This window comes from Sorghum bicolor, chromosome 7 (assembly GCF_000003195.3).
Source record: "Sorghum bicolor cultivar BTx623 chromosome 7, Sorghum_bicolor_NCBIv3, whole genome shotgun sequence".
Lineage (NCBI taxonomy): Eukaryota > Viridiplantae > Streptophyta > Magnoliopsida > Poales > Poaceae > Sorghum > Sorghum bicolor.
The window spans coordinates 13,951,059-14,023,147 of NC_012876.2; the positions used below are offsets into that span (position 1 = coordinate 13,951,059).

Here is a 72,089-nt window from a genome sequence, read left to right on the forward strand (position 1 = left end):
TGAAGAGTTGGGGTTGAGTACGAGGATTATGTCATTCCTCCAGATGTTTTGCTTGGCTTGGAGAGGAAGAAGGATTCTTCCAAGGCTGTTGCTTTGGTTGAGTCGAAGAAGAGGAAGGGAGGTGGTGCTGTGAAGCAGCTCGCAAAGAAGCGCAAGGCGGAGGTTGTGCTGGAGGCTCCGGTGGAGTCTTCCTCCGCCCGCTCTTCTGCTGCCGAGTCTAACTCGGTGGCTTCTGCCCCTGCGGAGGCAGTTCCTGCTGGTGGAGGTCCTGAGGTTCAAGCCTCCCGTGTGGTCTCGTCTGTGCGGGCGCCTTTCGCGTCGCTTCTTGGGGAGGAATCTTCCGACGCGGAGGCCCCTGGGGCAAGTCCTGCGCGGGATGCGAGTCTTGCACGGGCGGCTAGTCCTACACGGGCGGCTAGTCCTGCGCGGGAGGCTTCTATTGGTGGAGGGTCTCCACCGAAGGAGGGGTAGGGGAGTCCAGTGATGATGCTGAGTCTGCCTCTGTTCGGAAGATAAAGAGGGCGGAGGCTCCTCCGCGTCCGGCTGGAGATGGTATAAACTCGCTGTACATGGGTAAAGATTTTGTTCTTTTTGATCATGGGTTTTCTGCATATTTTGATTGACTTGGTCTTATGTTTTTTTGTGTATTTTTCAGAGGATGTGGTTGCGAGGTTGGCCAGTGCGGAGGAACGGGCTAAGGTTCGTTTTTGGCCTCCGCTATTGATAATAATTTTTAATTTTCTTATGTTTTTCCTTACCTCTTTTGCTCTTTAGATCATCTTCGTCAGAAGCTTCGTCATATGGACTTTGATACTTTCCTTCGCGTGCAGTTTGAGCACCATAGCCTTGTAAGTTTTTCAAATTGTTTATTTTTCCTTCGTGTTTTGTGGTCGGAGGTTTGATTCTTTTTTGCTTTTTGTAGAGTCACCACATGGCTGCGGCCTTGGAGGAGCGATGCTCCCGAGAGGTTATGTGTCATGATGAGGCTATTGGTGCTTTGAAGAGGGTGAACGAGACCTTGGAGGCAGAGAAGGTCCATCTGTCGGAGGAGGTCCAGGGCTTTTCTTTGGTCCGACAAGAGCTTGAGGCGCTAAGGAAGGAGAGGGACGAGCTTAAAGCTGGATCGGAGGTTCTTAAGAAGGGGAAGGAAGAAGCTGAAGCTTCAGCCGCTACCCTCCGCGAGAGCGTTTCACAGCTTGACAGGGCGAAGGACTTGGCCATGGAGCATGCCGAGAAGGCTGAGGGCATTGCCGACCGCCTCCGCGAGGAGCTTGATGCCGAGCGGACGTCTGCTGCTGTGGTGCAAACACGCATGCAGAAGGCGGAGGAGGAGGTTGCGGCTTTGATCGGGCTCTACTCCGGCTCGCTGGCGCAGTTCGGAGGTAGCACCTCTTCTCCTCCGATCAGTAGTGATGTTGGGGCTAGTCTTGCGTGGCTCAAGTCTCATATCAGCATGCTTCCTGACTTTGTCGGGGGAGCAGTTGATTTTGGGGCTTTGGCTGTGGTTAGCTCCTTTGCTAGGCTTTTGCGCCGTGGAGGTTGCTCTCACGCGGAGGAGGTTGCGAAGGAGGAATTTGCGTCGGCGGAGGACGTTGGCGAAGGCACCTCGAGCCTGCGTAAATCAGTCTGGAACTTTATCAGTTCGTTCTGGATTAGGTTTGGGCGGGCTGAGGCGAAGAAGATGGCGGAGGCTCGCCGCGCTGAGGTATGTGTGATTTGATTATTGTTTTGTGTGCTGAGTTGCTACTTTGCAATGTCTCTTAAGTTTGTCGTTTTGTAGGAGATTGCCAAGAAGAAAGTTAAGGCTGACAAGGCCGGTCCCTCGCGTCCCCCTAGCGAAGCGCGTCCTCCGACCCAAGCTGAGGCAGAGGTTCACGACGCTGGTGTTAAAGCTCCGGATGAATCTGGCGCCAAGGCTTCAGAGCAGCCCGAAGCTCCTCCTCCTCCTCCGCCTCAGGTGTGAGGCTTTTTAGTTTGTAGGTTTTTTAGTTTTTTTGCGTCTGATGCGCATACGACGCTTTTTTGTAAGGAAAGCCGGAGGTTTTAGTTAACTTGTAAAAACTTTGTATGAAATGTAATATATTGGGTTGTTTTTGGATAAGCCTTTGTTTTACGCTTTGATCCTACGCAGGTCTCTGGCGGAGGACCTGCGCAGGATCGTTGCGATACTCCCCTTTCTATTTTCTACAATGGGATTTATGCTTCTGGCGAGTTGTGGGAATACTGGCGGATTGCTTTCCCTAACATGAGAGTAGTGGATATGTTTGAGTTTGTTGGTTATGATCTTGATGACGAACGATCTGAATTCGTCCGGTCGCTTGCGCGCCGAGGTTCATGGCCTCCGGCTTAGGTAGTTGTTTTTGTTTTGTTTTTTCTTTATTTTAGGCTATATGTTCTTTTTGTGACTTGGTTTTATATGATTACGTAGTTGTGGTATCCTATCCTTCGCATCTTTGGTGAGGAGGTTGAGGAATCTTTTTGGCTGGAGGATCCTGTCGACATGTATGAGCGTTTCCTGCCTGAGCGCGCGGAGGTTCGGAATTTAATTTTTCTGGATATGTTTGGATCCTTTGCTTGATCCATTGGTTTTTTGAGCTGGTTTATTTCCGCAGGTTGCTCGATCCTCTCCTAATCGTAACGTTCTTCCTCCGGATTTTGTCGAAGGAAGCTATGTGACTCCAGTGACGTTCAAGCGGGGTGACTTGTATGCGACTGGTTGGTTAATAGATTGGTGGAGAGGTGCGCGACCTTCGCTCGATGTGGATGATTTGGTCGATTATCTTGCGTGACTATTGTAGCGACCTTAGGATTTTTGGTGACTCGTGTGTGAGATTTGTACGTGACTCTTAGATCCTTCGGTAGTTAAGTTGTCAGAGGATTCATATGTAAGGATTGTAAGAGGCTCTTAGAACCTTCGACATTTTAGTGGTCGAAGGATGTTTTTGTAAGCTGTTGATTTGTGATGATTTTTTCATCGTTAATAAAGATTTGAAGCTTGTGAAGATTATTGTTACAACCTTCGCACTCGTTCTTATTACAACCTTCGTGCTATTCTTGTTACAACACATTGCGACGTCACGGCGTTGTTGATCTCGAGGAACTTTGTGTTGCTGTGGCGTGCTTGCGCTTGATACCCAATGTTGCGAAGGTGTTGGTGAGTGTGTAGATTGCGTAGGTTGCCTGCTCCTTGACCTTAGGGCCTTCGCTTGCCCTTGTGCGAAGGAGCCTCTACTGAATTGCGCTCTTCTTTGTCTTTGTTCAACTCCCGTGGAGTGTTGTCGAAGGTAACCTTCGGGTAGGTAAGTCAGAGGTTCTGAAAGGATGTTACGAGACTTCGTGCGATACCCTTCAGAGACCTCTGATACTGGCTTGCGGTGCTTTTATTGTGGCTGTACACGACTCTGTGGTCGATGTTCATCACAACGCCGCAGTTGTAGCCTTACGAAGCTTCATGCAATACCAATTTTTGGTGCTGCTATGAGGCTAATCCCTGCCTCCATGGTGGCCTAGGTTTTTCCTTTGCGAGCGCTAGGCTTGCACTGGCTGTTTGGATCTTTGTGTGTTGGTCCTGACTGATGGTGGGGGCAAGGTGAGCCAGGTTTTATAGACTTTCATGCATTTATTGCATGTACTTTGTTAGGTTAGGATTTACTACAAAGTTATTACTGGTTGTTGTGATTGTTGTAGTGGTTGGTCCTACTTTAACTGACTGAGGAATATCGTAAGGTTTGCTTTATTTTCACACTGTGTGTTAGAGGCCTGCTTGGAGTAACAGGGTACCTTCGACCTTATCTTGGTGAAGGTTATGTAATTTTTGTTGATGTCTACCTTGTGAATGTGTAACCTTCTCTGCCTTTTGGCAGAAGCTGTATAGCCCCTGATGCCTGATTGTCTTCAGGTCTTTGTCAGGTTTGAAGGCTTTGTCCCTTCTGGCCATGTTGTGATACCTGAGGAGGACAGAGCTTTTTCACTTTTGGCCAAGCTGTCCTTGCTGCCCGGCTCTTGGTTAGGTCTTCTACTAAGGATTCGGTGTTTTCCACCTTTGAGGACGTTCCGAGCTTTCTTAAACTTTGGTTGAAAGCTACGGAGGGTCCTTGTAATCACGTGATGTTTTGTCGAATGCTACAGCCTCGCTGCTGGCTGTTTTTCGACTTTTGCGTTTTGCTTTTGAGGTGGATTCCTCTTTATATCTCAGAGGTTTTTACATAGGTTCTGCCTCGTTAAAAACCTCACCTCCTAGCAGGAGTACCTGTGGGGATATAAACCCCTATACCCTTACGGCTAGACTTGGGCCAGGAGGTTTGGCCCATTACGTGACGAGTTTTCAAGGCTTGATCCGACTGCTTGGAGTTTCGCGCAAGGAGACAAGATGTGGAGATCAAGCAGGATTCTAGTCAGTTAGAATAGGAATTGATATTAAATTATCCATGGCAATTGTAACCGACTAGGATTAGTTTCCAGATCTGTAACCCTGCCCTCCAGACTATATAAGGAGGGGCAAGGGACCCCCCTAGGACACATTGTTCCCTCAACACAAATCAATACAACCAGACGCAGGACATAGGTATTACGCCAACTCGGCGGCCGAACCTGGATAAAAAGCTTGTTCGTGTCTTGCGTCACCATCGAGTTCGTAGTTTGTGCACCGTCTACCGATAAACTACTACCGTGGGTATACCCCAAGGTAGACTGTCGACCAGCTTTCGTCGACAGTGGCGCGCCATGTAGGGGGTCTGCGTGCAACTTCTCCGGCAAACAAGATGGTCACGATCCTAGCTTCCGCGGCCGTGCCTGAAGGCCTCACGTTCACCGTCAGCCAGATCACGTGGACGACGCGCAGCGGCGGCCTCACGACCACGGTTTCGAAAGAAACTCAGATCCAATCTGAGAACACGTCGTCTCCGACCACTCGCGTGGCGGAACCGAGCGCCCGACCATCGCTCCCGCTCTACAAGGGAAAGAAGATCGACTGCTCGGACCTTCTCCAAGCGCTCGATCGCGCTGATTCCAAGCTACTTGAAGCCTCCCAACTAGTGGACGGAATCCTGCGTCAGCCTGATCAAGCTGCTCCAACGGATTTTTTCAAATCCCGTCGGCCAACTCGTGTCGTTACACACGAACGACTGGGAACGTCTCTGACGATAACCTCAACTCCCTCAGGACGATCTGTCAAGCTCAAGAAGGGAGACTATCCTTGCGGCCTGAACAACTCGGCCTCTCTCTACTCGCGGCACATCCAATCCGTTTTCAGCAAAGCGGGTTGGTCGCCAAACAGGAACGGTCGTCACTACGTCAACATGGTGACAGTCCAAGAACTACGGGACGGCCAGGCTTCCAGCACCAACTCGAGCACCGGTTCCGTCCCCACCGAAGTTATAAACACCGAAGACGAGGACTACGACCTGGATTTGCCTTCACACCCTCCGGGTTTCCCTCGTTTCCCGGTATTTCCCCCCCGGCGAGGAGATATTGTTTTCAACGTCAGCGTCGACGAGCCGGTCGTTGATGGAGAAACAGATGAGTAGAGGCAACTCCGCGAGCAACGCAACGCCGATCGCGCCCGACGACGCGCAGACGAGCAATAACAAGTTCCACTGCATAATCTTAACGACGCTTTTGACATGGTCGGGGATCAGCCAGTCTACAAGACGCCAAGCGCCAACGTGGCTGTCGCCATGGCCAACCTAGATCGGCTCCCTGATACCCCTGAGTGCTAGGGAGTCCGGACCAGCATCCGAGCACACCTGATCGCCGCAATGGGACAGACAGCCACTCTGCTCAAGAGAGTCCAGGACGTCTCTTACACGGAAGCCACCTCCGACCAGACTAATCGTAGCCGGACCTCACCGCCTCCCAGCAGGCGTCACCGCAGCCGCTCTCCCGACAACTGTCGAAAAGATTCACGGCGTGACGATGGTGGTCGGGTCGCTGACGGTCACCGCGAGCAGAACCGCAGACGCGGTCAAGAAGTAAACCAGCACAGGGATCTCCGGCACAACATCCCTCCCCAAGATGCCCGGGACCGCATCAACAGGCGAGCCACAGAGAGAGCAGTCCACGAAAACCTGCGCCGTATCGAGTACGATGCAACGCACGGCCCCCCCGGGCCTAAGACAGTTCTCCTCACACCTCCGCCAGGTCGTGTGGCCCCGCAATTTTAAGCTCGAAAAACTTAAAAAATACAACGGCAAGGAAAATCCAGAGAACTGGATCACTCTCTATGAAATCGCCGTCCGATCAGCAGCGGGAGACGAGCACGTCATGGCCAACAACTTCCCCGTAGTCCTCGACCAGGCTGGTCATCAATGGCTTCTTGGCTTGCCCGAGGACTCCTTCGACTCTTGGGAAGAGCTACGCCAGGCTTTTATCGACAACTTCATCGCCACATGCGAGCAGCCTGGAAACAAGTATGACCTCGAAAGGATAAGGGACAGGAAGAACGAACCTCTGCGCGATTACATCCGACGATTCTCGGATATGCGCCTTAAGATCCCGAAGATTTCCCACGACGAGGCCATCTCTGCCTTCATCAAGGGCCTGCGTTTCCATGAAGCGCTGAGGAACAAGCTGTTGCGTAAACGGCCAACAATGGTGGCGGAACTCCTCGCCACAGCCAAAAATTACGCCGATGCCGACGACGCAGAAAAGCTAATCCGAGACGATGCGAGAGGTCCCGACCAGCCTCCCCGGCGAGATGACGGTCGCGGTCGCTACGACAACAGGAACCACCGCCGCCCCGACGACCGTGATTACAGAGAAGGTTGGGATCGGCGGCGCGACAACCGCGACGATGTCAGAGGAAAGCGCCCCCGCGACTACGACCACGAAGTAAATACGGTCAAGCGTCCCAACGGGCGGCGGGACTACCAAGAAGACTACAACAAAACGTTGAAGGGACCATGCCAATTACATCCAAAGTCTAATCATACCATGGAAGAGTGTCGCGTCCTCAAAAGCATCTATACACGGCGAGCCGCCCAAGACGACTCCGCCAAGAAAAACGGCAAGCGAGACGGGCACGACCACGAAGACGAGGATGAGGACCAAGATAGGGACCCCCGACACCAATACGTGAGCCCCACTGACGTGGTCCACTCCATCTTCGGGGGCAAGGTCTCCATCGAATCTAAGCGAGAAAGAAAGCTATTAAAGAGAGCCTGCCTCAACATAGACAGCACGGACGGGCTGATCGCAGACCCAAAATTTCCCTCGTGGTCGCACAGGGAGATCTCATTCAGCAGGAAGGACCAGTGGGCCGCTATCCCAGAGCCAGGTCGTTTCCCCCTGATCCTGGACCCTTGCATCAACAGCATCAGATTCGAGCGTGTGCTCGTGGATGGGGGAAGCTCCATCGACATCCTCTTCCGCAACAGCCTGCCCGCTCTCAAGATATCTCCTGCACAACTAAAACCTTACGATGCCCAATTCTGGGGGGTTTTGCCAGGTCAGAGTTTAGTGCCCCTCGGACAGATAACATTGCCTGTCCAATTCGGCACACCCGACCACTTTCGGACAGAGTTCATCAACTTTGTGGTCGCGGACTTCGACGGGACCTACCACGCTATACTAGGCCGACCATCGCTGACAAAGTTCGTGGCAGTCCCACACTACTCATACCTGGTCCTTAAGATGCCTACGGAGAAGGGCGTCCTAACCGTCAGAGGCAATGTCTACACCGCGTACACCTGCGAAGAAGAGAGCTTCAAGATCACCGAAGCAATCGACCTCTCAATCCGCATGGCAGAAACAGCAACCCAAGCCGCACAGCTGCCTCCCGACCAGCTCCGATTACCCGAGCAGGAGACAGCCAGGAAGAATTCAAAATCCAAGGAGTACAAAGAAGTACAGCTGGTTGACGGTAGCCCCGAGAAGACGGCCCTCATCGGGGCCAATCTGGATCCAAAATAGGAAGACGCGCTCGTCAGGTTTCTAAGGGACAACGTGAGCATTTTCGCATGGAAACCCGCAGACATGCCCGGCGTCCCACGAAACCTGATCAAGCACTCCTTAAATGTCTCGAAGACCGCAAGACCAATCAAGCAAAAGCTGCGATGGTTTGCTCGTGACAAAAAGGAGGCTATTAGGACAGAAATAACACGGCTTCTAGCAGCCGGATTCATAAAAGAAGTGTATCACCCCGATTGGCTCGCCAATCCGGTTCTTGTACGCAAAAAGAATAATGAATGGAGAATGTGCGTTGATTACACTGATCTCAATAAACACTGTCCTAAAGATCCTTTTGGTCTCCCTCGCATTGACGAGGTGGTCGACTCAACGGCCGGATGCGAACTCCTCTCTTTTCTAGATTGCTACTCTGGTTATCACCAGATCTCGCTAAAGGAAGACATCCTTCATTACTCCTTTTGGCGCATACTGCTACACGACCATGTCCTTTGGACTCAAAAACGCCGGAGCCACTTATCAACGGGCCATCCAGCAGTGCCTCCACGACGAGATTCGTGATGACCTCGTCGAGGCCTATGTAGACGACGTGGTCGTAAAAACAAGGGACGCGAGCACCCTAATCGACAACTTAGACCGTACTTTCAAGGCGCTTAATAGGTACAAGTGGAAGCTTAACCCCAAAAAGTGCATCTTTGGTGTTCCTTCCGGTCTACTGCTCGGCAACGTTGTCAGCCGTGACGGCATACGGCCAAACCCTTCCAAAGTAAAAGCAGTACTCGACATGCGGCCACCCAAGAATGTCAAGGATATTCAGAAGCTTACCGGATGTATGGCCGCCCTCAGTCGCTTCATCTCAAGACTAGGAGAAAAAGGCCTCCCTTTCTTCAAACTCTTGAAAGCGTCGGAAAAATTTTCTTAGACAGAGGAAGCCGACGCCGCATTCACGCAGCTCAAGACTTTTCTCACTTCGCCACCTGTCCTTACAGCGCCTCAGCCCGATGAAGACCTACTCCTTTACATTGCTGCAACCGACAGGGTTGTTTCCACAGCAAGAGTGGTCGAGCGAGATGAACCAGGTCATGCCTATAAGTTCCAGAGACCCGTCTACTTCATAAGTCAGGTCTTAAACGAGTCCAAGGCCAGGTACCCACAAATACAGAAGCTCATATACGTCATTCTAATAACATCAAGAAAGCTGAAGCACTACTTCGACGGCCACCAAGTCTTGGTAACCACCAGTTTCCCTCTCGGGGACATTCTGCGCAATAAAGACGCCAACGGCAGAATAGTGAAATGGGCGATGGAATTATGCCCATTTTCCCTGGAGTTCCAGAGCCGCACCACAGTCAAGTCTCAGGCCCTGGTCGATTTCATTGCTGAATGGACGGATCTCAACGAGCCTCCCGTTCCCGATGTCTCCGACCACTGGTCAATGTTCTTTGACGGATCCTTGAACATCAACGGTGCTGGCGCTGGGATACTGTTCGTATCGCCTAACAAGGACAAACTGTGTTACGTTCTTAGGATCCTTTTTCCAGCGTCAAACAATGTCGCCGAATACGAAGCATGCCTACACGGCATAAGGCTCGCCGTCGAGCTGGGTGTCAAATGCCTCTACGTCTATGGCGACTCTGCCTTGGTTATCAACCAGCTCAACAAGGAGTGGGACGCAACCCACGAGAAGATGGATCTCTACTGCAAAGAAATTCGCAAATGGGAAACCAACTTCTACGGCATAGAGTACATCCACGTGGTCCGGGATAAGAACCAGGCAGCAGATGCGTTGTCGAAGTTAGGGTCATCCCGGGCCCAGATCCCGCGGGGTATTTTCGTCCAGGACATCCACGAGCCAAGCGTAGGCTCCACCCTAGTCGAAAAGCAACCCACCGAGGCAATGCTCATAGACGATGCCACTCCGACAACCGGTGGTCATGACTGGCGTACCCCGTTCATCAAGTATATATCGGATGGGACAGGCTTTCAGGACAAAACAGAGAACGAACGCCTCATTCGACGGTCAAAGAACTACATCCTGGTCGACGGTAAACTCATGCGAAAAAACGCAAGCTCTGAAGTACTGCTCAAGTGCATATCCCAAGATGATGGTATCAAACTCCTAGAAGACATACATGCTGGATCCTGCGGCAATCACGCCGCATCCAGAACGTTGGTCGGAAAAGCCTTCCGGGCAGGTTTTTATTGGCCAACCGCGGTCAACGACGCAGAAAAACTGGTTCGACACTGCGAGGGATGTCAGTTCTTCGCTAAGAGGACCCACGTACCTCCTCACGAAATTCAAACCATCCCATCGTCCTGGCCCTTTGCTTGCTGGGGGCTTGACATGATCGGGCCATTTAAACCAGCTCCCGGCAACTTCAAGTTTGTTTTCGTGTTAATCGACAAGTTCTCCAAGTGGATCGAATACATGCCTCTGGTCAAGGCAACCTCCGAGAAGGCCGTGGAGTTCCTCAATCAAATCATACACAGATTCGGCATCCCGAACAGCATAATCACCGACCTGGGTACTCAGTTCACTGGCACCACATTTTGGGACTTCTGCGATGACAGAGGCATAGTCATAAAATATGCGTCAGTGGCTCATCCACGGGCCAATGGTCAAGTCGAACGCGCAAACGGAATGATCATTGACGCCCTAAAGAAAAGGCTGTACACCGAGAACGACAGAGCACCCGGTCGATGGATGAAGGAGTTACCGGCAGTGGTCTGGGGCCTCCGAACTCAGACCAGTCGGAACACAGGAGTGTCTCCCTACTTCATGGTTTACGGCTCCGAGGCAGTCCTGCCGTCTGACATAACCTTTGGATCTCCCAGGATTGAACAATTTGACCAGGTGACAGCCGACAACGCCAGAGAACTCGAAATCAACTGCATGGAGGAAAAGCGTTTGAATTCTTGTCTCCGAACAGCAAAGTATCTCGCGACAGTCAGGCGATACCACAACAGGAACGTCAAGGACCGTTCCTTCGTGGTCGGCGATCTGGTACTTAGGTGGAGAACAAGGCAAGAAGGAATGCACAAGCTATCCACTCCCTGGGAAGGACCTTTCGTGGTCGCCGAAGTCACACGACCCACGTCCTACAGATTGGCATACCCAGACGGAACACGTGTGCCTAACTCTTGGCACATAGACAAACTGCGACGATTTTATCCATAAGTTCTAATAACTTTCGCTTGCAAATATCTTATAATTGTCAATAATAAAGTTTTCTATTTTTTGCCTATACTTTGTTGGACGCGGAACTCGGCAAAACTTCTACAACGGAAGCTCTTAGCGACTACAAAGTCAAATACAGTGACACGTCACCCAGATAATTACACAGCGCTCAAAATAACAGTCATGACAAAAGCAAACTTTATTACAAACTTTACACACAAAGTTTACAATAAATACCCTGACGGGCAGACGCTAGTCTATTCCTACAGACTACCCTATTGGCCTAACTGCTCGGGCTGATCACCCGCCTGGCCCTGCTGCCCGGACGAAGGGGTCGGGGCCACCGGCGCCTGGCTGGTCGAGACCGCAGGCGTCGACCGCCCATCTCCCGCAATGGACGTGCCTGACAGCTCCCTGGCCGACCTGTCTGAACCCGGCTGGTCTGGGGGAGTGGCCGTTCCGCACAGATTGATGTCGCCGATCAGCGTCCACGACAAGTCCAGCAGACCACCCCGAAGCTCGTCCGCCTCCTGTGGGCCGACCTCCTTGGGATACCCCTTCTCCAGCCTGGTCAGGTCGACCAGGGGGTAGTTGGCGCGCACCATGCTAAGGACATGCGCGCCAGCAAACTCCCCGGCATCCTTTACGAATTGCTGGAGCCAGTCCCACGCCCGTTGCGCCTTCTCCACTGGAGTCAACTTCGGCGCGCGGGGCTGGCTCTCCGGAAGCTCGGGACTAATCAGATCTAGGACCGGGGATACTCCTTTCTAGATCTTACAACAATTAACCTTCCAGGAGTCCCTGTCCTTGACCAGCTCATCCAGGTGCTTCTTGGCGTTTACCTTGAGCACTGCGATTCAAGCAGGGCGTTATTTTCGATATATCAAAAAACAAAGGGACGACAAGCGGCAGATAACGAGGCGGCGCGCATTACCAGATAACTCCCGGTCCTTCCGACCCAATTCCTCTCCTGCTCGGCGCCCGGACTCCAGCGCACCGGCGAGCTCCAGGCTGAGCTGCTCTTTCTCCTGTCGGAGGCACGCCACCTCCTCCTCCAAGCCTACGTGAATCATAACCTGGTCAGTAAAGCAGGCTACGCAGCTACACAAAGCTGCTCGGAGCGCGTGACTAACCTTCTCGCTGCCGGTACTGGTCGGCCAAGCGACGAGTGAGCTCGAGATGACGCTCCTCCTGGGCGTTCATCTCGGCCACCTTCTCCCCGACCTCCGACCGTAGCCGGTCCACCTCCGTGGTCAGGGCCTTGTTTTCGGCCACAATTCCTTCTATCTGGTCGAAGCACCTCTTCCGGTACTTCGCCGTTGTCATGGCACCCTGCAAGAAGGTCACATGTCATCCCAGCAAGATAACAACAAAACAAAAAGGAAAAAAAAGTCGATCGGGGCAAAGAGTCACTTACCTTAACCTCATCTACAAGACGTTTGGCTGCACGCTCCACCCTCGCAGCCTCCTCCGTCTCTGCAAGCTCTTCATGACCAATAAAGTGGTCCCCGCGTTGGCGCCACACGTAGACATGCTGGTGGCCATCACGGGGACGACCCTGGACCTCCTCCACGTCGTCGTCCGAGGCTTCCCGGGGCTCCTCATTCGCCGCGCTGTTCTCGGCTGCGGTCGAAGGCATTACGGGCCCCCGGCCTAGGCCAGGAGAGCTCGCGGGTGAAGAAGCCCCTGCTCAGGGCGGTGTCGGGCCCCTCCCTTCTTCGGCTGGAGTCGGGATTCGGTTGTCCTCCTGAGCAGCAGCGCTCGGGGGAGGGGTCCTCGAAGCCTCCTCGTTCCTCGGCGGAGTACTCGCCGCGACACTCGCTGGGGCAGACTGCCCCTCTGTGCCTGCAGCAGCAGCCGTCACCGTAGGCTGATCCATGGCCTGCGGCGCGGCGTCGGCGGCGGCAGGATCGGATGCCCCCTGGTCGGTGGCGTGGTCGGGATTGACATCCGACGCCGCGCTAGAAGAACAAAGTACATCTTAAAAAAAACGCCAAAATACGTAAGTCGAACACTTACAGGTCCGATCGACGGTGGGTCGCGCTGAACCTCCTCCTTGCCCGGCCGGTCGGCGCCTGCGCCCCCATCTCGACAACGCGCGGAGCAGGAGGGTCGCTGGCACCCGATCAGTAGTGGCCGGCGCACTATCTGGGCGGCTCCGAGGTCGTCGAACTAGCGACGGTGCGGCCTCCTCGTCGTCGTCGTCGTCAACGATTCGCACGAGCCGACGACGCTTCGGCGCTTGGCTGCTCTCCACCGGCAACGTCGGTACCGGCAAAGGATCTGCCGCCAGTGGCCTTTTCCCCGCCACCCTCTCCTCGGTGGTTGGGACGGGGCGGGCCTGGTCCTCCTCACTGCTGGTGTACCGATCACACCGTGCAGCATCCTCTACCAGCGGATCCTCCATTGCGGGATCCTCCATCCCAGGCGCCAGTGACACATACACTGTGCACCTGTCTACATCTCCGATCTACAAAAAGAAATACAAACAAGTCAGCATCCGACGATATAACGAATGCTAAGGAGTCAGTCAGTAAAGGACATTACCTTAGGGGCTGGTCCTCCCAGCTTGAAAGCTTGCACCCGATCGCTACCACGGATGAAGCCCCCGTCAGCAAAGTTGAACAATTCGTTCAACAACTGCTGCACCTCTTCCTTCTCCAGGACCTCAGGCCTCATCCTGGTCGGGTCCTGGCTCCCGGCGTACTCGTACGCCGAGTGCACCCTCTTCTGGTAGGGCATCCCTCGACGGCAAACAAAGTTGCCGACCACCCCTAGCCCGTCCAAGCGCGACCAGTCGATCAGCTTCATCAAGTCTGCTACTTGTCCGTCGAATTCTGGGCGGTCGGTCCAACTGACCCTCTTCTCGGGGATGTACCCCACGTCACAGAACGTGGAGCTTCCCGGCTCCTCCCTGACATAGAACCATTTCTTATACCACTCGGTAAGAGAGGTATTCCAAGGGCAGTTCAGGTACCGGTTTTTCATCCCGTCCCGGAGATTGAGGTATACTCCACCTGCAATCTTGGAGCCTCCAACTGCTCCCTTCTTCCTTAAGCAGAAAAGATAACGAAAGAGATCGAAGTGCGGCTCTATGCCAACATAGGCCTCGCACAGATGGATAAAAGTGGAGATGAGGAGAATTGAGTTCGGGTGCAGATTGCAAATCCCGATCTCATAATACAAAAGAAGACCTTGAAGAAAAGGATGAACAGGAACCCCAAAGCCCCTCTTAATGAAATCTTCAAATACGACGATCTCACCGGCGCGGGGGTCGGGGTAGCTCTCTCCCTCCGGTGCCCTCCAGCCGCCGAGCTCCGGGCTGTGCAGAAGGCCCATATCGACGAGGTCACCAAGAGATTTGGTGGTGCTGCGGGACTTCTTCCACTCCTTGGCCATCAGTTCGGCCCTCTTCTTAGAGTCGCTCTTCGCCATTGGAGGCGAGAAAGTGGGCTTGAGTTAGGAAGATGCAGGTGATTAAAGGAGGCAAGAGTGGAAGGCTTGAAGGCAATGGCAGGGTAAGCAGTACAGGCGGAACTGTCGGGCTCTTATAACCCGCAACTCCACCTATCCCACTTCCCGTATTCTCGGGAAGTGGGCGGGCCATGCGGCGGATGCGGCGTTTCAGTTTTCAATGATTATAGACAATTAATGCGGCGGAGTTTTTGTATCAATTGATGGTTTCCTTTTCTCAAACCATGCAAAGGGTGGCTGCACAGTTGCCAGGCGCAACTTTTCACGCATCCATCTAACACCCCGTCAGGAGGTCTCGTCACGTCAACTTTAACTGGAAAGATCTGTTCAAAAGCAAGAAGACAAATGTGGCAGAGAGTCAACAATCCGGGAACTGCACCGACCACCGAGCACTTGATGCTCGGGGACTGGTCGCCCAGTCTATCAGCTCGGAACTTCAAAGACTGCACCGACCACCGAGCACTTCATACTCGGGGATTGGTCGCCTAGTTTATCGACTTGGAACTTCAAGGACTGCACCGACCACCGAGCACTTGATGCTCGGGGACTGGTCGCCCAGTCTATCAGCTCAGAACTTCAAAATATCGCACCGACCACTGAGCGCTCGATGCTCGGGGACTGGTCGTACAGTATAGCAATGCAGAATTCTAAGGAGCGCACTTGGTGCTTGGGGACTGGTCGTCATACTATTGTACACCCGGGGACTGGTCGATTAGTCCATTTAATTGCCGACGAACTGGTAAATTTAGTTTTTTAGACCTTGCTACAAGGCTCATACTTCGCCTTCCAGCAAGCTCGGGGACTACATCGGTACGATGCATCTGGCGATGCATCTCAGTTACAGAATTTCTTTGAGGACTTTTCTTTTGACCCTGGCACCACGTGCCTACGTCACCTACTACCAGGCTCGGGGACTAAGTGGGCACACTTCACCTTGCGGTGAATATGCTTGCTTTTTTGAGAATAATACCTTACAAAAAAGTAAAGTGGGCACACTTTACCAGGAAAGAAATCTTTTTTAATTTAGAGCACCATGCATTCTTCGAACAACCTGCTTCTTCGATGTCAATGATGATCAACTGTCTTTTGAGTTGGCCAAAGTACCGTTGCAACTATTTGGGCGACTTTCCTGCTTATTGAAGACGTCAAGCCTCACTGATCGAAGAAGCTCAAGACGGCGTGTTACATCACAATACATGGTGCTCGGGGACTAGCTGTGGGGGTATAAACCCCTATACCCTCACGGCTAGACTTGGGCCAGGAGGTTTGGCCCATTACGTGACGAGTTCAAGGCTTGATCCGACTGCTTGGAGTTTCGCGCAAGGAGACAAGATGTGGAGATCAAGCAGGATTCTAGTCGGTTAGAATAGGAATTGATATCAAATTATCCATGGCAATTGTAACCGACTAGGATTAGTTTCCAGATCTGTAACCCTGCCCTCTAGACTATATAAGGAGGGGCAAGGGAGCCCCCTAGGACACATTGTTCCCTCAACACAAATCAATACAACCAGACGCAGGATGTAGGTATTATGCCAACTCGGCGGCCGAACCTGGATAAAAAGCTTGTCCGTGTCTTGCGTCACCATCGAGTTCGTAGTTTGCGCACCGTCTACCGATAAACTACTACTGTGGGTGTACCCCAAGGTAGACTGCCGACCAGCTTTCGTCGACAGTACCCCTGTGAGGAAAAGAGTGCAGACCTTGGATTGCAAAAAGGTAGAGAGAAAAAGAAAACAAGTGTATCTAAAGACATGGATGCCGCCGCTTATTTTGCGGGGGTCATCCTTACACTCAAATGTAAAATCTTCGTAGATTGTCGACGTTCCACGTGTGGGTGGAGGTTCTACCTTCGAGGTCTTTCAGGTAGAAGGATCCCGACCTTCCAGTTTGTATTGCTGTATAAGGTCCCTCCCACTTGGGTTGCAATTTACCAGCGTGTGGGTGATCTCCTTTTTTCCTGAGTACCAAGTCTCCATCTTGTATGTCTTTCCGTACTACCTTTCGGTCTCTCCATTTTCTGGTTTCTTGTTGATACGTGGTAATGTTCTCTACTGCCTCAAGTCTTATTGATTCTAAGGTTTCCTTGCAGTACCCTTCATCTTCAGCCAACTCCTGCTTCATGGAACGTAGACTTTGGTGTTTGATTTCTTCTAGCAACATCGCTTCTTCCCCATATAAGAGCTTGAATGGGGTGAACCCGGTTGCTCTTGAGACTGTTGTGTTATGAGACAACACAACTCTAGGTAGCTCGTCAACCCATTTCCCCTTTCGTAGGTTGAGTAAGGTCTTGGAGATTGCGGAGAATATTATTCTGTTTGCTCTCTCGACGGCCCCGTTTGACTCTGGGTGGTAGACAGACGTGAAAGCAATCTTGGTTCCTATGTGACGGCAGAACTCCTTGAAATTGTCTGAATCAAACTGCTTTCCGTTGTCGACTGTGAGCAAGCTTGGAACTCCGAATCTGCAAACTATGTTCTGCCAGAAAAAATTTTTGATCGTTTCAGAAGTTATGGTTGCCAGTGGCTTAGCTTTGATCCATCTTGTGAAGTATTCGATGGCCATGACGGCGAACTTGTTTCCCCCCTGGGCAGTTGGCATCGGTCCTACTAGGTCCATTCCCCATCTTTGCAGCGGCCATGATGCAGATATGAGCTGAGTTGGTGCTGAAGGTCCTGATTGCATCGTTGAGAAGGTTTGGCAGGCTTTGCATGTCTGCACTATTTCTTCAGCATCTTTGACGTGAGTTGGCCAGTAGAAGCCTTGTCTTAATGCTTTGGCAGACAATGTGCGAGGTCCAATGTGAGACCCGCATATTCCAGAGTGTATCTCTTGCAGGAGTTCTCTGCCCTCAGTTTGTGATATGCATTTCAGCAAAGGTTGGACTACACCTTTCTTGTACAAGGCACCGTCAATGATGGTGTAATTCCTTGCTCTTGTCTCCATCCTCTTGGCTAATGCTTCATCATCTGCAGCTGTTTTGCCTTTGAGGGAGTCAGCTATTGCCTGCCTCCAATCCTCGCCTTCTGTCAGCAGGACTGAGCGAAAAGCTTTCGGCAACGATTCAGTTGTGGGTGCCACGATGATTTGGTAGAAGGTTTCTTCTGGTAAGGGGGTGTTGCTGGCTACCGCTTTTGCTAGCTCATCTGCCTCGTAATTCTCGGCTCTTGGAATGTACTGCAGAGTGAACCCTTTGAACCTTCTCTCCAGGTTCCCCACGACGGCCAAATATCTTGCTAGCTCCGGGTTGTGTGCTAGGTATTCCTTCTCCACTTGTCCTGCCACCACCTGGGAGTCTGTTTTGATGAGCAGGGTTTTGGCTCCCGAAGCCTTAGCTTTGTTGAGCCCGAGGATGAGCCCTTCATACTCAGCTATGTTGTTTGTTGCTTTGAATTCAAGTCTCGCGGCATATTTCAGCTTGAGGTCGGATGGAGCGATCAGAACGGTTGCTGCTCCTATTCCTGATTGCCCCCAGGCGCCATCTGTATACAGTGTCCATGGTTGGTCGACTACCTTCTCATTTTCTTTGTTCGAAGGTGTCCAATCTGCCATGAAGTCAGCTAGGGCTTGAGACTTGATGGAGGTTCTGGGGACATAGGTGATTTCGAACTGCGATAGCTCAGCCACCCATTTCCCTATGCGCCCGGAGGCCTCCTTGTTCCTAAGGATGTCACCAAGTGGCTGTGAAGTGGGTACCTGGATCTCATGGCTTTGGAAGTAATGTTTGAGCTTTCTTGATGCACATAGAACTGCATATGCGATTTTTTCTATCTCTATGTAGTTCATCTTTGCTCCTGACAAAGCTTCGGATACATAGTAGACGGGTCTCTGAACCTTCCCCTTGTTGTTACTTGTCTCGTGCACCAAAACAGCGTTGACGGCATGCTCAGAGGCAGCCACATACAGCAGTAGGGGAGTGTCTGGCTCGGGCACAGTTACCACCAGATTGGTCGCAATGTAGTTCTTGAGCCGCCTGAAGGCCTCTGACTGTTCCGGGCCCCATCCTGTTTTGCCTTCTCCTCTTAACACTTTGAAGAATGGTAGGCTTCGCTCCGCTGATCTTGAGATGAATCTGTTGAGGGCTGCTTTTCGGCCAGTTAGCCTTTGCACTTCTTTCTTGTTCGAAGGTTCTGCCATTGACATAATTGCCTTTGTTTTGTCTGGGTTAGCTCTGATTCCTTCGGAGCTGATGATGTACCCCAGCATTTTTCCCTTGCTGACCCCGAATACGCATTTTTCCGGGTTAAGTTTCAGCCCGGTAGACCTGAGGTTGACAAAGGTTTCTTGCAGGTCCTTGATATGATCCTCTTTGCATTTGCTCATGACGACAACGTCGTCGACGTAGGCTATGATGTTCCTCTGCAGCTGACTTCCCAGGACCTTCCCCATCATTCTAGAGAAGGTTGCTCCTGCATTCTTGAGGCCTTCCGGCATTCTGGTGTAGCAATATGTGCCAAATGGAGTTGTGAAACTTGCCTTTCCCTCGTCTTCCTTCTTGAGCCAAATTTGGTGGTATCCTGCAGTGAAAATCTCTGGCAATCGGTGGCTTTGTCAACAGAGGTATCTATCCTTGGCAAGGGGAAGGAGTCTTTGACACAAGCTTTGTTGAGATCTGTGAAATCTATGCACATTCTCATTTTGCCATTCTTCTTAGGGATCAGGACCACATTTGCCAACCATTCTGGTTACATGATCTCTCTGATGACATTCGCATCCAGAAGTCTTTGCACCTCTGCCTTCGCCGCTAAGGTTCTTTCCTCAGACATCTTCCTCTGCCTTTGTTTCTTCGGCCTCATTCTTGGGTCGATGTCCAGTGAATGCTCTATGATGTCTCTGCAGGTCAGTGGCACTCCAGGCAAAGATATCCTGATTCTTCTATAGCACGTCCAGCAACTCAACCTCCTCCTGCATGCTGAGGGTAGCGGATATGGTGACTTTCCTATCTGGTACTGCCGCCTGTAAAGGGACACATTTCGTTTCCTCTTGATCGGCCAGGTCTGTTTTCCCCCTTGGCATGTCTAGTGGCTGGGAAGCTTCTTCTTGCGTGGAGTCTACGAAGTTTATATTTCGGAAGGACTTATAGATCGCTTTCTCTATGTTTCTTGCCTCCTTTTGACTCCCGTGAACAGTGATCACTCCATGGAGGGCCGGGATCTTCATGCATAGGTATCCCATATGAGCTGCCGCATTGAATTTGTTTAAGAACCCTCGCCCGAATATGGCGTTGTATGGGTAGTGCAGGTCTACCACGTCGAAGGTGACATACTCTGTTCTTGCGTTTTCCGTCGTGCCAAAGGATACAGGTAGGGCGACCTTACCCAGAGCATGTATCTGCTTTCCTCCGAACCCGATCAAGGGTGATTCCGAAGGTTGGAGCTTGCTTCTGCTGAGCTTCATTTTGTCGAAGGTTCCGGCAAATATTATGTCTGCGGAACTTCCTGAATCTACTAAGATCCTGCTGACTCCCCAACCCGCAATATTTGTTGTTATGACCATGGCGTCCGTGTGTGGGTAGCTTTCTAACCATAGATCTTCCTCGGTGAAGGTTAATGGGGTTCTGGACCAATCGGTGCAGCGGACCGGCCCCTGAACCGCAACATTGTTAACGAGCCGGAGGTGATCCTTCTTCTGCTTCTTTGTCTGGAACTCCATTGAGAACCCTCCAGCTATTGGTAAGATCATCCCAATCGTGGGCAGCGGTGTATGGGGGCCGATCTAATTATCAGGGTGGGGTTCGGTTTTTGGTGGAGGTGGAGCCTGGACCAATTGTAGTTGATTTGGGGGAGGAGGTAGGGGCTGCTGGTGGGGTTGTGGGGTTTCGATGTATGTAATCTGTGGAGGTCGTGGAGGAGCATAGGTCGGTGGAAGGTTGTGGTGTGCGGGCTGCTGGGCTGGGCGCCAAGCTGGTAGGAAGCTGGGATAGTAAGCGGATGCTAGCGCGCTGGGCTGAATTGGAGCTGGGTGCTGCTGGCCCGATCCTTCGACGTATGACTGGTAGAAGGTCTGGGGGAATGTGTGATTCACCTCCCGAGGTTGAGCGACCGACGGCGAAGGTTGCGGAGCTGACCTGCTCTTGATCCTCTCCTGAGTTTCTTTTGCATCCGGGCAATCCCTGGTGGAGTGACCCTTCTCCTCCCCATGGAAGAAACAATACTGCTTCCGCGGCCGCTGCTTCTGATTCTTTTGCCATCCTGTGTTTCCACCTCCTCCTCCTCCGGCTTGATTGGGTCCGCGTTCCGGGTTTCACGGCTCTGCCGGTGGACGGTTATGCTCCGACTTGTCATTCCTCGGTTGCTCAATATTCATCATCTGTCCACCAGCCTCTCGCTGTTGCTGGCGTTCATCCCGGCTAAGGTTCTTCTTCTGTGAGTTTCTATCATTGCTCTGCTTCTTCTGAGAGTTTTGGTCTTCCATTCTCTTGCGGTAGTCGTTGTCTGACCTGCAATACTTCTCAAACTCATTGTACAGCTCGTGCATGGATGCTGGCTTTTCTCTGGCCAAGTGAGCTGCAAAGGGCCCTATGCGAAGACCTTTGATGGCTGCCTCAATGGCAACCTCCTCCGGCACACCGGGTGCTCTTGCCTTAGTCTGCACGAACCTTTGGAAGTATTCCCGCAGTGCTTCTCCTTGACTCTGGCGACACTGGAACAGGTCCGTGGAGGTTAGCGACTCAACAGCGAATCCTTGGAAATTTGCTAAAATCTTATCTCGAAGGTTCTCCCATGAATAGATCGACCCGGGCCTGAGCATAGAGTACCATGCCAAGGCATCTTCTTCGGCCGCGATCACAAAGGATTTAGCCATCACAGTTTTATTCCCTCCACCTGAAGCTACAGCTGCCTCGAAACTCATCAGGAATTGGTGGGGGTCAGCCTTTCCGTTGAACTTAGGGAGCTTGATTGGTTTGTAGGTTGTCGGCCAAGGTGAGGTCTGCAATCCTTCGGACAGAGGGGAACGAAGGTCCAACGTGCTCCGCAGCGTGCTACCGTAGTTCGCCGGCTGCACATCCAACGTTGGGCCGGCGCTGGGCAGAACAGTGGGCTGGATCGTCGGCTGAGGTGGAGGTTGTATGCTAAGGATCTCTACCTGCAGGATTGAAAGCTGCTGCCTGATCTCAGCTGCTTGCACCGCGGCCACTGCTGCCTCTTAGCCGGCGGCATAGGCGGCAGCGATCCGGTCTCGCTCCAGCTGAAGGTTCTGCAACTGCGTCTGCAGTAGCTGGAGCTCTTGCGTGGCCGTGGGTTGTGCCGGCCCTGCGGCGGGAGGAGGTTCCTGGCCGGGCTCCGGTTGCTCGTTCTCCGGCTGCTCGCCCTCAGAGCCTTCCCCCTCTACGGTCGCATACGTGCTCCGCACGGCCCTTCTCGGCCTTCCTCACCTCGAGGGCTCCGGCTGAGGTCTTGTGGTGGTTGATCTCTTTCTAGCCATCGCAGGTGATCCTTCGCGCCCCACGGTGGGCGCCAATGTTGGGAAAATGCTCTTCGCACTCCCCAGCAATGCAGTGAAGCGAGAACCTTCTCACTCGGTGCCGTGAGAGGATGAACAGTAACGAACAGAAAGCTCAACAGTAGGTGAATACAATGAATGCTCTCTCTCTCTCTTATTAATGACGGTATCACGCCCCTTATATAGGGCTCAGAAACCGACCTAATGACATTTACAAAAATGCCCCGTGACGGTGGGGAATATCCCAGCATATTCTCATATTACAGTCTACTGGCCCTAAACCAATTGTGTAATTTCACATTACAAACCCCAGGTATGTCCCCTGTCTGAGGCTTCAGCTGGTCGAAGGCTTGGATCCTTCGCCCAATCGCGGATCCTCCGACGCTTTGGTGTCGGAGGTTCCCCAGCCTGGCCGGGCCGGAGGTTCCACGGCCTGGCCACACTAGAACTTCCTCAGTCTGCCTGGTCACCGATCCTTCGACGCTTCACCGTCGGAGGTTCCTCAGCCTGGCCGGACCGGAGGTTCCTCGGCTTGGCCGCGTCCCTCGCCCATCCTTGGACTTGGGAGGATCGGAGGTTCCCCCATTTCTTTGCTTGCGGGCCTCCGCCGGCGTCTCAGTCCCTGCGTACACTTAGCAAGGCAAGATGAGTCGTCAACGTTAGTTTTTCTCAGGAACCCCCGCACGTATTCGTACGGAGGTTCCCTGGGTGAAGGATATCCTTCGACGCCACCAGGGGGAAGGATGCGGCCAGCCCCCAACACTCGATATTAGGAAAGGAGATCACCTCTTTGTAGTCCTTGATTTGAGCTCACCTTATAATCATGGTTGTATCTAAAGGTGCCTTGTTCTCATAACATTCGCTAATTCTTCAAGCGAAATTAACCTTTGTTGGACCAACTCCTAGATCTAGAAGAGGCAGCCAACGGAGGTGTCGGTAATGGTGGTGGAGTCCAGAACCCTAGGATTGGGAAGCGGTGGGGAATCAATGGTCCAAAGTTGGCCAAAGAACACCACAAGCTCCTCACCCTCTTCCGTCAGGGGCCCAAAGTGGTGTCTCCTATGACTACACCATCACTCACTTGTGGGTCCGTGTAACATCCCTGATGTTACGGTTACTAAAAACGGATCATGTCATCATAAGCATGGTAAAGCATAAATGTTAAAGCACATTAGTATGCATCAACTTAAAAATAAGTTTACTTTGATTACTTGAGCTTAGGGAAGTAGAGTGTGTTTTTGTGGTGTGTTGTTGCTTGTGTGGTTGCTAAAACCCTAGGGTGGAAGTTTTCCGAAGAGCTAAGGGGGGGGAAAACCCTGATTTTTGAACCCTAGAACTGCCCCCTTTTGTGCAATTCAAAAACTAAGCAAAATTTGAGGTTGAGTTCAAAAGCAAAGTTGTAGATCCTGGAAAGATGTACAACTTTGGTGTTTTGAGTTTTTGAAGTTTCAATACAAAATTCAAAGTAATTTTGAAAATACAGATTTCCAGAAAGTGTCCCCTTTTCCAACTTAAACCCCCAATTCAAAATCCATTTGGAATTTTGAAAAGTGGTCAACATGAAAGTTGTAGAGCACAAAAAGTTGAGCAACTTTCATGTTGGGAGTTTTTCAAGTTGTTATACAAAATCAAAAGTAATTTTGGAAATTCTGTTTTGCCCCAATTCAAAAATTTGGAATTTCTTTGATTTGAGTTTGATTTTCAAACTGTTTGGCCAAATTCACCCTGTTACACTCAAAATCAGCTCTGGTCACCAAAACATGTTTTGTAGCTTATAAAATTTGGCACAATTTTTGTTTTGGTGGAATTTGGAGTTTAGTTCAAATTTTGGCTGATTTTCGCAAGGGGACAAAAGAGAGGAGATAAGGGGGAGCTACAGTGATCGGCAGGGGGGGGTGTTCTGCCGCCGGGGCAGAGCCGCCTCCGCGCGCGCCGCCACGCAGCTGGCCACGCAGCTGCCTGCTGCCGTGCTTCGCGTGGACGTCCTCATCCGCAAACCGCCGTTCGTTGTGGGGATAAAGCCCCGAGTGGCCAGAGTCCCCTCTTCCTTTTCTTGAACCCCGACGCCGACGAGCTCCCTGCGCCCCTCCAATTCGCCTTACTCGCTGCCGTTTCAAGCCACCTGAGCACCCCAGCAGCTCCGCCGTGAGCCCAGCCACCAATTGCGCCCCCAAGCGCAAGCACTAACCCACCAGAGCCCTTTCCCGAGCTGTTTCTCCCCCAACTCCGGCCGAGCACCACCGCAAGAGCGTCACCGTGGCCGGCTTCACCCTGCGCCTCCCCGCTGCTGTTTCTTGCTTCGTTGAAGTCGCGGTGAGCTACGGATGCTCTTGCGCTGCTCAATTAGCGTTTTACTCCGGTGTAGTGATCGGTGTTCATCTAACCGAGGCGGCCGTCCGCCGCGTCCGTGGCCGGGGTAGCTAGAGTAGGAGAGAGCAGGGGTAAAGGAGCTCTACGGGTGCGCAAGGGTCGGGAGAAGCTAACGCACCTCACCGCGAGTGCCGGGGTCTCACCGGTGTTGCGGTGAAGTTCGCCGGAGCGGTGGCGCGGGGTTGAAGGCGAAGCTGACGGGCGGGACCCGCCCGTCAGTCGCTGCGGGTGGAGAGGGGGCAGCGCGCGCCGTCCGCGCGGGAGCGCCCCTGGGCCGATTTGGCCGTATCCAAGCGGGCCATCTGCGCGGCGCGTGAGCGGGCCGAGCGCGCGTGGGCTGGCCTGCGGGCTAAGTTCCAGGCCGCCCGCCTCAGGGAAAAACCTTTCTCTTTTTCCTTTTATACAAATTTTGCTGAATGTTTGAATTTGTGTAATAATTCGTGTGCTAATCCAAAAATCGTGGAAATTTTTGTGTAGGCTCTCTGAAGTAAGTAGAACCCAAGAAAAATATTAAGTTCTGTTTTCTGGTAGTTTACATGTCTGTAAAAATTTGCCCTTTTAATTAGCAAATAAAACTTGTATGAATTCTAATAATTTAATTGTATGTCCAAAAATCACCAAAAATTGTGGGGAGCCTCTGAATATTATTCCCTGGCTCCACCTAAAATTTGGTGGCATTTGGATAAGGTTTGGTTAAAATGTTAATAAACCCTTATTTAGTATTTAATTAATCATTCTAAAATAAGTAAATAGTGATTAACTAAATCTTCATAATTAGGGTTGAGTGATTTTGGATTATGTGATGACCTGAGGTCATTAACCCTAATGACCTTTGACATGTAAATATTGTTTAGCCTTAATGCTTAATTATTGTCATTAGTAATTAATTAAGAATTAATTAAGGTAAATAGGTTTAATAATTACCTAATGTAAGATAATTATGAATTAAATAAAGTCTTAGTTTACAGATGCAACCTCTTGGGTAAAAATATTAAGTTATTAAGCAACTTTATTTGGTGATAATTCTATACTGCATTAAAAAGGCAAATTGTACTTAATTCGGTCCATCTTGCATAATTGCCATACGCATATCATAAGCATTCATCATTTTGCGTATAGTGCACGTGACCGAAGGAGCGCCCGTTGAACCGAACCCCGAGGTCGGTGCTCCGTTCGAGGAAGTAGGATCCGAGACTTGGGAAGTCTCCGAGGGTCCCTCTCTGCCCTGCAACCAAGGCAAGCCCCGGATGCATTAACCCCTCCTTGGTGTTTTAAATCTTTTATCACTTATGAATTGAAAATGCTGCATTAAGTAGTTGAGAATTGGGTTAACCTACTTGCTGCATTTACTACCTTGATATCTATATCCTGTCCTTGACACCTGTTTTATTTTAAAACTGCGTAGCAATGCTTAACCCTGCTACTAGATAAGTTTTCAAACAAGAAAGTTTGAAGGGTTGTTGTGGGATACACTTATGGACAATGATATTTCAACTTGAGACCGGTCGGTGGACTTGCTTTAAGAATGGAGTCTTAAAGTAGTGTCTCCAACTGTGTCGGTTAAGGACCGGTCCGTTGATGGCCTGCTGGGTTGAGAATTTATAGTACTAGCCACTTGCCTACGGTAAGCCCAGTCTTGTGATCCCTCGACGCGAACAGCTACTCGCGCACTGGGAGTGGAAAGATGGCGAGAGTAGTGTGTACCCACCTTACGGATCTGAGATGACCGGAAAACATCTAGATCGGCTGTAGGATGGTGGAGTACTGTGCTCTCGGGTGCCGCGAACCTGGTCAAATTTGGGAAGAGCTTGTTTTGGGTTGATATATGCAAGATTTGGTTCTACATATGTCGGGTGGTTAGGAACTCCAGCTGGATTGCTAAGCGATTCGAATCGTCGTTGCTCCCCGATTGGGAGACTCAATTCCTTCGACCCTCATCGTAGTTAAATATGCAACTAAGTGATATAATGAGAAAGGGGAAAATGTCTCATGAGGTTCGGATCCCAATTCCCGGACTCATAGCGACATGAAGCTATGACCATCGATAAATAATACTTAATGATAGGGTTAGGAACTCACGGATTCGTCTGTGGGGAACAACTAGTTAGACTATCCTCGAATTCTTCTGCCTCTGCGAGGGAGGAATTCAGGGTAAAACTTGAAAATAAGGATGCACTACTAGTAAGCTTTTCCGCAAAACACTTTGGCTCCTTGCTCAGCCACCCCTTGTCTACCCTAAGCCTGCATCCCTAAATTCTCCTCTTTTCCCGTCGGATAAGTCTTGTTGAGTACTCCCGTACTCAGGGTTTCAATACCCCTGTTGCAGGTGAAGCTCAGGAGCCGGCTTGTTTCGGACCCTGTTGTGTGACCGTCGTCGAGGTTGACGACGAAGAAGAGTGAGCGTGACCCATGGGCAGGGTCTGTAAATTTGTTGTGTCTCTACTAAAGTTTAAGTTGCTCCGCTGGACCAGGCTTGTAATAACACTCTACTATTTGGAAGAACTCCTTTTGTAAATTAAGTTATGTAATACTTCCGCTGTTTCACTCCGAAATGCTATTTTGGTCTTGTGTCGTTGAGTTACTGCTTTATCTTCGCAACGAATGATCCTGGTGTTAAGGTGGCCACTTGCTACCCTGTAAGGGCGAGAAGAAACAGTTCTCGTTGTTTGACCATTATCAGTGGTCAGGACGAGCCAGCTTGGTACGCCACAGGTAGCAGTGGTATGAGCGCCCAGCAATGCTCATCGGACTTCTAAAGTGGGAGGACTCCCGACATCGCCGTCAGAGGTCCTTAGGACAATGGCAGGTGTCGGTGGGCCCAAACACTTAGGAGGTTCTGCCACAGCTGGTATCAGAGCATTCGTTGCTAAGATGACTGCGGAACCTTTTGAAAAACTTCAACAATTCGTTTGGAACTAATACTAAGAACCTGCTTATTTTGAGTCCAAGTGCTTAGTCCTGACCCACCCCTGTCTATAGTTTTTCTTAGAATTTTTGAAGTGGGTTGGAGGAGCAACCTAAAGTATTGCCCTATGTTGTAAAAGTTAAAGTAATATCGTTACGAATTGTTAGTAGGAATCGTAAGTTCGTGCATGCATCATAATGTATTAACTGATTAAGTTCCTTCCTCCTTGTTTGGGTTGGGTGAATAGAATCAATCCTATTCTTGCTAACCTTTAAGGTCTCTCTTACTAATCTAAACTTACCCTCTACAGGATGGCTCGTCAGAAGCAGACCCCGCGTAAGCGGACAGGTCCAAAAGGAGTTCCCCGACATCAGCTAGCTCCACGTAGTGATCAAGCCAGTAGTAGCCGCACACCGCCTCAGCAGGAGGTGGACAGGCTGTCCGCCGAGTTGACTGAGGTGATGAGAGAGAGAATGTACAATGTTATGGAGATTGGCAAACTCAAAGCTCAACTGGCCAAAGAAAAACAAGCTACAGAAAATTGTGAAGCTATGTTGTCCCGGATGGTGGAGGAGCGGAATGCAGCCGTTGCTCGAGAGGAAGAAGCTAGGAGCACCCATAGGCATGAGCTAACTAGGATGAACGCAAAGTTGGGCAAGGCAAAGTATCTCAAGGATTTGTATGTGAAGATGGCGGCCACGGTCACCGCACAACGGGATGTCGCGTGGCAACGAGAGGACCAGCTCCAGCTGGAGAAACTGGAGCTGGCATATCACTTAGATACAGTCAATGACATGGCTATGCAATATCGTGATATTGCATTTGATCTGTATCATCAACTCCACCCACCTCCCGGCGAAGGAGAAATGGATACGGATGGCGAGTTGGCAGACGATGGAGAACCCGACCCCGGCCTCAGTGGTGAAGAGGAGTCCGACCCCGATGATCACAACCCAGGGGGTAATCAAGATGATGGCAACAACGACCCGGGCTACAGCTCTGGCCACACCGATTAGTTCGGTGAAACCGAGGGCAACGTCGTTGTAGGGGTCTTAGCTTGCCGTAGTGGGGTTCGGATTTGTAATATAAGTTTTCTTTCGGTTTGAGAAGTTGAACTTGTTTACTCTTGGTGTGTATCTAATTAGTGTTTAATAAGTGAATGTAAGATATGTTCTGGGTTATGAATTCTACATGGTAACAGGTATCTACGATTCTTGTAACAGATGCCGATGCGTACTCGCGGATCCGATGGAGCTGGGACATCCCAGGGAGGGGATGATATCCCCAACCCTCCACCTGCTCCACCTTCTTTGGCTGACGCCATTGCTGTCCTGCTAAGTGCCACAACTGACAATGCTCGCTTGCTGCGCGAGCTAGCACAGCGTCAAACACACCCTGCTTCACACTCTAGGGCACCGCGCAACGGGGATGGAGAGGCTCGGTATGTGGATTTCACCGAGACCAGGCCCCCGGTGTTCACTAAGGCCGATGAGCCTTTAGAAGCGGATGACTGGCTCCGAACTATGGAGCATAAGTTCAGTTTAATTCAGTGTTCAGAAACTCAGAAACCCTTATTTGCAGCCCAGCAGCTTCGGGGAGCTGCAGGTGCTTGGTGGGAGAACTTCTTAGCTATTCAAGCTCCCGGACACCAAGTTACCTGGACCGAGTTTAGGGACGCCTTTCGCGCCCACTATATCCCCGAAGGGCTCATGGCCATGAAGGCCGAAGAGTTTCTCGCCTTGCAGCAAGGCGACAAAAGTGTTATGGAATACGTGGCAAGGTTTAATCATCTTTCTCAATATGCCACGGATCATGTGAACACTGACAGAAAGAGGAAAGCCTGTTTCATGCGTGGTCTAAATACTAAACTTCAGACCATGATGACCACATGCCAAAATGTTACTTTCTATGAGGCGGTAAATATTGCGATCGCCTCAGAGGAAAAGAATAGGAAACATAAGGAAGCCAAGAAGAAGGCTGCTTCCTCTTCTTTCTCTGGTCGCGGTCAAAAGCGCCAGAGGGTCATTTATCATCCACAAGGCCACGGACGTTTCCAAACGCCGATACCTTATCGTGGTCCTTTCTCCCCTCCACAGTACAGACCTGGGCAGCAGGTATATTCCCGACCTACTGCCATCGCTTTTGCACCACGCCAGCCGAACGCCCCGGGTGTTCGCCCTACTGCTCCGCCCAGCCACAATTACCCTTGCTTCAATTGTGGTAAACCTGGGCATTTCTCTAAAGAGTGCCCTTTTCCTCGTCAAACCAACCCTACCTTTCCCAGGCCACCTATGGGCCAACCCCAGCCGAGTCAGTTCAGGACTGGGGCTCAAAAAGGGCAACAGGTACAGAAAGGTAGACCGGTAAAGAAGACAGGGCAAGTCTTCCATACTGAAGTGGAGACGATTCCAGAGGGTGAACCAGTGATGATGGGTACGTTTCCTGTTGCGAAGCATCCTGCTTTAATGCTCTTTGATTCTGGTGCATCCCATACATTTATCAATCGCACCTTTGTGTTAAAGCATGGCATACCCATTGGGGAAACACAAGATCATTTTTATATACAGTCGCCAGGAGGACGGCTGATGTCTAAAGAAATGGTTCACCAAGTACCCATCGAATTTGGTGGGCACAATTTTCCTACTAACATGATTGTTCTTAAGGACCAAGAAATTGATGTTATCTTAGGCATGAACTGGATGGCGCAACGAGGGGTTGTGCTAGACACTTTGCACCGAACCATTAAAATCCCATTGCCCAATGAGAGTTCTTACTTGCTAATCCAACTAGTTACTCCCAAACGGACAATTGGGCAAGTTCATGCCGCTAATGTGTCTGAAGTTAAAGATATCCCGGTAGTTCGAGATTTCCCGGATGTATTTCCTGAAGACTTACCAGGTCTGCCTCCGGACCGGGATGTACAATTCAGTATAGAATTGAAACCAGGGACGGCCCCAATATCTCGAAGGGCCTACAGAATGGCACCAAAAGAGCTGGCCGAATTAAAAACCCAATTACAAGAGTTGTTGCAGAAGGGTTTTATTCAGCCCAGTTCTTCTCCATGGGGTTGCCCAGCCTTGTTCGTGAAAAAGAAAGATCACACGTTAAGGCTGTGTGTCGATTATCGTCCCCTAAATGAGGTGACGATTAAGAACAAGTACCCATTGCCCCGCATTGACTTACTGTTTGATCAGTTAGCTGGGGCCAAAGTGTTCTCAAAAATTGATTTGAGATCAGGGTACCATCAAATTAAAATTAGGCCGGAAGATGTGCCCAAAACTGCTTTCACAACCCGTTACGGGTTGTATGAATACTTGGTAATGTCTTTTGGGTTGACTAACGCACCGGCCCATTTTATGTACTTGATGAACTCTGTCTTCATGCCAGAACTAGACAAATTTGTGGTCGTCTTTATCGATGACATCTTGATTTACTCCAAAACTAAGAAGGAACATGCTGAACACTTGAGAATCGTGCTGACCCGTCTCAGGGAGCACCAGCTATATGCCAAGTTCAGCAAATGTGAGTTCTGGCTGGACAAGGTTCATTTCCTGGGTCATGTATTATCAGCGGAAGGAGTCGCTGTAGACCCAGGCAAGGTAGAAGATGTGTTGAAGTGGAAACCCCCGACTACGGTACATGAGGTCCGTAGTTTTCTGGGCATGGCGGGATATTACCGTCGTTTTATCCCAGACTTTTCCAGAGTCGCCAAACCAATCACAACCTTGCTCAAAAGTCAAACAAAATTTGTTTGGTCACCCCAATGTGAGCAAGCTTTTCAGACTCTGAAAAGGTTGTTGACAACTGCACCTGTCTTAGCCCAGCCAGATATTGAAAAACCCTTTGATGTATATTGTGACGCATCAGGAATCGGGTTAGGCTGTGTGCTGATGCAGGAGGGTCGCGTAATTGCATATGCTTCCAGGCAACTCAAACCTCATGAAGAGAATTACCCGACCCATGATCTCGAACTAGCCGCCGTGGTACATGCATTAAAAATCTGGCGTCATTATTTGTTGGGAAACACATGTCATCTATATACCGATCACAAAAGCTTGAAGTATATCTTTACTCAAGCTGAGCTTAATATGCGCCAGCGAAGGTGGCTAGAACTAATTAAAGATTACGACCTTGAGGTGCATTATCACCCTGGCAAGGCAAATGTAGTAGCGGATGCCCTCAGTCGTAAGGCTCACTGTAATTGCTTAACAGTGAAGCCTAGGGATATAACTTTGTGCCAAGAGCTAGAGAACTTGGGAATAGAAATGATTTCCCAAGGAAGCCTTTTCAATTTAAGGATTGATTTCAATCTCGAGGCTCAAATCATAAAGGCACAAAAAGAAAACAAAGGCATGAGACATCTTAAAGAGAAGATTTCTAATAGAGCACTCACAGACTTTAAGGTGGATGAGGCGGGAGTAATCTGGTTCAAGAACCGGTTAGTGGTTCCAAAGGTACCTGAGCTACGTCAGCAAATCCTAGATGAAGCTCATACCACGAGGTATTCTATTCATCCGGGAAGCAATAAGATGTATCAGGACCTGAAGCAAAGATTTTGGTGGACAAAAATGAAGATAGAAATAGCTCGCTATGTGGCCCAATGTGACACCTGTCGAAAGGTCAAAGCCATTCATCTCAAATCCGCTGGGGAGTTGCAACCTTTGCCTATCCCCGCATGGAAATGGGATGACATAAGTATGGATTTCATAGTAGGATTGCCCAAAACGGCCAAGGGCTTTGATTCCATTTGGGTCATAGTAGATCGTCTCACCAAAACAGCACATTTTCTGCCAGTAAAGCTATTGTATCCTACCTCCACCTATGCTAAGATTTATTTCGACCGTATCCTAAGTCTGCATGGAGTGCCAAAGACAATAGTGTCAGATAGAGGCACACAATTTGTCTCCCAATTCTGGAAATGTTTACATGAGTCCTTGGGCACTAAGCTTTTATACAGCACAGCCTACCACCCTCAAACTGGTGGGCAAACGGAAAGGGTAAATCAAACCCTAGAAGATCTATTAAGATCTTGTGCCCTGAATTTTCCAGATAAGTGGGATGACTGCTTGCCTCTAGCAGAATTTTCCTACAATAATAGCTATCAAGAGAGTATCAAAATGGCTCCCTTTGAGGCACTGTATGGTCGCCGATGTCGAACTCCGTTACACTGGTCAGAACCTGGAGAAAGATGGTTCTTCGGAGTTGACTTAGTAAAAGAGACTGAGAATAAAGTGAAACAAATCCAAAATAATTTGAAAGTTGCTCAGTCCCGACAGAAAAGTTACGCTGATAAAAGACGTCGACCATTAAAGTTCGCCAAAGGTGATCATGTGTATTTGAAAGTATCCCCAATGAAAGGAGTAAATCGTTTTGGTGTTAAAGGCAAGTTAGCGCCTCGTTACATTGGTCCATTTCCAATTATTGACCGATGTGGGCAAGTCGCTTACCGCCTTAAACTGCCCGAACGATTATCCGGGGTACATAATGTGTTCCATGTGTCTCAACTGAAAAAGTGTCTTCGGGTACCAGATCGGGTTCAAGATATTGAAGATGTAACGCTTGAACCAGATCTGACCTATTCGGAATATCCTATCCGAGTACTGGATCAAAAAGCTAGAGTTACTCGAAGGACAACCACCAAGTGGTATAAAGTACAATGGAGCCAGCACTCTGAAGAAGAAGCCACATGGGAATCTGAAGATTACTTGTTAGAAAATTTTCCTGAATTCTATGCTTCTCTTCAAGACAATGTATGATAACCAGAGAATATACTCCAGTGAAGAAACAGAGTCGCCAAAGCCATGTACTTAATGTACATATATGCATATAGTGAAGTATTTTTTTCCCCAATTCCTTGCCTTATGGAAAAATTGAAGATGAAAGAGTTTTGACAAATTTCCTTTTCCATTACTTACCCTAAGGTTTTAAATCTCGGGGACGAGATTTCTTTAAGGGGGAAGGGCTGTAACATCCCTGATGTTACGGTTACTAAAAACGGATCATGTCATCATAAGCATGGTAAAGCATAAATGTTAAAGCACATTAGTATGCATCAACTTAAAAATAAGTTTACTTTGATTACTTGAGCTTAGGGAAGTAGAGTGTGTTTTTGTGGTGTGTTGTTGCTTGTGTGGTTGCTAAAACCCTAGGGTGGAAGTTTTCCGAAGAGCTAAGGGGGGGGAAAACCCTGATTTTTGAACCCTAGAACTGCCCCCTTTTGTGCAATTCAAAAACTAAGCAAAATTTGAGGTTGAGTTCAAAAGCAAAGTTGTAGATCCTGGAAAGATGTACAACTTTGGTGTTTTGAGTTTTTGAAGTTTCAATACAAAATTCAAAGTAATTTTGAAAATACAGATTTCCAGAAAGTGTCCCCTTTTCCAACTTAAACCCCCAATTCAAAATCCATTTGGAATTTTGAAAAGTGGTCAACATGAAAGTTGTAGAGCACAAAAAGTTGAGCAACTTTCATGTTGGGAGTTTTTCAAGTTGTTATACAAAATCAAAAGTAATTTTGGAAATTCTGTTTTGCCCCAATTCAAAAATTTGGAATTTCTTTGATTTGAGTTTGATTTTCAAACTGTTTGGCCAAATTCACCCTGTTACACTCAAAATCAGCTCTGGTCACCAAAACATGTTTTGTAGCTTATAAAATTTGGCACAATTTTTGTTTTGGTGGAATTTGGAGTTTAGTTCAAATTTTGGCTGATTTTCGCAAGGGGACAAAAGAGAGGAGATAAGGGGGAGCTACAGTGATCGGCAGGGGGGGGTGTTCTGCCGCCGGGGCAGAGCCGCCTCCGCGCGCGCCGCCACGCAGCTGGCCACGCAGCTGCCTGCTGCCGTGCTTCGCGTGGACGTCCTCATCCGCAAACCGCCGTTCGTTGTGGGGATAAAGCCCCGAGTGGCCAGAGTCCCCTCTTCCTTTTCTTGAACCCCGACGCCGACGAGCTCCCTGCGCCCCTCCAATTCGCCTTACTCGCTGCCGTTTCAAGCCACCTGAGCACCCCAGCAGCTCCGCCGTGAGCCCAGCCACCAATTGCGCCCCCAAGCGCAAGCACTAACCCACCAGAGCCCTTTCCCGAGCTGTTTCTCCCCCAACTCCGGCCGAGCACCACCGCAAGAGCGTCACCGTGGCCGGCTTCACCCTGCGCCTCCCCGCTGCTGTTTCTTGCTTCGTTGAAGTCGCGGTGAGCTACGGATGCTCTTGCGCTGCTCAATTAGCGTTTTACTCCGGTGTAGTGATCGGTGTTCATCTAACCGAGGCGGCCGTCCGCCGCGTCCGTGGCCGGGGTAGCTAGAGTAGGAGAGAGCAGGGGTAAAGGAGCTCTACGGGTGCGCAAGGGTCGGGAGAAGCTAACGCACCTCACCGCGAGTGCCGGGGTCTCACCGGTGTTGCGGTGAAGTTCGCCGGAGCGGTGGCGCGGGGTTGAAGGCGAAGCTGACGGGCGGGACCCGCCCGTCAGTCGCTGCGGGTGGAGAGGGGGCAGCGCGCGCCGTCCGCGCGGGAGCGCCCCTGGGCCGATTTGGCCGTATCCAAGCGGGCCGTCTGCGCGGCGCGTGAGCGGGCCGAGCGCGCGTGGGCTGGCCTGCGGGCTAAGTTCCAGGCCGCCCGCCTCAGGGAAAAACCTTTCTCTTTTTCCTTTTATACAAATTTTGCTGAATGTTTGAATTTGTGTAATAATTCGTGTGCTAATCCAAAAATCGTGGAAATTTTTGTGTAGGCTCTCTGAAGTAAGTAGAACCCAAGAAAAATATTAAGTTCTGTTTTCTGGTAGTTTACATGTCTGTAAAAATTTGCCCTTTTAATTAGCAAATAAAACTTGTATGAATTCTAATAATTTAATTGTATGTCCAAAAATCACCAAAAATTGTGGGGAGCCTCTGAATATTATTCCCTGGCTCCACCTAAAATTTGGTGGCATTTGGATAAGGTTTGGTTAAAATGTTAATAAACCCTTATTTAGTATTTAATTAATCATTCTAAAATAAGTAAATAGTGATTAACTAAATCTTCATAATTAGGGTTGAGTGATTTTGGATTATGTGATGACCTGAGGTCATTAACCCTAATGACCTTTGACATGTAAATATTGTTTAGCCTTAATGCTTAATTATTGTCATTAGTAATTAATTAAGAATTAATTAAGGTAAATAGGTTTAATAATTACCTAATGTAAGATAATTATGAATTAAATAAAGTCTTAGTTTACAGATGCAACCTCTTGGGTAAAAATATTAAGTTATTAAGCAACTTTATTTGGTGATAATTCTATACTGCATTAAAAAGGCAAATTGTACTTAATTCGGTCCATCTTGCATAATTGCCATACGCATATCATAAGCATTCATCATTTTGCGTATAGTGCACGTGACCGAAGGAGCGCCCGTTGAACCGAACCCCGAGGTCGGTGCTCCGTTCGAGGAAGTAGGATCCGAGACTTGGGAAGTCTCCGAGGGTCCCTCTCTGCCCTGCAACCAAGGCAAGCCCCGGATGCATTAACCCCTCCTTGGTGTTTTAAATCTTTTATCACTTATGAATTGAAAATGCTGCATTAAGTAGTTGAGAATTGGGTTAACCTACTTGCTGCATTTACTACCTTGATATCTATATCCTGTCCTTGACACATGTTTTATTTTAAAACTGCGTAGCAATGCTTAGCCCTGCTACTAGATAAGTTTTCAAACAAGAAAGTTTGAAGGGTTGTTGTGGGATACACTTATGGACAATGATATTTCAACTTGAGACCGGTCGGTGGACTTGCTTTAAGAATGGAGTCTTAAAGTAGTGTCTCCAACTGTGTCGGTTAAGGACCGGTCCGTTGATGGCCTGCTGGGTTGAGAATTTATAGTACTAGCCACTTGCCTACGGTAAGCCCAGTCTTGTGATCCCTCGACGCGAACAGCTACTCGCGCACTGGGAGTGGAAAGATGGCGAGAGTAGTGTGTACCCACCTTACGGATCTGAGATGACCGGAAAACATCTAGATCGGCTGTAGGATGGTGGAGTACTGTGCTCTCGGGTGCCGCGAACCTGGTCAAATTTGGGAAGAGCTTGTTTTGGGTTGATATATGCAAGATTTGGTTCTACATATGTCGGGTGGTTAGGAACTCCAGCTGGATTGCTAAGCGATTCGAATCGTCGTTGCTCCCCGATTGGGAGACTCAATTCCTTCGACCCTCATCGTAGTTAAATATGCAACTAAGTGATATAATGAGAAAGGGGAAAATGTCTCATGAGGTTCGGATCCCAATTCCCGGACTCATAGCGACATGAAGCTATGACCATCGATAAATAATACTTAATGATAGGGTTAGGAACTCACGGATTCGTCTGTGGGGAACAACTAGTTAGACTATCCTCGAATTCTTCTGCCTCTGCGAGGGAGGAATTCAGGGTAAAACTTGAAAATAAGGATGCACTACTAGTAAGCTTTTCCGCAAAACACTTTGGCTCCTTGCTCAGCCACCCCTTGTCTACCCTAAGCCTGCATCCCTAAATTCTCCTCTTTTCCCGTCGGATAAGTCTTGTTGAGTACTCCCGTACTCAGGGTTTCAATACCCCTGTTGCAGGTGAAGCTCAGGAGCCGGCTTGTTTCGGACCCTGTTGTGTGACCGTCGTCGAGGTTGACGACGAAGAAGAGTGAGCGTGACCCATGGGCAGGGTCTGTAAATTTGTTGTGTCTCTACTAAAGTTTAAGTTGCTCCGCTGGACCAGGCTTGTAATAACACTCTACTATTTGGAAGAACTCCTTTTGTAAATTAAGTTATGTAATACTTCCGCTGTTTCACTCCGAAATGCTATTTTGGTCTTGTGTCGTTGAGTTACTGCTTTATCTTCGCAACGAATGATCCTGGTGTTAAGGTGGCCACTTGCTACCCTGTAAGGGCGAGAAGAAACAGTTCTCGTTGTTTGACCATTATCAGTGGTCAGGACGAGCCAGCTTGGTACGCCACAGGTAGCAGTGGTATGAGCGCCCAGCAATGCTCATCGGACTTCTAAAGTGGGAGGACTCCCGACATCGCCGTCAGAGGTCCTTAGGACAATGGCAGGTGTCGGTGGGCCCAAACACTTAGGAGGTTCTGCCACAGTCCGTCACATATCTCTTCTGACACACGGACCCCGTGTGCTAGGGCTTATTGCGGTCAACCATGGACCGTGCTGCCATGGTGGTGGTTCAAGCTCCGGCTCACATATCGTGTGGCATGACCGACTCTGCATGTAAAAGTTTCAAGATTGTCCAACCCATTCCATAAGGTTGTTGTAGCGCCGGATCTGCACACATGAAGTTGTGAAGATACTGTCATGCCTGGATCACACCATAGTATGGAAAGATAAAAACGCCGCACTCTGCATGCAGTGAGCCTTAGGTTTCTGATGATCGGGTAAAGGACATAGGTATAAACGACGGGATGAGAACTGTCGAAAGGTAGATAGTGGAATGAGATGCCACATGAATTCAGGCCATCTTTATTCCCATGCGTGGCGCTGGAGCAACTCTTTTTGGCATGCATTCCACCGATTGATCCAGAACCAATAACATTTTCTTTTTGTTCCTTTACTGACCAAGGGCCATTAATTCGTTTGTGGATAAAGAAAGCGAAAAATTCTTCTTCACCTCTAGCGTATGAATAACAGATTTCTGTACAAAATATCCAAAATTAATCACTGCAGGCGCAGCATCTTCGTTGTGACATGATGGCATGATTTGGGGCACGATTAGGCAGCCATTGACCACCAGAACTGTTAGGTATAAGCAATAATAAGCATCATATTCCAGTGTGGCAAGCTCGCTTTATTCCATTTGAGGCCCACAATGACAAGGCATGGTTCAGCGATGGCCGGCCCCCATCACAGCTTTCTTGGGCCCCTTGCACAGCCGTTCGTCTTGACAAGGCAAGCCATGCCATTTTCTTCTACAGGACGAGCTGGGATGTGCCTAGCTGCAAGGGATAAGCATTGGGCGCATTATTCTGCCTCCCACTAGTGGCCCCAAATCTAAGCCACTTTAGATAACCACACCAAAATGTGTCGTTGTCACCCTGGTCCTCATCCTTGCCGTTGTGCGTGTCTCATCACAATCTCATCAGTCCCTCTCCATGCAATGCAATTCCAGCAGCGAAAAGCACCACCCGCTCCTTTTCGTATCTACTGTCTCCTTGTGTTGACATGGGCTGTGGTAACAGCCGTTCCTGGTGCTGGTGTGATATGTTGGGGGCTTAGAGAAAAGTGTTGCAGACTTGCTGAAGCACTGGTGCTTTCGACAGGAAACATTCCTTGAGACGAGCAGCAGCAGCAGCTTGACTAGTTGCAGTGACTGGGCTGCCATTAGCTTGTTGCATTACTGCTACTGAACACTTCAATTGCTCTTGATCTGGAAGAACCAAGATACAGCTGCTGCTGCTGCTGCTGCTGCTGGTGGTCAGCATGACAATTGTGTGGCCTTCCCCTGCTCTGATCGCGGATGCTGTGTGTGTGTATGGCTTGCTTGGGACTGGGCGACTTGCATTGGGAGGCAGACACCCAGGAGGCCAGGAGCAACACCAACACGTGAAGTGGCTAGGCTCCCCAGGCCAGGCGCAATGCCACCCACCTCGGTCGGTGTCGTCTCCCGGGGAGAAAACGCCGCGGTCCCCGTGACCGCACCAGACGCCCCTCGATTTTTTGAATGCGTTGGTTGCTGCACCTGGGTTGGGAGTTGGGACGTTTGATGAATAGTATACATTGGTCCACGTCCACCTCCCGCGATCGGCACCTGGGCAGCTGGGCCTGGGCTGGACGGTGTTTGTCACAGCTTCTTTCAATTATTACTACTACGACTACCAGGAAGATGTCGCCACCCACTGCTGGGTTGAGAGATACTCCCTCCGTCGAAACAAATGAAATTCTAAGGGCTTTAGATCAAAAAGTTTTTTTATTTTGATATTGTAGCATTTTCATTTTTACTAGTATAATGCCCGTGCTAACACCACGGTTTTTTCTAGAGAATGCTATAGTAATTTTTTTAGAGTTTTAATTTTAGGTAATTGTTTTTAAGTCTATATACATTTTATGAATCATCAGTACATAAAGACATCTTTACATTTTCTCTAACTTTTTAATCAAATATTGGATATCTTCAGGGATGTTGTCGTAGCACTCGTTTGCACGACTCGCCAAAATTTCAGCCAAAAACTCCGTCCTTAGTGATATATATAGATGGGAAGTAATTACGAATCCTTTTGCATTCTTCTCGGGCAATCATATGGTTAGTTTCCCAGGACGACATTTCAATACCATGCTCCCATTTGCTTGTGTCGAGTTTTTTGTTCTCTACTACATGTTTAATTATTCTTTCCATTCCTATTAACTGTTAAAACCGAGATACCAGGTTAATTTTGAATTGTTTAGTTCAATAAGTTAAAAAAGTATGTGTACATCATATAGATATTATGTTGTACCGTGTTTCGAAGATCTACACATTCTATCATTTGCATTCCAATAGAGTCCATCATCTGCATTCCAAAAGAGTCCAATACTTGTATCTCTCGCTTTAAAGCATTCACGACTGCGAGGTACCAGTGACAGAGTGGAATATTGATCGGTAGAAACACTTGCAGACATAGAAATTTATGCTCATTATATACTCTTATTTGGACGGTATAAAATTTATCATATGGCAAATGTTATGTTTAAGCTTACCATATCAGCTTTTAAATAATCCTTTACCCTTGATTCAGCCGCGCCTTGTCTTTGAATCCCTAAATCTTTAGGATCTTGCTCTACATGAGTTTTTAGGATCTTGCGCCGGCGTCACAGGCAAATTTTTTTCGCGCTTGAGGAAGGGATATGTAGATCAACTGGAATTCGCTGATCACCGTCTCCCTGCTGTCGAGGCAAAAAAATTTCGCGCTTAAGGGATACGTAGATCGACTGGAATTCGCTCATCACCGTCTCCCTGGTGTCCGCTGATCAGACCGTCCGTCCGTCGACGGCACCGGCGTCACAGGCAAAAAAAAATTTCGCGCTTGAAGAACACGCACCTGAGGGCGCTCCCCAATGCGGCGGAGAGGCTGGCGCTGTGCAACGCCGACCTGCTCGACTACGACGTTCTGCGGGCCGGCTGCCACGGCGTCTTCCACACCGCGTCGTCCGTCACCGACGATCCGGTACATATACGTGTAACCTATAATACTTAAATACGGATATACTAAGATCGATCTATGATCACGGTACATGTCACGTACCGTAACCAGGCTAGCCTTTGGAGGAAAAACGTTTTCTCATGTATGTACTCCAGTAGGGACCATATACAGCACCTACTGGCTACTGCAGATATTTATTATTTATTATTAAAAAAAGATCAACTAAAATCACAACAAAAAGATTTATTACTCCAGTAGTAGAATATTTTTACGACAGAAACTGTGTCTTGCATGCATGCATGCATGCGTGCAAAATTCACTTCCTGGAGCCAGATGCGTGTTTTGACCTGGTTATGGTGGAGATTAGTGGGCCGAATTAGTGGGCTGCGGTGGAGATGAGTTTGTTGGGGCGTGAGTTTGTCTGGTCTAACGGCCCAAGAAGTTTCCAATTATAGAGGAGATTATTTGGCAAACATTGTCTAATTATGGAGTAATTAGGCTAATCTCAATGAAAGGTTTCATTTCACTGTTTCTAAGACATGAAATTATAGGTATCTGTGAATTAAATAGACTCTCTCAATGCACATTTTCATTTTATTGTTTCATAGACTATTTGTAACATTTAATTCTTCTAAAGTGTTGTGATCGTTTGTGTCATATGAACTGTGTAGCCATTTTATATTTTTCTAAGAATTAGCACGTTAGAATATCACAGTATGTAAAGAACGATTATTTTTCTTCAAAAGAATATTAGTATTTTTCTCTTTTTAAAATAGTATATATGTTGGCTTCCGTCCATATCCATGGATCTGCTCCCCTGCTAATCCATCCATTCAAAGCTTGAAGGGCGGCCAGGTCGAACGACCTTGGTGTGGCCTAGCGTGGAGCAAAGCCCAGAAGGACGCCCGGAAGCTCCCTGCAGGATGCGCCGCTGATGTAGGAGGGGGTGCAGGGAGGAAGCGGAGGTGTGCGTCTCAAGCAGGGGATCGATGCAGATGAAACTTTTTCCCTCAACGCAAGTGTCGTACGGTTTCCAAACGGCGCCCAAACGTTTCATGCCCATAAAACCTATCCCTTCTCTCTCCTTCTCAAATCATGCAAAGATTCCATTTTTGCTGATGTGTCACTGTATTTAATGTGCATGAAACACCCATGAAATGCCCATTGAGACTGGCCTTAGGGTTAAAAGATTCGTCTCGTGATTTACAGGTAAACTGTGCAATTAATTATCTTTTTTATCTATATTTAATGCTCCATGCATGTGACACAAGATTCGATGTGATGGAGAATCTTATAAAGTTTTGGATTTTTTGGTGCATCTAAACAAGGCCTAAGTTTGTTTGTTTGTTTGTTTATAAGCCAAAACAATCTTAAGTTTAGTTAACATTATCAAAAATCTATTAATATTTATAACTCAAGAATTTATTTATATATCATTTTCTAAGAGATTGGGCAATCCACCAACTCATTTATTTTTTGTTAAAGTAAGGAGCATGTTCGCTTGAACGTATGTGTCGAATCTGTTAGCCATTTAATAGTGTTGACCTTGTGTATTTGGATGTGTGTAGGAGCAACTCTAACAATTTAGCAAATGACTTCTTATGCATAATTTTTTAGGAAAAAAAACCTCTCCAACAGTTTGATATCCCAAGTCTATATTTTTTTCAACTTAACATATCTTCCTGTTTAGCGTACAAATATACGCGCGGGTTTTGTGCTTGGTCTCAGTCTTTCTCCTCATGTTTAGCTGAGCTCTTTGTTTTGTTAGCGGTTTTTTAGTTTTTTGAAATAAAATTTGCCAAATTATTAGAGCTGAGATCTTTTTTTTTCTTCCTCCTATTATTTTAAGACTTAACAAACAACAAGATTTGAAAAAATGAATTTTTACCGTTGGACAAGCTCCAAATATTCATTTAGGGCTTGTTTACTTCCCAGAAAATTTTGCAAAATTTTTCACATTCACCGTCACATCGAATCTTTAGACGCATGCATGGAGTATTAAATATAGACGAAAATAAAAACTAATTGCACAGTTTGGTCGAAATTGACGAGACGAATCTTTTGAGTCTAGTTAGTCCATGATTGGACAATATTTATCAAATACAAACGAAAGTGCTACAGTGTCCATTTCCCAAAATTTTTCGCAACTAAACAAGGCCTTACACGGAACCCAAATAACAACGCCAGCCGTACAACTCGGAAGAACAAATTAGCCCTGCCCATTGTAGCTTTTACTGTACCGTTTTACGGTGGTGGATTAGGCAGTGGGCACCCACCGCACCAAATGCAAGACGCCGTGGGAACGAACATGGTGGGTAACACTGCCTAGCTGGCTGCTGTACTCCGCCTGCTCTCCACTCGTTTTGTGTACGACTGAAACGGAAACAGCGAAGCACACGGTTGTCACTCGTCCGTACCCAGCTGCCACACACAACTCACGACAAATTATTACTGCTCCTGACTTGCATCATTAACACGCACCATTCCCACCAAAGGAATCCAACGAAACCGCGTATCCAGGCAAAACAAACAATGAACGAAGCCATTCAAATCGGGGTCAATCGACGGGGTACTAATACTTGTTTACTGTATGATTCGTTTCTAGTACGTGGTCGAGACTGACGACACCATGTGCAGGTGCCGGAGCCGTAAATTCACAACCTTTCCTTTTTATAACGGCTACAAGGTTTGCCTTCACTTTTATTTTCATCACTGTCTTTGTTAACTCCCTTTCAGTAACAATCACTGACTGTCAAGAAAAAAAAAAGAAAACCAGAGAAAGAACGAAAGATTCAAGAACACTAGTAGTATGGGGTGCCAAAATGTACATGGGAAGGCAACATGTGAGCTATCCTGTTCATCAATCAAGAACAGAGGTGACCAAGAACAAACACGAATCAAGGAGGAGAACAGGAAGCAAGAACAATAATAGCAGCAGATCAGTTTCGGGAGCACTCGGCGGGGAATCCCTGCGGGAACCTCCACCCATCGTCGCAGTAGTTGTAGTGCATGTAGTTCTTCTTTGCCCACGCGACGGTGCCCCACTCGGCGGCGTCGAGCTGGCGGTTCATCCACCGGTCCGTCCCGGCGGGGCACGACAGCGGCGCGCCGACGTCGCCGCCGCCGGTGGGGACACAGGCGTCGGCGGTGTAGCCTCGGTACGAGACGACGAACGGCGAATTGGACCAGTCCACCTTCACCTTCCCCTGCTGCGTTGCCCAGTAGCTGCCGTCCCACAGCGTGGCGTGCACCGACATGGGCTTCCCGCCGGGGTACGGCAGATCACGGTAGCGCTTGAAGCTCCGGATGAAGAGGTCGTCGACCTTGAAGATGACGTTCTTGTCGTTCCAGATGATGGTGTAGGTGTGGAAGTCGGCGGCCGGGTCGAACCAGAGGTAGAACTGGTGCTCCTTCTTGCCGTCGCCGTTGGCCCACACGTTGGTGTTGAGCACGACGGGGTCGCCGCTGGAGTTGCCCATGAACTCCATGTCGATCTCGTCGTGCCCGTCGCCGTCGCCGGAGGTGAGGTAGAAGGAGGTGACGGTGCCGGCGGAGTTGCCGGGGATGAGCTTCATCTGGATGCTGAACTCGCCGTAGAGGTACCTCTGGCGGGACCTGAAGGCGCCGCCGGACTGCTGGTTCAGGATCAGCGACGTCACCTGCTGGCCCTCCGCGTTGTAGTCCGCACGCACGTTGCCGTCCGTCGTGAACTTCTCGTACAGCCACGAGTCCGCCGACGCCGCCGTGGCCGCGGCCAGGAGAGCCAGGGCCACGACGGCCACGGACACGGCACGGCGCGCCATGCCCTGGGGCTTGCTCTGCTCGGCTGCGCTTGGTTGGAGAATGGGAGATGGACGGGGATTGAGGAGGAGGAGGAGGCTGAGCTGTAGTAGGCTGTAGCTGGCTGGGGTGGCTAGTGGAGTGAAGCCAAGCACAGGATGTGGCACCCGGCTTTATACTGCTGGATGCTCTGCTTTTGGGCAGGGGCCCCGCGCGGCTCACGGCGAGGGGCGGGGCACACACGTTTTGTTGATGCGTGGGCCACGGCAAACGGCCCTTTTTTTGCTTGCGGTGTCGGGCGGGCGCGAAGCTTCGGATCGTGACATTCTCACCAGGACGACAATGGATGGATTCCTCGTCTGGGTGGACTGGACAGCAACCTGCGCTACGCTGGCAGTTCAAAAAAATTTTGCAAAATAAACTGTAGCATTTTCATTTGTATTTAGACCGTGTTTAGATTTTATTTAATTCACTTCAAAAACGAAATTTTTTTTAAGATTTCCTGTCACATCGAAGCTTGCGGCAATGCATGGAGCATTAAATATAGATGAAAACAAAAACTAATGTACAATATACCTATAAATCGCGAGATGAATCTTTTAAGCCTAGTTACTCCATGATTGGACAATGTTTGTTAAATAAAAACGAAAGTGCTACAGTGTCAAAATCTAAAAAAAATTTTGGATCTAAACAAGGCCTTAGTTTGTACAGGAAAAAATTTTATGACACTGTAGTATTTTCGTTTGTTTGTGGTAATTATTGTCAAATCATGGACTAGTTAGGCTCAAAAGATTCGTCTTGTAAATTCCGACCAAACTGTGCAATTAGTTTTTATTTTCGTCTATATTTAATACTCCATTCATGCATCTAAAGATTTGATGTGACGAGGAATCCTAAAAAATTTTAGGTTTTGGGTGGAAGTAAACAAGGCCTTGATAAATATTGTTCAATCATAGATTGACTGGGCTCAAAAGATTCGTCTCGTAATTTACAGTTAAACTGTGCAATTAATTATTATTTTTATCTATATTTAATACTACATACATGCGCCATAAGATTCGATGTGATGGAGAATCGAAAATTTTTGTAAATTTTTTTGGAAACTAAACAAGGCCAGATTGATTGCAAACCCTGAAGCTCAGCTTTCCTAGGTGTGAAACAACTTACTCTCTCCGTAATAAAAATAGTGTCGTTTTAAAATTTCAGACATCTTGTTTGATCATTCGTCTTATTCATTTTTTTGCATAAGTACTATATATTTTGATTTATTTGTATAAGTATTATATATTTTGTTAAGACTTATTTTATCATTAGAGATGTTTTACTAATAATTTATTAATTTTATAATTTATAAAAAAATTGAATAAAACGAACGGTCAAACATGATGTCTAAAAGTAAAAACGTCACTTTTTTGGACGAAGGGAGTAAAGCCTTATTTAGATCCAAAAACTTTTGGAATTCGACTACTGTAGCACTTTTGTTTGTATTTGACAATTAATGTAACTAGCTGTTCATGTGCCCTGTCCCCTGTTCCAAAAAAATATAACCCTAAATTTATCAAAATCAAATTCAAAGGTAAATTTAACTAAGATTATATATAAAGGCATCATGAAAAAATATAGCCCGCTATTTTTGCTGCTATAGCCGGAAATAGCTTGAAAAAATTGTGTCGCTATTTGCGTTCATGCACAATTTTGCCGCTATTTTGCCGTTAAAGTACGCTAATTATAGTTTATAAAACGCTAAACACCTTGGCCTTAGCTCGCTATTTAAAACATGGAAAGACATAAAACACATGAATTGAATTGTACAAATGTGATATTACAAAAATGCATATTATTTTGTAAAGAGTAAATTGCACGGCCGGTCCTTAAAGTATTACGTGGTTTTCATCTAGGTCCCCAAACTACGAAATCGCACGTCTGACTCCCTAATGTATTTAAGTGATTTCATCTAGGTCCCCAAACTACGAAATCGCACGTCTCACTCCCTAATGTATTTAAGTGATCTCATCTAGGTCCAAAATACACATAAAGAGGGTTAGAAGCTGACATGGTTATCAACATGGATATGATTTAAGCACATGACCCCCTAATTTAAGCCCATGCGTGCAGCCGCTGACTCACCCCTGCTCACCATCAGCGCCCGTGGCATACCACTTATGTCATGTGCCTACATGACCAGGTCGTATGTCGCGAGCGCTGTGATGGTGAGCAGGGGCGAGCCAACGGCTGCACGCGTGGGCTTAAATCAGGGGTCATGTGCTCAAATCATATCTATCTGGATGATCATGTCAGCTTTTAACCCTCCTTATGTGTATTTTGGACCTAGATGAGATCACTTAAATACATTAGGGAGTCAAGCGTGCGATTTCGTAGTTTGGGGACCTAGATGAGATCACTTAAATACATTAGGGAGTCAGACGTGTGATTTCGTAGTTTGAGGATCTAGATGAAAACCACATAATACTTTAAGGACCGGCCATGCAATTTACTCTTTTGTAAATTTGGCTAAACTAATGACAAATTGGATTTTGATTAATCTTATAAGGTTGATCTTTTTGGGGCGGATGGAGTGGAGTGACAAGCTTACTACTATTGAAAATTTATCAAATCTAAGGATGATTTCATAAGTGTTATATTGTTACGTATAGAAGGTCTGAAAACTATCAAATCTCAGGAGAATGTGTTGGGTCTGTCTTCTTTCTAATAAAACGGAGCCATGATTGTATATGACAGGATTTAAACAACCAGACAGAATATTAGTGATGTTTTGGACTGCATACGGTCTCCAAGTTTATCATGAGAGGTACTTAAAAAAGGTTAAATTTGGGCATATTTGGCATAACTTCTTGGGGCTACGGCTTCTACATATAAAGCACTGTTCACACAAGCCGTCCCCTCCCCCCTCTCTCGTCACTGAGCGGGTGTTTGGGACTGCTCTGCTCCACATTTTTTAGCTTCACTCCATATTTTTTAGCCAAACAGTTTCAGCTCCACGCACTTAGTTCGACATAAAAGGGTGTAGTTGTGAGAGCACATGAAAAGGTACTTCATAAACTTCAGTTTTTTTATGAAGATGCTCCACCGTGGAGTTTGTGGAGCAGTCCCAAATACCCCTAAATAAACTGCATAAAAAAGGTATGATATGTGGCTCCTCCAACTCCGATCCTTTGGTACTCTACAATGCTACCAAAGCTCGAGTATCCTCCCAAACATGGCTTAAAAAACTACTATAATTAGAAACATCTTGCCTTTATTTAGTGTAGACTCTAAACATTATAACTAGTAATAACCATTGGATCTTTTCTACTTTCTAAAAATTTACCAACAACCTTAACATTATAAAAAAAACATAAAGTAACCTTGAAATTCTTCATCTAAATTCTAAATATCTACTATTGTGAAAAATATTTTAAAATAACTTCATAATTTGCATTAAACTTACATGCATATACCACTATTAAAGATGATGGAAGATAAACCAGCAAATTTCTATATAAATTATCCACTTCTGAAGTTATGACTTATGAAAGATAATAGAAAGTAACTCTTGAAATTTAGTTATAAACCCCAAATATTAATATAAAATAATAGCTTTAAACATATAAACCACCACCACCAAAAAAATACATAAAGTAAACCTCAATTTTTCCATCTGAATTCTCAATATCTATTGTTATGAAAAAAACATTTTAAAATGACCTCCTAAATTTGCATTTGAACTACGTTCATATACCACTGTTAAAGATAATGCAAGAGAAATCATCAAATTTGCATATCAATTATCCACTTCTGACGTTATGACTTAATAGAAAGTAACTCTTAAATTTATTTATAAATAACCCAAAAATCAATATAAAATAACCACTTCAAATGTATATACCACCTCTACGATTAAAAAAATTATACTAAAATCCATCAAATCTACATTTAGGCGAGTTTTATACATAAATTATGCTAAAATAATTGATATACCATAAAGTATGTAATATATTTTGCAAGCTGTTACTTTAGATGAATTTATACAGTTTTACTAAAATATTATGGCATACTAATGCTAGTAATTTACTTTTAAGCACCTTATTTTTTTAAAAAAAACAATACTACAACTCATAGTCTCTAAGATATAGCAAATTCAACACCTTAATTATACTTAGAAAGTAGTATAGCTTTATACTCGGTTTATCATTTTGTTATGTTTTATAAACACCATGATTTGTCATATTGCCATATCAATGTAGAAAACATAATGTGTATGTAAAACTTGCAAGGGAATATTATGCTGGTTCGATAACGTCCACTCCTGTCCTCGTCGGTGTAGCAAAAACCCTCCCTCTCTCTTTCTCTAATGAACCTGCTCAACTAGCTAATGCACGCGGCATCAGTGTTGCGATTCACGTTCGAATCCTGGCAACTCCACCTTTTGTCCAGTTTTGCATTTTCGTTTGTTGCCCGTTGCCTGCGCTTGAGAGAATGGTGCACAGTTAATGCAGGAGGCCTTGTTTAGTTCCTCAAAAATTTTACAAAACTTTTCAGATTTCCCGTCACATCGAATCTTTAGACATATGTATGAAGTATTAAATATAGATAAAAATAAAACTAATTGCACAGTTTGGTCGGAATTGGCGAGACGAATCATTTAAGCCTAGTTAGTCCATAATTGAACAATATTTGTCAAATACAAACGAAAGTGCTACTATTCCTATTTTACAAAAAAATTTAAAGTAAACCAGCGACAAGTTTTGTATAAACAGTGAAAAAGTCCAGAACGTCTAGTTTTTTTTGTATAGAGGAAGTATTATGACATACTAATGCTGGTAATTAACTTTTAAGCACCTTATGTTTTTTAAACAATACTACAACACATATAAGATATAGCAAATTCAACACCTTAATTATACTTAGAAAGTAGTATAGCTTTATACCCAAATTGTCATTTTGTTATGTTTTATAATAAACACCATAATTTTGTCATTTTGCGATATCGATGTACTGGCCTTGTTTAGTTTCAAAAATTTTTGAGAAATCGACATTGTAGCACTTTCGTTTGTATTTGATAAATATTGTTCAATCATGGACTAACTAGACTCAAAAGATTCGTCTCGTCAATTCCGTCCAAACTGTGTAATTAGTTTGTATTTTCGTTTATATTAAATACTTCATGCATGCGTCTAAAGATTCGATGTGACAGGAAATCTAAAAAATTTTGTAAAATTTTTTTGAACTAAACAAGGCCTAAACATATAATGTGTATTTAAAACTTGTGGGTGGAATATTACGCTGGTTGGATAACGTCCACTCCTGTCCTCCTCGGTGTGGAATGTGTGCCTTTGGTTGTGTCGGCCGGCCCAGGTTTTCTCTGGACCAACAAGCTGGCGAGGCGACTCGCCTCGAGTTTTCATCGCTGCGGCCCGTGGTGAGTCACCGGAGCCCCCATAACTGCAACGTCCATTCCAAAGTGCTGACGCACCGCACCGCAGCCGCTGGCAAATTAATTGGGAATGCCAGAACAGCGGATGGGTCAGACAAGCGTCCAGCAGCTGATGATGATGATGATGAGACGACGACGACGACGACGGGATTATCCGGTGATTCATTGCGATTAGCTGCAAGTTCACACTTGGCACCAATCCATCCGTTGCTTGCTTCATTGCTTGGTGGGCATGGGCGCGGGATGCACTTGTTGGGGCTGCGCGTGTGTACCTGTCGTCACGGGCTTCCCTCTACCGGACGGGGGCGCCAGCAGATGAGCGCGCGGTGGTTCACGCGTCGTTGCGCGCGGCCGCTGCACCGTCGCCGTCGTCGTTTCCGCGGGGCGGGGCTCGCTTTTCATGTTTGAGGCGCCGCGCGCGGCCGTGCACGGACACGGATACGGCTGGCAGGACGCGGGGTGCCGTGTGTGCGCGCGTGTCAGGCTGAGAGAGAGAGAGAGAGACGACGCTGCCGTTTCCTGCTGGCCTGTTATTCTGGATGATGATAAGGCCGCCGGCGACGGTGTGGCGTGCAGTGCAGTGGCTGCCGTCGGCCCGGCGCCCACCGCCACCCGCGTCCACGTGTAGCTTGCTGGTTAGCATGCATGCCAGTTGCCACTTGCCAGCCAGGGTGGATGAAGGTGGTGGTGGACGGCGAGTCGCCGGTACGGTACGGTACGGTACTTGTGGCTGCAGCTGCAACTGCAACCAGACTCGGGAAAGGAAATGGCCGTATGTGGCTGTCTGTCGGTGTGTGTGTGTACTGGAGTAGTACGTATACTCGGGAGCAGGACTCAAACCGTGTGATCCGTGTGTCCCTGACTCTTCTCTGTACTGGGCCTGTTTAGATTGGGGATGAAAATTTTTTGGGTGTCACATCGAATGTGTCGGAAGGATGTCGGGAGGGGTTTTTAGAAACTAATAAAAAAAACAAATTACATAGCTCGTCAGGAAACTGCAAGACAAATTTATTAAACATAATTAATCTGTCATTAGCATATGTGGGTTACTGTAGCACTTAAGGCTAATCATGGAGTAACTAGGCTTAAAAGATTCGTCTCGCGATTCTCAACTAAACTGTGTAATTTGTTTATTTTTTTATCTACATTTAATATTCCATTTATGTGTCAAAGATTCGATAGGATGGATGAAAAATTTTTGGGTGGAGAACTAAACAGGGCCTAACCATTCGTTTTGTTGCCCATGGCCGCAGGCTGCTCCTTTCGGTCGGTGAATGGCACGCAGCGATACCTGTTAACCGCACAGCCCTTCAAGTTTGGGCCGTGTTTAGTTTCTAAAGCAAAATGAACCTCATAATTAAAGAAAAGGACATTATTCAGCTTGGACTTCACCTGCACTGTATTCATATCCATGCTTATGTGGTTCTTGTTTTATGTACATAGTACGCCTCAAATAAACTACATGTCCCATATAGCTAGTAATTTGTCACGATACTTTTAACTTTGTCAAGATACTGTAGCAATAACATACTACCTTCGTCTCATTAAAAATGTCATCTTTAACTTTTAGATTTTTTGTTTGAGCGTTCATTTTATTCATTTTTTATATAAAATAAAAAAATAAAAAAATCATTTTTAATATATCTCTAATAATAAAATAGATTATAACAAAATAAATAATATTTATACAAAAAATTTAAATAAGACGAATGGTCAAATAATATGTTTAAAGTCTAAAACCACACTCTCAATGGAAGAGAGGGAGCACAGAAATAAATCCATTTCAACCCCCGCCAAATAGGGCTGAAGTAAAATTCATATCCATAGCCTGCCAGTGCATAATTAAAGTTGAGCAGCCCGCGGGCCAAAATGCATGGTCTAAAGCACGGAGAATTGGTCCGATATGAGCACGGCCCAACCCACATCTTAACCATGCCCATGCCAGCCCGAAGCACATAGCGGGCTATGCTTGGGCCGACCCCTCGGCGCGCGGGGCAGCACGACTCGGTCCGCTTTTAACAACAGCCACGATGTCGGCCCGGTATCAGAGAACTTATAAAATTTGAAGTATCAAGTTCTGTAACTTGTAAAACTTGTGACTTTTGGAATGTGAAATATGATCTGTAAAGTATATTGTATTATGTGAATTGTGAAGTGTTAATGTGTGTGACTTGAATGTGATTTACTTATGCTTTGCTGAATTTTGTATTAAAATTAGTGTTTCTCATACAACGGGCTGTGAGCCAACCGGATGGACTATTAGACCTTGTGCTCTTCAGACCGACACAACGTGAAAATCAACCCATATGTCGTGTTTGGGCCATCAGACAGGCACAGTGGCCTGTGAAGGCATGGCCCAGCGGCACGATATGCCATACGGGCCTGTGCTCTATCGGGCCATGCCGGACCGAGCCGGCTTGTTGCTCAACTTTACGCATAATAGCAGCAGTGATAAAAAGAGAAAGACGGAGGCGACTGGAAGCTTCCCCTAGGCGACACCTAGGGTTCTCTCTCTGCTCCCACTAAATCTAGTGTGAGATTTCCTTTTCCCCCTTTCTGATCAATCTTTGTTTGCTCTAGTCTCTCAATCGTGATTCGGCCTGGTTAAAGGGCAAACATTGGGTTTGTTTCTCGGCCTTGATTGCGATTGTGGGATTCAGGCGAGTAGTCTGATTAGTTTGGGGGAGATGTCTGTACCCAACTCTAGAAGGAGAATGGAACCTGCATTGGATGACCTGCTGAAACATTTGAAGATACGAGAAGATGAGGACCAAGGTATTGTGTTGGAGGAGGATATAGAGGAACTCAAAGCTGGGGCGCGTTGGACAGCTTTAGCCAAGGTCTTGTCCCTAAAACCTTTCAGTCATGCTGCTTTCTTAGCTAACATGAAGTACGCATGGAGTTTAGCAAAGGACTTTAGTTTTAAGGCTATCGATGAAAATCTTTTTGTGCTCCAATTTTCTTGCCTGGGTGATTGGTGCAAGGTGCTGGATGATGGACCATGGCTTTTTAGAGGAAATCCTATGCTTTTAGAGGAATACGATGGCATCAGAAAACCTTCCTCTGTTAAATTCCAGAATCTGAATATCTGGGCACGGGTTTATGACTTACCTACTGGATTCAGAACAAAAAATATTGCGCGTCAGATTGGAGAAAAAATTGGTGAAGTTCTGAAGGTGGATTTGGGTGATGAAACTAGTGGGTGGCGGGATTATTTACGCATCAGAGTAAAGCTAGATATTACAAAGCCACTAACGAGGATTGTCTATGTATCTGTAGGAGATAAAAGACGCTTACCTTTTCGTGTAAAATATGAGAGACTGCCAAAGTTCTGTGCCGTTTGTGGGCTGTTGGGTCATATTGATTCTGAATGTGGTGATGGCGTGCATGACATTACAGCCTATCAGTATGGAGATTGGTTGATTGCAAGCCCAGAAAGGAAAGGAAGATTGAAGGAGAGTAGATCATCAGATTCAGCAAATACAAGGGAATCAGACCCTAAGGACCTAGGCAAGACCTTAGCTCATGAAAGTAGCAATGAGCCTAGAAGTGAAGATAGCAATCTGAGCATCTATGCTGATGATAATGTTGATCTCAAGGATAATGAAAGGAGCACGCTGAAAAGAAATCTAGAACGAAAGCGGCTTTCCCTAGGAGAAATGGAAGATAATAATAAGCTGCCTTTAGCTCTTGTTCCAACCACTATACAAAAGGAAGGTATCCTTGTTAAATCCAGAAGCAGTGCTGAATTTTTTCTATTAACTGATTAACATCAAAACAAAGATGTGAGCGACAAACTTTTGAATGGTCGTGGCTCAAAAAGGCTAAGGAAGGAAACTGGAAATGGAGATCAGGATGACATAGAGATGAAAACGGCGGGCTCCCATGAGGAGTACCGCCGAGAACAATGAAAACCTTAAGTTGGAACTGTCGCGGGATTGGCAACCCTACGACAGTCAGGGAACTTCGCGATCTTGCGAAGGATTATGCCCCCTCGGTTTTATTCATTATGGAAACACAGATTAACAAATACCGAGTGGAGAATCTGCGGTTTTCGTTGGGTTTTGATTCTAGTTTTGCAGTTAGTAGTTCTGGGAGGAATGGAGGCCTTGGGCTTTTTTGGAAGAATGATGTTGATATATCTATTAAAAAGTATTCAAATTACCACATTGACACAATTGTAAGTGAGCCTGGGAAAGAGCCTTGGCGCATGTCTTTTATATATGGGGAGCCAAATAGATCTCTAAGATATCATACCTGGGATATCATGAAACAAATGAGAAGCGACATGGATCTACCTTGGGTGTGTATAGGTGATTTCAATGAAATTCTCAAAAGGGAAGAACAATTGGGTCCAAACAACAGGGAATAATACCTTATGGAAGGCTTTCGAGAAGCTATTAATGTATGCCAACTTTGTGACATAGGGTACATTGGTTTGGATTGGACATTTGAGAAGAAAGTGGCTGGTGGTCATTTTGTTCGAGTTCGGTTGGACAGAGCACTAGCATCAGCTAATTGGTGTGCTCGTTTTCCTCTTGCTGCGGTTCGACACCTCATGGCAGTGAAATCTGATCATTCTCCTATTCTGTTATCTTTTGAACCAGAAGAAAGAGGTCAGGCTGTTCGGGGGCTTGGGAAACCTTTTAGATATGAGCTTATGTGGGAGACAAATAAGGGCCTATCTTCATTGATCCAGGAGATATGGAAAGATGGACAACATTGTAGTTCTATTAAAGACCTAAAAGATAGGCTCTATCATCTTGGAGAAGAACTCAGGTCTTGGGGACAAAATTCATTTGGTGCTGTGAGGAAGGAACTGCGGTTGCAAAAGAAAAAATTGGAGCAATTGCGATCTGAGCCAACAAGAAGCAACGTTTCTGAAGAGGAAAAAAGGTAGTGGAACGCATCATTTTGTTAAATTACCAAGAAGAAATAATGTGGAGACAACGATCACGAATTACATGGCTTCGAGAGGGGGATAGCAACAGTCATTTTTTTCACCAAAGGGCAAGTAGGAGACGGTCCAAAAATAGAATTACTAAGCTGAGTCGATCTGATGGGTCTGAGTGCACAGACATTGAAGAAATGCATGCGATGGCAGTAGACTTTTATAGTAACCTGTTTAAGACAGAGGGCATATCTAATTTGTGTATGGTTCTTAACCATGTTCCTAGTAAGGTTACAGATGAGATGAATAGATTTCTATGTGCTCCGTTTGATGAAAGTGAAGTAAAGAATGCTCTATACCAAATGTTCCCAACCAAAGCACCAGGCCCAGATGGTTTCCCTGCACATTTTTTCCAGCAGAATTGGGATGTTTGTGGTGATGATATAAAAAGGATAGTGCTGAAGGTGCTCAATGGTGATGAGATCCCTACAGAAATAAATAGTACGTTCATCGTTCTAATACCAAAAGTCTAGAATCCAGTATCCTTGAACCAATTTCGGCCTATTAGCCTTTGCAATGTGATATACAAAATAATTTCTAAGGCAATGGCGAATAGGTTGAAAAGGATCCTCCCGGATATCATCTCTGAGGAGCAGTCAATTGTCCCTGGTAGAATCATTACTGACAATGTCCTGGTTGCTTATGAGTGTTTGCACTTTATGCGCTCAAATCGATCAAAAAGGAATGCTTATTGTGCCTTGAAATTGGACATGATGAAGGCATATGATAGAGTGGAATGGAGCTATCTAGAGGCAATAATGCTAAAATTGGGTTTCAGTCAAATTTGGGTGGACAAAATTATGAGGTGTGTTACATCGGTCTCTTTCTCAGTCCTTTTTAATGGAGAGCGTCTGCAAGAATTCAAGCCAACTCGTGGTATTAGACAAGGTGACCCATTTCCCCTTATCTTTTCTTGCTATGTGTTGAAGGTTTGTCTTGTTTGTTAAAAGGGGAAGGAGCAGATTGCCATATCGATGGTGTTCAGATTTCATGCTCAAGCCCGAAGGTGAACCATTTATTGTTTGCTGATGACTGTCTTTTATTCTTCAAAGCAGACGCAAGTAATGCACATGTCGTGCGAAAATCCCTCACCAAATATTGTGAAGCTTCGGGTCAAAAAGTAAACTTGGCAAAATCATCTATCTTTTTTAGCAAACGATGCAATGAGACTGTTCGATATAACATTAAGTCTATTATTCAAGTGGAGAATGAATCACTGAATGAAAAATATTTGGGATTACCTACTGAAGCTGGCAGGACATCTAATGGAGCTTTCAAGTATTTAAAAGACAGAGTGTGGAATAAAATTCAGGGATGGATAGAGCAAACTTTATCAGCTGGAGGAAAGGAGGTTCTGATAAAATCTGTTGCGCAAGCAATTTCGACTTATACTAGAGGACTGTGTCAACACATAAATTCTTTAATAAGGAAGTTCTGGTGGGGAAGTGAGAAAGGCAAAAGAAAATCATGTTGGGTAGCTTGGGAGAAATTAACCCAACCAAAGTATATGGGCGGCTTAGGTTTCCGAGACATAGAAATTTTTAATCTTGCATTGCTTGCAAGACAAGCATGGCGTATGCTGACCAGAACAGAATCTTTATGTTTTAAAGTCCTCAAATCAATTTACTTCCCCTCTACTGATCTCCTCAATGCTTCTATCGGCAGTAACCCATCAAAGACCTGGAGAGCTATATGTGATGGGATAGAGGTTTTAAATCAAGGATTGATCAAACGCATTGGTGATGGTAAAAACACAAATATTTGGGAATGTAATTGGATTCCAAGAACTAGACTGTTGAAGCCCTATTACTCAAAAAAGCCAAATCCTCCTACTTTAGTTTCTGAATTGATTAATCATACTTCCATGACATGGAAAAAAGAGGTAGTGGAACACTTTTTCAGTCATCTAGACAGTGAAGCTATCCTCCAGATTCCATTGAGTATGAGCCTGCAAAAGGACTGCTGGGCATGGCACTATGAACGAAATGGTCTATTTTCTGTACGATCTGCATATAGAATGATGATTGAAGCAAAGAAAAGTAGAGAGGATTACTTTGAAGGCAGGGCAAGCTGTTCTGATTATGGAAAAAAGCAGAAAGAATGGAAACAATTGTGGAATATGAAAATCCTGCCAAAGATCAAAATCTTCTGCTGGCGTCTTGCTTTAAATTCAATACCCACTGCAAGTGTGCTGAAAAGCAGGAACATGATTGATACACCTCAGTGTAAACTCTGTGGTGCCGACGAGGACACATGGGACCATGCATTGCTACATTGTACTGTATCTAGGTGTACTTGGGCTCAGCTAGATGACGATATAATAGAGCTAATTGCTAATCTACGTATTTCTGATCCAAAGCATTGGGTTTTCTTTATGTGTAGCAATGTCCCGAAAACTGATGGGATACGCATTCTCATTACCTGTTGGGCTATTTGGCAGGCAAGAAGAAAAGCAATATTTGATGGTATATTTCAAAGCCCATCATCCATAATGGTAATGGTCAATAGACTAATTGATGAATTGAAGACTATTGAGAGTTTTCAAATGAATTGGAAATGTAGGCACCAACCAAAGTTAAAGGTTGGGCACTGGATACCACCCGAAAACGGGCGATGCAAAATAAATACAGATGCTGCTGTTTCTCGAGGTATGAACAAAGGAACTGTTGGCGTCATTTGTCGAGATGATCAAGGATGTTTCATTGTTGCAAGTGTTTTGGTGATACAGAACATCACTGAACCTGAAACCTTGGAAGCAATGGCATGTGTGGAGGCATTAGCCCTTGCTGAAGACTGTGGAATAAAGAAAATGACAGTAGCTTCGGACTGTCTAAATGTTATCAAGAACATTGAGGAAAAGACTAGATGCCCCTATATGATGATACTTGAGGATATAAATGCGAGGGCAAAATCATTTGATTATGTGCGATTTGCACAAGAGGGTAGGGAATCTAGTAGGGAAGCTCATTACCTTGCTAAACATGCTTGTACTCTTGATCCTGGCCGCCATGTTTGGCTTGGTTCTCCTCCTGTATTCTGGATGTAAACGTTTGCCAATCTTAATTAATATAAATTCCCTACCTTGTCTCAAAAAAAAAAAATAGCAGCAGTGACGGTATCCAAATGCAACGAGATACTGTATTACAGTACATGGGATGGGAGTGGCCCCACGTATGAGTCATCACAGTCAGCCATCGGAGGACGGTTGTTGACCCCGCCGTCGCTTACGTTTGGCGCCGCTTGACAACTGGAGTTTTGGGCGCGCGCGGCGCATGTGGATCGCCTGGCTGGACTGGAACTGGAAGGAATGGATCATCCACCCTGTCATCAGTCCATCTGCTGTTGACCTAACAACCGCTTCTGCTCTCCCTCTCTGCTAGTAGCATGCTCTGTTAGTCTGTTCACATCACCAGGACGCAACCAACCTCCAGCGAATCACTCGTCTCTCTCACGGACATTTATCTGCATCGTTTGATCCGATCCGAATTCTTCACTATTGGAGACATGATTTCTTTCCCCGTATGTATGATGAGGATGCCAGTGACGGCACCAGCTTTGTTTAGTTCCAAAAAAGATATATTTTATTTGTTACATTACATTGGATGTGTTGAAAAGATGTCAAAGGGGTTTTCACATACTAAGGCCTTGTTTAGTAGAGGTTTTTTGGGTTACTGTAGCACTTCATTTGTATTTGATAATTATTATCTAATTATGGACTAACTAGATTCAAAAGATTCATCTCGCAAATTACAGGCAAACTGCGCATATTAATTATTTTTCTATTACATTTAATGCTCTATGCATGCGTCCAAAGATTCGATGTGATGAGAAATTTTGAAAATTTTTGAAAACTAAACAAGACCTAATAAAAAAATTACATAGCTCGTCTGGAAACTGCCAGGCGAATTTATTAAGCCTAATTAATATGTCATTAATATGTGTGGATTACTATAGCAATTATGACTAATCATGGACTAATTAGGTTTAAAAGATTGATGTCGTGATTTACAACTAAACTGTGCAATTAGTTTTTTTATCTATATTTAATGCTTCATACATGTGTGTAAAGATTCGATGGGATAGATGAAAATTTTTAAAGTGGGAAACTCAGACCTTGTTTAGATCTAAAAACTTTTTGGATTTGGGTACTATAGCACTTCGTTTATATTTAGTAATTATTGTCTAACCATAAACTAACTAGGGTCAAAAAATTCGTCTCGTAAACTACGTATAAAAATGTGTTTTAGCTACATCTGAATCCTATATGAATGGAGTACGAACGTATCAATTCAAGGAAAAAGTTTACTTTTCCTTTCTCAATTTTTACTAAAGTTCGCTTTCTCTCCCTCGACTCCAAAACCAAACAAACCACCTCCCTTAACTTTTGAAACGGTGTATTTTACCTCCTTAAAGCGGTTTCGAAGACGGTTTTGCTATAGTGAAGGGTGGTTTCGCTACCGTGACAGTAGTTTTTTCTTTTTCTTTTTTTCATTATTTTGGCTGAATTTTTAAAAAATCATAATCAATCACAAAAAAATCATAAAATAAAAAATCCAATTTTTTAGACTCTACATAAGTAGGTCTACACAGTAAATATATAATATGGTATGCTTTAGTACAAAATTTTTGCTATAAAGGTTTTGTCTTTTTCTTTTTTTATTTATTTTGTTGAATATTTGAAAAATCATAGTAAATCATAGAAAAATCATTAAATAGAAAATCTAATTTTGTTGGACTCTACATGAGTATGTATACACAATGAACATATAATATGGGTATGCTTTAGTCCGACAAAATAATTATAGAAGTTGCAACTATGAATTATTTTAATTAATTACAGAAGCATAGATCTAAAGTTACAAAAAAAATTTGTACTAAAGTATACCATATTATTATTTTACTGTGTAGATATGCTCATGTGGAGTCTAAAAAATTAGAGTTTTCATTTTATGATTTTTCTGTAATTTACTATGATTTTTCAAATATTTAGCCAAAATAAATAAAAAAACAAAAAAACAAAATCTTTATAGCAAAAAAATTATATTAAAAACATACCATATTATATGTTCATTGTGTAGACCTACTTATGTGGAGTACAACAAAATTGTATTTTCTATTTTATGATTTTTTTGTGATTTACTATATTTTTTAAAAATTCAGCCAAGATAATCAAAAAAGAAAAAGACAAAACCACCATCACTATAGCAAAAACACCATTCACTGTAGCAAAACCGTCTTGGAGGTAAAGGGATGTTTGGTTTGGGGTATTAAAGTTTAACAGTTACTATAACATTTTTGTCTTATTTGATAATTATTATCCAATCATAGACTAATTAGGCTTAAAAGATTCGTCTCTCAAGTTACTCTTTAACTGTGTTTTTAGTTTCGTAATTAGTCTCTATTTGTTACTCCATACATATGTCCAAATATTCGATGTGACGGATGATAAACTTTAAAAGGGCAAACCAAACAAGGCCTCAAATGCACGGTTTGAAAAGTTAAAGGAGATGATTTGTCCGGTTTTAAAGTTGAGAGAGAAAAAATAGATTTTTGGTGGAGGAAAAGTAGAGTTTTTCCTCAATTCAATTGCCATCACAATATATATGGGCGGACCTGGGCCGCGGTCGTTGGCCCAATAACCTTACATACCGATTGTGATTTTTAGCCCGATAGAGGAAGCCCAACGCCAAAACCTAGCATCCTCACTCCTCAGCACACACCGACCGTCTCTGTCCGTCTCCCTGCCCAGCAGACGGACGCCGCACGAGCACGCGCCTGCACACTCCGCAGTCCCGCACGGCCGCACGGGAGGAGGCGAGGAGATGTAACGCACCCGTGGCCCTTGCCCATCGCCGGCAAGGACGTGAGACGCGAACGGTAGACAAGAGAGAGATTTCGTGACGAGGACGCCGCCGGGTAAACCCCCGAGCTTGGCGTGGATTTGATTTCAGAATGAACGATGTCCTCTGTCTGATCCAGAGTTCCATTATTACAGACTGGCCTCTGGCCCAAATACGCCTTCCGGCTACAAACACGTAAACGTAAAGAACAAGTCAAAACTACACCTTCGCGGGATGACTCCTTGTTGGCGCGGCGGCTTACTGTAGCTCGTCACGCTGTTGCCGCCGTGACACCTCCCCCCCTTGAGAGGCAGCGTGTCCCCACGCTGGTGCATCTGGGAAACGGTTCTTCACGACGGTGTAATCTTCCCAGGTTGTGATGTTGTCTGGTAGGCCTGTCCACGTGAGCTTCACCTGGAGTATCGCAGCATTACCTTTCTTCACTAGTCGGCGTTCCACAATGGCCTTTGGGACTGCTGCTGTTGCCTGCAAGTCAGTAGTGACTAGTAATGTATCAAAGATTGGTGTATAGTTGGCTGTGAATGGTTTGAGCTGGGATATGTGAAAGACATTGTGGATTTGAGCTCCAGGAGGTAAGTTCAACTTGTATGCCACGGATCCCACTCGTTCCAGAACCTGATAGGGTCCAAAGTATTTGAAAGACAATTTGGGGTAGGGGCGATTGGCCACTGAGGACTGTGTATAGGGTTGTAACTTCAGCAACACCATGTCACCCACAACAAATGTATGATCTGTTCTTTTTCTGTCAGCATACTGCTTCATTCTATTTTGTGCTCTAGTCATGTGATGCTTGAGAGCTGCCAGATGTAGTTCTCTGTTGGTGATCACTAGTCTGACTTCTTCTGGTGTGTCATCAGAGATAACAGGGACAGCACCCAAATTGGCCTCACATCCATATAGTGCTTTGAATGGAGAACAACCAATGGAGGAGTGGTGTGAGGAGTTGTACCATAGTTCAGCCAAAGGAAGCCAGTCTTTCCAAGTTGTTAGTGCATCTTGCAAGGAGCATCTGAGATACATTTCCAAGCATTGGTTAACTCTTTCTGTTTGCCCATCTGACTGTGGGTGGTACGCTGTGGTCAGGTTCAGATCAATCTTGTAAGCAGTGAATAGGGCCTTCCAGAAGTTACTGACAAAAATAGTATCTCTATCCGAGACCACTGAGTTGGGTAGTCCATGGAGCTTGATGATGTTGTCCAGAAACAACTGTGCAATGGTAGATGCAGTGTATGGATGCCTCACTGGTATGAAGTGAGCATATTTGGTTAATCTGTCTACCACAACTAATATGACACTGAAGCCTTTGGATTTTGGTAGTCCTTCAATGAAATCCATAGAGAGGTCTCTCCAGATTTCCTGGGGTATGGGTAGGGGATTGAGCAGCCCCATAGGGTGGGTATGACTATGCTTGGCCTGCTGACAAATGGTGCATTGCTTGATGAAGTTTTCCACATCCATTTTCATGCCTTTCCAGGCAAAGAATTGTTTGAGTCTGTTATAAGTGACAGCAATGCCTGAGTGGCCCCCAATGGCACTAGAGTGACTGAAGGATATCAATCTTGTCTATAATGCAGAGTTATTGCCAATCCAGATTTTGCCTTTCAACCATATGAGTCCCTTTTCCAAAGAAAAACCTTGTTCATTAGGACTAACCAGTGCTAACTGTTGCAGTAGTTGTTGGGCCTGGGAGTCAGTAGCATAAGAATTCAGTACCTCCTGTACCCAAGCAGGCTGGACTACTGAGACAGCTTGCAGGGCAAACAAATGTGCCACCCTTGAAAGAGCATCAGCAGCTATGTTTTCCTTGCCTTTGCGGTATATGATTTTGAAGTTCAGACCCATTAGCCTTGCCATTGCTTTCTTCTGCATTTCTGATTGAAGGTTTTGCTCATTCAAGTATGCTAGAGATTTGTGGTCAGTGAGAATAGTGAATTCATTTCTGTGAAGGTAGTGTCTCCATTTCTCCACTGCCATGATCAGGGCTAGGAACTCTTTCTCATAGATTTAAAGGTGTTTGTTTCTGCCAGTGAGAGCCTTGCTCAAGTAAGCTACTGATTTCCCATGTTGCATTAGGACTGCTCCCACTCCATCTTGACAAGCATCTGTCTCAATTGTGAATGGTTCTTGGAAGTTGGGTAAGGCTAGCACAGGTGTTTGTGTCATTGTATGCTTGAGTTTGTCAAAGGCTAGTTGTGCTTCAGGAGGCCATTGGAATGTCTTTTTGCTGAGCAAGGAGTTGAGTGGTTTTGTGAGTAAACCATACCCTTTTATGAACCTTCTGTAGTATCCAGTTAGTCCTAGAAATCCTCTCAGCTCTGTAACTGAAGTTGGTATTGGCCATTGTTGCATATCCTAAATCTTACTAGGGTCAGTGGAGACACTAGTAGATGATATGATATGTCCCAAATAAGAGAGACTTGGTTGAGCAAATGAGCATTTCGATTCCTTCAGATAGAGCTTGTTCTGCCTGAGCAACTCAAATACCTCCTGTAAGTGGACCACATGATCATCCAGGGTAGGGCTGTAGATGAGGATGTCATCTAGGAATACCAACACACATTTTCTCAGATAGGGTTGCAAGATATGGTTCATGAGACACTGAAATGTAGCTGGTGCATTTGTTAACCCAAATGGCATGACCTTGTACTGGTAATGACCCTGATGGGTTTTAAAAGTTGTTTTATACTCATATGCAGGGTCCATTCTTACCTGATGATACCCAGATTTCATATCCAACTTGGTGAAGTATATGGTGCCAGCTAGTTCATCCAGAATTTCTTCTATGATTGGCATTGGAAATTTGTTCTTGACAGTTAAAGCATTGAGTTTCCTGTAATCTACACACAGTCTCCAGGTACCATCTTTCTTTTTAACCAGTAGTACAGGAGATGCAAAGGGGCTTTTGCTGTGTGTGATGAATCCAGCTTGTAGCAATTCCTGCACTTGCTGCTCAATTTCAGTTTTATGGTGAGAAGAATAGTGATATGGCTTGCTGTTGACAGGAACAGAACCAGGATATAAAGGAATAGCATGGTCATGTGTTCTGTGAGGTGGCAGCTCACTTGGTGTTTGAAAAATATCCTTGTATTGCAAGATGATGTGCTGAATCTTGTCAGGTACTGCTGTTGGTGTGTTCTCTTTAGTGTGTTGTTCCACTAGGACAAATGCCTAGACCTCATTGCCTTTTGAAATCTTATGAGCTTTAGTAGCTGAGATTGTGTTCACTTCCCTTACTAGGGCCTGAAGACCTTTCAGAGTGATTGTCTTGCCTTCCTCTTTGAAAGTCATTGTTTTCTGATCCCAGTCAAAAGCCATTTGTGGGTGTGCTTCCAGCCAGTCATATCCCAAGATGGCATCATAAGGTTGCATATCCAACACTATCATATTGCTTGTCATTGTATGTCCTTGACAGTACCATTTCATATTTGCTGCCATGCTAGCAGTGGTGATAGTTTCTCCATTAGCTAGCTTTACTCTTTTAGGTGGAATCTTGGTTAGTGGTATGTTTGTCATGTCAGCAAATTGCTTGCTGACAAAACTGTGTGAGCTCCCACTATCAAGTAGTATCAACATGACTTTGTCCTGGACTCTAGCTCTGAACTTGAGACATGAGATGTTGTCCTTGGTAGTGATTGCATTGAGAGAGAGCTGACAAAATTGTTCATTTAATTCATCCTCTGTGGCTAGGGCATTGAGGACCTCATCAGGTAGTTCTTTATCCAAATCCAAATCATTGACAGCTAAAGTATTAGCCTGGGCTTTGTTTCTAACTTTGCATACAGCCATGTGGCCTGGCACAAATTTTTCCCCACAACTGAAACATAGATTATTGGCCTTTCTGTAATCTCTCAGTTGCCTGTCTTTCCATGAGATGGTATTCTGTTGGCCTGGTTTGACTTCTTGTTTGGACTGGTTAAACTGTCTGTATGGCCCTGCAACCCTGTGTTTGCTTTTTGTTCTGTTTAAAGGCTTGGTACCACCTGCCTGCATTCCCTTTTAAATGCACTTTTGCTGCTGTTATCCACATGCCTTCAGGAATGTTGTACATGTCAAAGTAATCCTTGCAGTCATCCAACCAGATTTTGGGATCAGTCCCATAGAAATCAGGGAAATCCATCTTGGGCATGATATTCTTTGGCAGCCTTTGTTCCTGATTTTGTCCCTGATGGTGGTAATCTTGTTTGCCAGACCCAGAAGCATTGTGATCAGTCTTGATAGGCTTGAAAGATTTACCCTTGTCTGGCTTTTGCTGACCTGCAAATGGGTTTTCAAAGCTCTGCTCTTGGCCAAACAGTATGGAATCCATATCATCATCATCAAATACGGGACCAGTATCAAAGGTTGGTCGAGCTTCCTCCATTGGTGCCTTTTCAGGCTTCCCCAATGTTGCTCGGGCGATAGCAATGGCGTTAGCCTCCACTGTTCGAGCAATCTTGTGCTGTTCTTCAGTATATGAATCCATGGCTTGATCTCTAAGGTCCATCTGTGTCTTCATTTGGTTTTGTGTGTTACTGAGACCATCGATGCGGGTAAATAACGCATCCAAGCTTCTCTCCAGTTTCTCCCAGCGACTGTTTTCTTCTTCTCGGCTACGGGTCATGACGCCGAGGATGAGGCTGGTTTGTGGAGATGGCTCAAACTGCTTGCCGCGCTTCGGAGCCAGTGGTGTTGCAGAAAGGTTCAGCCTTGGCCTCCCCTGTTGGTTCCGCACACAATGTCACCGCCGCCTGGGAACGAGGCAGTCGTCTCGGGATTTTACGCCAGGACAATTCTGCGCAAGCGCAAGAGCAGCCTGACAACCTGAACGCTGGACGTTCCCCCGCCGTACGCCACCGCACTCTTGATCAATCGACGAATACTCAGAATTTTACACGCGAACAAGTGCCGCGCAACCCTAATTCGCGATTAATCGGTGCTAGATGAAGGAAAGTGAGCGAATTTGAGGTACTCACTCTGGTTCCGCCGCCGAACCAGGTTGCCGATGCCGAACCCCAGTCGAAGACGTTGCGGGCGCCGTCGCTGCGGTCGCCTGATGCTCGGTGTAGCGTGTCGAAAAGAGGTTGCTGGGCGTGGTCGTGAGGATCCGCGTCGAGCTGGAGTGTGGTGGTGGTGGTGGTGGTGGTTACAGGTTTTATCCCTGCCGCCGCCGGTAGCTCGCGTCAGCTCCGAGCGAGAAAGCTCCTCGCCGCTGCCGAGGATGGATCGGCTCTGATGCCACTGTAACGCCCCCGTGGCCCTCGCCCGTTGCCGGCAAGGACGTGAGACGCGAACGGTAGATAAGAGAGAGATTTCGCGACGAGGACGCCGCCGGGTAAACCCCCGAGCTTGGCGTGGATTTGATTTTAGAATGAACGATGTCCTCTGTCTGATCCAGAGTTCCATTATTACAGACTGGCCTCTGGCCCAAATACGCCTTCCGGCTACAAACACGTAAACGTAAAGAACAAGTCAAAACTACGCCTTCGCGGGATGACTCCTTGTTGGCGCGGCGGCTTACTGTAGCTCGTCACGCTGTTGCCGCCGTGACAGGAGATGGCTGTGCTGTGGGCGCCACCCCGCCGGAGCCGCCCATCCCGCTGCCGCACCGCCCGCAGGCCTCCCTGGCTCCCTCCGCGAGTCCGCCTCCGCGGCTTCCGCAGGTACCGCGCCGGCAGCCGGCCGCCGGCCTATCTCCGTAGGGGATCCTACTGTCAGTATACGTTATATGTATATCTGAATTAGCTAACTCTTCTATGTATATCTGAATTAGCTATCTCCGTAGGAGTATTTCAGAAAGATTTTTCTCTGATATAAAATGTTGCATAGAAATGTTCTTGTCTGTAACTGAATCATCACAGTGGTCATTCCTTTTAAGATGAGATATGATCCTGCTAGCTAGGGAAAAATGTTTCCACTGCAATCGTACAAGTTAGTTTTGAGATTATTTAATCTATCACTCAAGAGAATTCGGTTTCAGTGCACTTCTGTCAAAGCTATATGATTCGTGCTTGTGCTTGACGATTGGATCAGGAGATCGAATCATACAGCAATGCTCCTACAGGAAGGTATGCATCAGGCTTGGTGTGATGTGATCATATTAGCATTCCTGTGATCATATTTGGGTGTCTGTGGCCTAAGTCCTATTAATGTAAGCTTGTTCTCCAGTTCTTTGTTACAAATTTGCAATGACAGAGCATGTCATGGGGTTGTTTTAAATCTTTGTTAAATTGATTATTGTAGAGTTTTAGACAACATATTTCCTATTAGTAGCACAAATACTTGTCATATCCATAGTTGTCTTAGTTGCAACTATGTTATTTCTTATTTCTTCAGTGTCCTTTGCATTAGTAATTTTCTGTTATTCAGAGTGTCGTTTCTATCTTCTGTTACAATGTTCTGAAAGCCTTTTTTACAACAGTGAAGCGATGGTTCTCAAGAAATAATGTATCCATGTTCATCTTACTTATGCTTGATATTATTTGTGTTAAACAAGCAACAAAATGGCACACAGAGATTTTATTCATGCTTGATCATAGATGCATGTGTGCATTAAACAGTTTAGACACTCAAATTGACAGACCGTTGGCCTTGTTTAGTTCCAAAAATTTTTGCAAAATAGGAATAGTAGTACTTTCGTTTGTATTTGACAAATATTGTCCAATCATGAACTAACTAGGTTCAAAAGATTCGTCTCGTCAATTTCGACTAAACTGTGCAATTAGTTTTTATTTTTGTCTATATTTAATACTCCATGCATGCGTCTAAAGATTTGATGTGACGGGGAATCTGAAAAATTTTGCAAAATTTTTTGGGAACTAAACAAGGCCCAATGAGAGCTGTCTATTTACTCGCCTGTACATAATGTGTCAACTGTCATGAACTTGGAGACAACAACTCGTCTATGGGTTGTACATGCCCTTAGGAGTCTTGATCCAATACATCTTATCGTGTTTGCTTCTACCAGGTGATCCGCCGACTAGCTCCCTTTCCCACTCATGGGATGATAAGTGACCCTGGTCACGGAAACCTTCAGAGTTCAGCCTAGCCACTGACTAGCTCCCTTTCCTACTCATGGGATGATACAGTGACCCTGGTCACCGAAATCTTCAGCCTATCCACTGCATCTTTATTATATTGGACGGCCTGCTGCTCCTCTATCGACTAAACTGAGCGAGCTTTTGGGAGTACCTAGCTAGCCCAACCTGACCAATCAAGCTAAGTAAATTTCTTATGCACCCATCCAACCAAGCCGAGTGACATTTTCTGTCATCAATAGGTGCAAACCCTCTTTTCGTTTTGCTTAGGTTGATTAGGCTAAATCAAGTAACCCTAGATGAATTATGACTGCTATCGTTGTGTCATTTTTAGCAATTTCATGAAAGCTGTGATTGGATCATTATGTTGGATTAAGCTTTGTCTTTCAAGTGACGCCTTACTTTCTTGAGAATAGACAATGGGAGCGTGTTTGCAACCTTGGTCCTTGGCTATGGCCAGCTTAAGGCCCGCTCGAAAAGTACAACCTCACTTGTTTGGTTCTCATGTTCCAACTGAGCTAGCAGGCCGAGTTGGGATTGTATTTGATAGGATGTACAGATGGATACAATCACCTTGCATCTAGAATAGGGTGATGTTACCCGCCCCTTCTTCTCTTGTTGGCATTTCATCGAGCACCTGCTAGGCGCCGGCTGGGATACCATGGATGGCAGCTAGGAACATGAGCAAAACTCGATCCCATGGCGAAATTCAAGACGAGAGGAAGGGGGCGACGAGCTCAGTCGCGTCTGAGAGGAATCTTCGGTTGCCCATGCTTCCATGGGGTGACCTCGACCACCCTCTCGTTCTATCAAAGGCGACAGGCCTTGACCGCCCTCTCTTTCTCTCAAAGGCGACTGGCCTTGATCTGCAGCAGGGCCAGTTGACCCGTGGCCGGTGGCTTGCCGGTGCACATGCACGTGCAAGGCGGCGGCGGGGCTGTGGGGCCTGTGGGCTACGGCGGTGCCAGCCTAGGCATGAGCTGCGAGGCCGGCCATGCGCAGGTGCCGAGTGGCGGCGACACTGCCATGGTTGAGTCCGTCTCTATGAACGCCAATTGCCATGTCCGATTGACGTTCAGCAGGGGCCGTCGACTGCGAGGAGAAGGACGACCTGCTTGGCTGCAGCGGTGGTGGCCTAGGCATCGGCAACGAGGGAAGGGCAACCTATGCGTGCGGCTGTGGGAGGTGATAGGTGAGCACGTAGGGAGGTGATTTTATTTTTTAGGTGAGCGCTACATTGGGCCACAAAGCGCTGCATCGAGCCAGGGCACAGAAAAACAAGGGTGGAATTTGTTTCGCGCGCGCGCGAGATTTTTTTTTGCATCGGATGGGCTAGGCTCGTAAGTGGCTAGTGACATCAAACATGAGAGTTGCAGCCTAGGAGTGCAGCCAGGCTGCTAGGCCACCGTAGCAAACATGCCCTAGAAAGTTTAGATTTGGGCTTGAAAAGGGTACATTAGTAGTTTGATTAAAGCCCATGACACCCCTCGCGGCAGCTCACCCAAGCCAAGAAGCCCACGGATGCAGCAAAGGGAGTTGACATCACCCTATTCTAGATGCAAGGTGGACATCAACTCCCTTTGCTACATCCGTGGGCTTCTTGGCTTGGGTGGCGTGGTAGCGGCTTGGCTCCACCGGCCTGTTGCTGGCCTGCCTCCTCCCTTGTTGCCAGATGGACTGCAACCCGGTCAACACTGTTAGACCTTATAAGCCAGTAATTACTGATCGTGGTTAATTTTAAAAATGTTGTGGTCATGTGAGCAGTTCTGCTGCCACCCTTACTGGATTGGGCTTGCTTTGAGGCCTAACATCCCTTTATATGTTAGAATGTTTTTTTTTCTTCTTATGATATGGGTGCTATTTTTTCTTAGCTATTTGATCTGGCATTCTCTCTAGGATTCATTGGTTTTGGTTCTGGTGGTGCTTGATGTAAGTTCAACTTTTAGTTATTTGGTATTTTGTCACACCCCAAAAATTTTAATTTTGGGTTGTGCATAGAAAATACTAATTAAAATAAATATTTTGATATTTGGATAAAATTCCTACGTTAGTTTAAAATAGCGTCAGTTAGTTATATGAAATATATCATTCTTTAATTTTTTTCTAAATTTAATTTGATGGGTTTCTGCTTGATGTGATGTGATGCTTGTTTGTTGTTTGATTTTGCTTGGTAAGTGGGTACAATATAGAGCGCGCTTAGTAAGCTGTTAATCTAAATCCGTCGTGTCCCCATCTTTTTCTATAATCAAGTCTCTTGTTTCTTGATCTTAATCTTCTTATTTGGAGATTTCCATATTATCTTATTCTACTCTAAATTATTCCTTTGAGCTCATCTTTCATCAACCGACCTATTAAAACTTATCAGGAATTATTTCAGTATTTTCCTGGAATTTATTTCCACTTGAATCTGAGCATAATCTAATTTTTAGATACTCCTAGATATCTTTTTATGAGCTCTAAATACTTTATTTGGGTTCCTCGTGTTCTAAAATATCTCTAAGAATTTTCTCATAATTTTTGGAGCCTTCGGAGTATTTTTCGGACCTTAAATTTCAATTCTGGACTTTCTAGAATTATTTTTATACACGAATTAAATAAATCCGAAAATAACAAATCCTAATTGTAATTTCTTTTCCATCTCAGTCCAACTTAAATCCTCTTGCTAGACCCTATCGAGACCTAGAAGCAGACGCTGAAGCCCTACCCGCTGCCCTATAAAAACCAAGCCGCCGCCGCTCCGTCGTTGTCCTGCATCTTCTGAGCTTGGTTGCCATACTTCGTTGCCGCTGCTAGCCTCTTGTCCATACGTTCTGTCGCAAGGCCACTTGCCAAGTTCCTACGAATCTCCAACATTGATGTGTCTGATCAAGTCGTTGTTCCGGCTGGCGATCCGCTAATTGCTGATCAACATTATTTGGTGCCTCGATGATTGAAAGCGCCGACCACATCCATCACATCCCACGCACGCCGCCGAGTTGCTGGAGGAACACGTACGTACATCCATACCATACACGATGATGATCCCTCTTTATCCGTCTAGTCTGTTAGCTTTCCCGCTGATCTTTCCGCTTTTAATCAGATATTGTCCATGTCTACATGAGATATACATGCTGAATATTTATCAATGCCAATCTATTTCTCTTTATATTTGCCAGCACGGTAGCCTTGTCCGAGCGCCGTCGCCTGCTGCTGCTGTGCCGCCAGTTGGAGGCTGTCGCCTGTCTTCGCCTTGCGGTAGAAATTTGGATGACTGCCGCCTCACTTTGGTTCGTGACCCGTTGCCGAGCTGCAGGACGAGGCGACACGTCTGCTCCACCAAACTCTGTGCTCTCGCCGTGCGTTCATCGTCATTGCGAATACCCTGAGGTGAGATATCCACCGTAGCCTCCTATACCCTGTGTCCTTCCTATGTCGAACCAAGATCTCTAGGTCCTGTTTCTGAGTTCGCCAGCAATCGGAACCACGGTACTAGGGATATTGCTAGATTGATGACGTTAGAATGACCACATGATGATGTCGCTTGAGTCTTATGGCCGTTTTTCTTTATAAAAACAAATCTAAAATACAAAGAAAATACACTAGCTTGTTTAGGCCATATAATCTTCATTTTAACTCTGATTTGCTCTATTTAAGTCGCGTTAAATTCGTGTCGATGTGATCTACATGTTAGTGTCAATGTTTATCATGTTATATATTTTTATATATAAATAAATATTAAATTTCTTAATTAATGTAAACCAAGCATGTAGGTTTCTCTTTTATAATTTAAAATAATAAAATAATATAAAGCTCTCGATAGTAGTTTCTTTTTAATCACAAACTCATTCTCGGTGGGTGTTTTCCTGTGCTCTCACGATCGTTGCTGCGAGCTCTCATTTAGTATGTTGCTTAATCTTGTGCGGTGTATTGTTCTTAGTTATTTTTGTTTCTTGCTTGTATGTTTGCCTATGTGTGGTGCTTGATACGAGTAGACGAGAACCGTTTATGGGTGATGATGAGCAGAAGATGATGACCGAAGGCTCGTGGTGTGAGAATTGAGCAAGATAAAGGCAAGTACAACTTGGGATCATCCTTGTTACCTATTCACTTATAAATACACATATATATCATATGCATGCTTCCATCTTGTCGACCTTAGCAAAATCATAGATGTTTGTTACCTGGATTCCTTGCTAGCTACTTGATATGCATTTGGTGTAGTTGTGCTAGTGTTTTATATAATCCATGATCTTGTAAGATGATTAACAACTAAGCGATGAACATAAAAGGATGACAAATAACTATATGAGATCTTGTCTGTACGTGATCACCCGGGATAACAGTGCAACCATGAGGGCTATAATGGCTCTGGCTTTAGCTCAGTATGAAGACCTTTTCTAGCTTGTCAGAGGTTACCCGAAAGGGCGCTAGAGGGGCTGAACCGACACGGGTATAGTGCGAGCCCCTGTCCCTATGTGTATAGGCTGCGCGTCATTGTGCCACTCGGAAGGGGGTATCTATATCTGCTCGCGAAGGAAACCTTGTGGCCCTAACTTGTTAGACGAACTTTTGAAAGGCTTCATAGTGATCCCTGCCGACCCTCCTTGGTAGTGGGTTAAGAGGCTGATCACCTCGGGCGAAAGGGTAAATCATGACTCATGGGTAAAGATGTACAACCTC

At 46.3% G+C, this 72,089-nt stretch overlaps 2 protein-coding genes across 2 annotated transcripts; one reads left to right on the plus strand and one right to left on the minus strand.

Annotated features, from left to right (window-relative positions):
• On the minus strand, positions 43,090 to 44,328 carry LOC8072982 (xyloglucan endotransglycosylase/hydrolase protein 8). Its single transcript, XM_002447751.2, has one exon. The coding sequence runs from the start codon at positions 44,192 to 44,194 to the stop codon at positions 43,331 to 43,333; it is 864 nt and encodes a 287-aa protein (XP_002447796.1). The 5' UTR covers positions 44,195 to 44,328; the 3' UTR covers positions 43,090 to 43,330.
• On the plus strand, positions 52,293 to 53,516 carry LOC110437226. The gene is made up of 2 exons (XM_021465601.1): positions 52,293 to 53,322; positions 53,389 to 53,516. Exons 1-2 carry the CDS (start codon positions 52,293 to 52,295, stop codon positions 53,514 to 53,516), a joined length of 1,158 nt encoding a protein of 385 aa, XP_021321276.1.

Bases quoted from the DNA above. Each gene is read 5' to 3' on its own strand.
- LOC8072982 (XM_002447751.2), bottom strand. From the start codon at position 44,194: ATGGCGCGCCGTGCCGTGTCCGTGGCCGTCGTGGCCCTGGCTCTCCTG.
- LOC110437226 (XM_021465601.1), top strand. From the start codon at position 52,293: ATGTCTGTACCCAACTCTAGAAGGAGAATGGAACCTGCATTGGATGAC. The intron at 53,323-53,388 runs GTATCCTTGTTA...ATCAAAACAAAG, and splicing joins AACCACTATACAAAAGGAAG to ATGTGAGCGACAAACTTTTG.